This window comes from Aegilops tauschii, chromosome 6, assembly GCF_002575655.3.
Source record: "Aegilops tauschii subsp. strangulata cultivar AL8/78 chromosome 6, Aet v6.0, whole genome shotgun sequence".
Lineage (NCBI taxonomy): Eukaryota > Viridiplantae > Streptophyta > Magnoliopsida > Poales > Poaceae > Aegilops > Aegilops tauschii.
The window spans coordinates 133,120,583-133,192,671 of record NC_053040.3 but is presented as its reverse complement, the minus strand read 5'-3'; the positions used below and the strand labels follow the sequence as shown (position 1 = coordinate 133,192,671).

General features: G+C 46.8%; 1 protein-coding gene and 1 long non-coding RNA gene across 4 annotated transcripts; one reads left to right on the top strand and one right to left on the bottom strand.

The window, feature by feature from the left end:
• Positions 1 to 52,697: 52,697 nt before the first annotated feature.
• On the bottom strand, positions 52,698 to 59,817 carry LOC109781864 (uncharacterized). Of its 3 annotated transcripts, none has more exons than XR_012187394.1 (8): positions 59,312 to 59,814; positions 58,442 to 58,682; positions 56,272 to 56,710; positions 56,069 to 56,177; positions 55,376 to 55,413; positions 55,178 to 55,302; positions 53,534 to 54,509; positions 52,698 to 52,960 (listed from the first exon to the last, which is right to left on the bottom strand). It is a non-coding gene; the product is annotated as an uncharacterized lncRNA (long non-coding RNA). The 3 variants fall into 3 exon arrangements; XR_012187395.1 differs by having other exon boundaries at positions 56,272 to 56,376; positions 59,312 to 59,813; XR_002237404.4 differs by having other exon boundaries at positions 52,700 to 52,960; positions 54,084 to 54,509; positions 59,312 to 59,817.
• Positions 59,818 to 60,693: 876 nt separating this feature from the next.
• Positions 60,694 to 63,768, top strand: LOC109781867 (uncharacterized). The gene is made up of 8 exons (XM_020340463.4): positions 60,694 to 61,115; positions 61,212 to 61,339; positions 61,443 to 61,480; positions 61,665 to 61,775; positions 62,360 to 62,439; positions 62,696 to 62,732; positions 63,037 to 63,078; positions 63,381 to 63,768. Exons 1-8 carry the CDS (start codon positions 60,867 to 60,869, stop codon positions 63,440 to 63,442), a joined length of 747 nt encoding a protein of 248 aa, XP_020196052.1. The 5' UTR covers positions 60,694 to 60,866; the 3' UTR covers positions 63,443 to 63,768.
• The last annotated feature ends 8,321 nt before the right edge of the window (positions 63,769 to 72,089 follow it).

Here is a 72,089-nt window from a genome sequence, read left to right as displayed (position 1 = left end):
GGCGTGTTAAAGAGGTTTCTCGCCTCGTAAACCGAAGGTAGGCAGGTCTGATGCCTTCTCCTCATGACATCATTCGACGCATTCTGATCTAGCATAAGCCGGAAGGACTCCGATTGAATCCGCTGCGCCTGAGCATCCAACTCGGCCCGCATCGTGGCCATCCTCACGTCCTCCGCTGCCAGGTCTTCCTTGGCTTGAGCTATCTGGTCTCTCACCTTTGCAACTTCCGCATTATCCTCGTCCTGGTTTGCCGTGCTAACCTAGGACGTCATCAGCGTTGCCAAAGCATCAAGTAAACCGGACAAGACTTGAGCCGGGCGGTTGAGGAATTCAGCCCTGGCTGTGTACCGGCTATGAAGATCGTGACTCGGTTCGGCGGCTCGTAGGGATCCGGAATACTGTCACCATCGGAATAGCCCCAAGCGGGCCATCTTGCAGTTGGTACAACGACTCGGTTTCTCCAGTAGATGATTCGCCATCGGAGTAAACGACGGTCTCACCACCAGATAACGATCTATCCTCAGATTCCGCCACGTGGATGAATCCCACGAAGGCACGCTTCATGGCAGGCTGAACCCGGGTGGGTCTCGCACGCTGAGCCGTCTCGATGATGTCGGTGCAGATGTCCAACTCAGGGCCCGGTTCGCCGATCTTACCGATGAAGACGTGAATTCCACCAAAGGGGACCCGGTACCCGTACTCAATTGAGCCGACCTCGGGGCCCCAGCCTGCATCATCGATGCAGAGCTTGCCGCGCCGACTCTTAGTCATCCGGCCCACAGCGCACCCCTTGATCCCTTCAAAGCTACCCTTTAAGAACTCGAAACCACCATGCGCTGGCCCCATGGTGGGCGCCAACTGTCGTGGTTTTGTCATGGCAGATGTCCTAGTGAAAGGACTTAAACGTGGAGCCATTGCGACGTGGTTAGCTTAAAGGGGTTAAAGCGGGACAAAGGACACACGGAGTTTATACTGGTTCGGCCCCTTGCGGTGAAGGTAAAGGCCTAATCCAGTTGAGGTGGTATTGGTATGGTTTCGATGACCAGGGAGCGAATATGCTTGACCTGGACCTCGAGTTGTTGTTTCCTGTCCCTAAACCGCCGCCGGGTCGTCCCTTTATATACATAGGTTGACACCTGGCGGTTCACAGAATCCCGGCCGGCTCATAAACATGTTCGGCTCGGTTTCTACCCTTCCCTATCTTACAATACAAGTCATACATCTTATGGCGGTTTACATCTTTGGGCTCTAATCCGCCTTTGGGCTTTGGGCCTTACTATTAAGCCTCCTTCGTAAAGCGCCATCTTCCATGTCTTCATGGACTTCAAATATGGGTAAATCACTATGAGCATAACCCGCCCCCTCCTGGGCGGTTTATACTCAATAGTTATATCCCCAACAATTACCCTTTACCTTTTATTTATCAAATGCTAGAAAGGTTATCCAAACATACACATTTTTGCTTTCTAGATGGTTATTCTGGTTTCTCTCAAATACCTGTGTCAAAAGAGGACCAGGAGAAGTCCACTTTTACTTGCCCTTTCGGTACTTTTGCTTATAGACGTATGCCTTTTGGATTATGTAATGCACCTGCTACTTTTTGAAGATGCATGATCGATATATTCTCTGATTTTTGTGAAAAGATTGTTGAGGTTTTCATGGATGATTTTTCAGTATATGGAACTTCTTTTGATGATTGCTTGAGCAATCTTGATCGAGTTTTGCAGAGATGCGAATAAACTAATCTTGTCTTGAATTGGGAGAAGTGCCACTTTATGGTTAATGAAGGTATTGTCTTGGGGCATAAAATTTCTGAAAGAGGTATTGAAGTTGATAAAGCTAAAGTTGATGCTATTGAAAAGATGTCGTGTCCCAAGGACATCAAAGGTATAAGAAGTTTCCTTGGTCATGCCGGTTTTTATAGGAGGTTCATTAAAGACTTCTCAAAAATTTCTAGGCCTCTGACTAATCTCTTACAAAAAGATATTCCTTTTGTCTTCGATGATGATTGTGTAGAAGCATTTGAAATACTTAGGAAAGCTTTGATTTCTGCACCTATTGTTCAGCCATCTGATTGGAATTTACCCTTTGAAATTATGTGTGATGCTAGTGACTATGCTGTAGGTGCTGTTCTAGGACAAAGAGTTAATAAGAAATTAAATGTTATGCAATATGCTAGTAAAACTCTAGACACTGCCCAGATAAATTATGCTACTACTGAGAAAGAATTTTTAGCAGTTGTATTCGCTTGTGATAAGTTCAGACCTTACATTGTTGACTCTAAAGTAACTGTTCACACTGATCATGCTGCTATTAAATATCTTATGGGAAAGAAAGATGCTAAACCTAGACTTATTAGATGGGTTCTCCTACTACAAGAATTTGATTTGCATATTATTGATAGAAAGGGAGCTGAGAACCCCGTTGCAGACAACTTGTCTAGGGTAGAAAATGTTCTTAATGACCCACTACCTATTGATGATAGCTTTCCTGATGAACAATTAGCTGTCATAAATGCTCCTCGCACTGCTCCATGGTACGCTGATTATGCTAATTACATTGTTGCTAAATTTATACCACCTAGTTTCACATACCAGCAAAAGAAAAAGTTTTTCTATGATTTAAGACATTACTTTTGGGATGACCCACACCTTTATAAAGAAGGAGTAGATGGTGTTATTAGACGTTGTGTACCTTAGCATGAACAGGAACAGATCCTACGCAAGTGTCACTCCGAGGCTTATGGAGGACACCATGCTGGAGATAGAACTGCACATAAGGTATTGCAATCCGGTTTTTATTGGCCTACTCTCTTCAAAGATGCCCGTAAGTTTGTCTTGTCTTGTGATGAATGTCAAAGGATTGGTAATATTAGCAGACGTCAAGAAAAGCCTATGTGTAGAAACACATTTGATGTTTGGGGCTTTGATTATATGGGGATGTTTCCTTCCTCTAATGGGTATACACATATTTTAGTTGATGTTGATTACGTTACTAAGTGGGTAGAAGCTATTCCAACTAGTAGTGATATCATAACACCTCTATTAAGATGCTTAAAGAAGTTATTTTTCTGAGGTTTGGAGTCCCTAGATATTTAATGACTGATGGTGGTTCACACTTTATTCATGGTGCTTTTCGTAAAATGCTTGCTAAGTATGAAGTTAATCATAGAATTGCATCTCCCTACCACCCACAGTCTAGTGGTCAAGTAGAACTGAGTAATGGAGAGCTTAAATTGATTTTGCAAAAGGTTGTTAATAGATCTAGAAAGAATTGGACCAAGAAACTTGATGATGCATTATGGGCTTATAGAACTGCATATAAAAATCCTATGGGTATGTCTCCATATAAAATGGTTTATGGAAAAGCATGTCACTTACCTCTCGAACTAGAACATAAGGCATATTGGGCCATTAAAGAGCTCAATTATGATTTCAAACTTGCTGGTGAGAAGAGGCTATTTGACATTAGCTCACTTGATGAGTGGAGAACCCAGGCCTATGAGAATGACAAACTGTTTAAAGAAAAAGTTAAAAGTGTTGGGGATCGTTGCAGAATTTTTAAAAAAAATCTACGCATCACCAAGATCCATCTATGGAGTTTACTAGCAACGAGAGGGAAGGAGTGCATCTACATACCCTTGTAGATCGCGAGCGGAAGCGTTCAAGTGAACGGGGTTGATGGAGTCGTACTCGTCGTGATCCAAATCACCAATGACCAAGCGCCGAACGGACGGCACCTCCGCGTTCAACACACGTACGGAGTAGCGACGTCTCCTCCTTCTTGATCCAGCAAGGGGGAAGGAGAGGTTGATGGATCCAGCAGCACGACGGCGTGGTGGTGGAAGTAGCGGGGATCCCGGCAGGGCTTCGCCAAGCGCAAGCGGGAGGGAGAGGTGTCACGGGAGGGAGAGGGAGGCGCCAGGGGCTAGGGTACTGCTGCCCTCCCTCCCCCCACTATTTATAGGGGTCCTGGGGGGCGCCGGCCCCCTGGAGATCCCATCTGAGGGGGGGGCGGCGGCCAAGGGGGTGGCTTGCCCCCCAAGCCAAGTGGGGCGCCCCCCCACCCCTGGGTTTCCAACCCCAGGCGCAGGGGAGGCCCAAGGGGGGCGCACCAGCCCACCAGTGGCTGGTTCCCCTCCCCACTTCAGCCCATGGGGCCCTCCGGGATAGGTGGCCCCACCCGGTGGACCCCCGGGACCCTTCCGGTAGTCCCGGTACAATACCGATAATCCCCGAAACTTTCCGGTGGCCGAAACTGGACTTCCTATATATAATTCTTCACCTCCGGACCATTCCGGAACTCCTCGTGGCGTACGGGATCTCATACGGGACTCCGAACAACTTTCGGGTTTCCGCATACTAATATCTCTACAACCCTAGCGTCGCCGAACCTTAAGTGTGTAGACCCTACGGGTTCGGGAGACATGCAGACATGACCGAGACGACTCTCCGGTCAATAACCAACAGCGGGATCTGGATACCCATGTTGGCTCCCACATGTTCCACGATGTTCTCATCAGATGAACCACGATGTCGAGGATTCAATCAATCCCGTATACAATTCCCTTTATCAATCGGTATGTTACTTGCCCGAGATTCGATCATCGGTATCCCAATACCTTGTTCAATCTCGTTACCGGCAAGTCTCTTTACTCGTACCGTAATGCATGATCCCGTGGCTAACTCCTTAGTCACATTGAGCTCATTATGATGATGCATTACCGAGTGGGCCCAGAGATACCTCTCCGTCACACGGAGTGACAAATCCCAGTCTCGATCCGTGTCAACCCAACAGACACTTTTAGAGATACCTGTAGTGTACCTTTATAGTCACCCAGTTACGTTGTGATGTTTGGTACACCCAAAGCACTCCTACGGCATCCGGGAGTTACACGATCTCATGGTCTAAGGAAATGATACTTGACATTGGAAAAGCTCTAGCAAACGAACTACACGATCTTTGTGCTGTGCTTAGGATTGGGTCTTGTCCATCACATCATTCTCCTAATGATGTGATCCCGTTATCAATGACATCCAATGTCCATAGTCAGGAAACCATGACTATCTGTTGATCAATGAGCTAGTCAACTAGAGGCTTACTAGGGACACGTTGTGGTCTATGTATTCACACATGTATTACGATTTCCAGATAACACAATTATAGCATGAACAATAGACAATTATCATGAACAAGGAAATATAATAATAACCATTTTTATTATTGCCTCTAGGGCATATTTCCAACAATCTCCCACTTGCACTAGAGTCAATAATCTAGTTACATTGTGATGAATCGAACACCCATAGAGTTCTGGTGTTGATCATGTTTTGCTCTGGGGAGAGGTTTAGTCAACGGATCTGCTACATTCAGGTCCGTATGTACTTTACAAATATCTATGTCTCCATTTTGAACACTTTCACGAATGGAGTTGAAGCGACGCTTGATATGCCTGCTCTTCCTGTGGAACCTGGGCTCCTTGGCAAGGGCAATAGCTCCAGTGTTGTCACAGAAGAGAGTCATCGGGCCCGACGCATTGGGAATCACCCCTAGGTCGGTAATGAACTCCTTTATCCAGATTGCTTCCTGTGCTGCCTCTGAGGCCGCCATGTACTCCGCTTCACATGTAGATCCCGCCACCACGCTTTGCTTGCAACTGCACCAGCTTACTGCCCCTCCATTCAAAATATACACGTATCCGGTTTGTGACTTAGAGTCATCCAGATCTGTGTCGAAGCTAGCGTCGACGTAACCCTTTACGATGAGCTCTTCGTCACCTCCATAAACGAGAAACATATCCTTAGTCCTTTTCAGGTACTTCAGGATGTTCTTGACCGCTGTCTAGTGTTCCATGCCGGGATTACTTTGGTACCTTCCTACCAAACTTACGGCAAGGTTTACATCAGGTCTGGTACACAGCATGGCATACATAATAGACCCTATGGCCGAGGCATAGGGGATGACACTCATCTTTGCTCTATCTTCTGTCGTGGTCGGGCATTGAGCCGTGCTCAATTGCACACCTTGCAATACAGGCAAGAACCCCTTCTTGGACTGATCCATATTGAACTTCTTCAATATCTTGTCAAGGTACGTACTCTGTGAAAGACCAATGAGGCGTCTTGATCTATCTCTATAGATCTTGATGCCTAATATATAAGCAGCTTCTCCAAGGTCCTTCATTGAAAAACACTTATTCAAATAGGCCTTTATACTTTCCAAGAATTCTGTATCATTTCCCATCAATAGTATGTCATCCACATATAATATGAGAAATGCTACAGAGCTCCCACTCACTTTCTTGTAAACACAGGCTTCTCCATAAGTCTGTGTAAACCCAAACGCTTTGATCATCTCATCAAAGCGAATGTTCCAACTCCGAGATGCTTGCACCAGCCCATAGATTGAGCGCTGGAGCTTGCATACTTTGTCAGCATTCTTAGGATCGACAAAACCTTCCAGCTGCATCATATACAATTCTTCCTTAGGAAGCCGTTAAGGAATGCCGTTTTGACGTCCATTTGCCATATCTCATAATAATAGAATGCGGCAATTGCTAACATGATTCGGACGGACTTCAGCTTCGCTACGGGTGAGAAAGTCTCATCGTAGTCAACCCCTTGAACTTGTCGATAACCCTTAGCGACAAGTCGAGCTTTATAGATGGTAACATTACCATCCGCGTCCGTCTTCTTCTTAAAAATCCATTTGTTTTCTATGGCTCGCCGATCATCGGGCAAGTCAGTCAAAGTCCATACTTTGTTTTCATACATGGATCCTATCTCGGATTGCATGGCTTCAAGCCATTTGTTGGAATCTGGGCCCGCCATTGCTTCTTCATAGTTCGAAGGTTCACCGTTGTCTAACAACATGATTTCCGGGACAGGGTTGCCGTACCACTCTGGTGCGGAACGTGTCCTTGTGGACCTACGAAGGTCAGCAGTAACTTGATCCGAAGCTTCATGATCATCATCATTAACTTCCTCCCCAGTCGGTGTAGGCACAACAGGAACATCTTCCCGCGCTGCGCTACTTTCCGGTTCGGAAGGGGTGACTATCACCTCATCAAGTTCCACTTTCCTCCCACTTATTTCTTTCGAGAGAAACTCTTTCTCCAGAAAGGACCCGTTCTTGGCAACAAAGATCTTGCCTTCGGATCTGAGGTAGAAGGTATACCCAATGGTTTCCTTAGGGTATCCTATGAAGACGCATTTCTCCAGTATCAAAAAAAAAGACGCATTTCTCCGACTTGGGTTCGAGCTTTTCAGGTTGAAGTTTCTTGACATAAGCATCGCATCCCCAAACTTTTAGAAACGACAGCTTAGGTTTCTTCCCAAACCATAATTCATCCGGTGTCGTCTCAACGGATTTCGACGGAGCCCTATTTAAAGTGAATGCAGCAGTCTCTAAAGCATAGCCCCAAAATGAGAGCGGTAGATCGGTAAGAGACATCATAGATCGCACCATATCCAATAGAGTGCGATTATGACGTTCGGACAAACCATTTCGCTGAGGTGTTCCAGGCGGCGTGAGTTGTGAAACGATTCCACATTTCCTTAAGTGCGTACCAAATTCATGACTTAAATATTCCCCCCCCCCCACGATCTGATCGTAAGAACTTTATCTTTCGGTCACGTTGATTCTCCACCTCATTCTGAAATTCCTTGAACTTTTCAAAGGTTTCAGACTTGTGTTTCATTAGGTACACATACCCATATCTACTCAAGTCATCAGTGAGAGTGAGAACATAACGATAGCCTCCGCGAGCCTCAACACTCATTGGACCGCACACATCGGTATGTATGATTTCCAACAAGTTGGTTGCTCGCTCCATTGTTCCGGAGAACGGAGTCTTGGTCATCTTACCCATGAGGCATGGTTCGCACGTGTCAAATGATTCGTAATCAAGAGACTCTAAAAGTCCATCTGCATGGAGCTTCTTCATGCGCTTGACACCAATGTGACCAAGGCGGCAGTGCCACAAGTATGTGGGACTATCGTTATCAACTTTACATCTTTTGGTATTCACACTATGAATATGTGTAACATCACATTCGAGATTCATTAAGAATAAACCATTGACCAGCGGGGCATGACCATAAAACATATCTCTCATATAAATAGAACAACCATTATTCTCGGATTTAAATGAGTAGCCATCTCGCATTAAACGAGATCCGGATACAATGTTCATGCTCAAAGCTGGCACTAAATAACAATTATTGAGGCTTAAAACTAATCCCGTAGGTAAATGTAGAGGTAGCGTGCCGACGGCGATCACATCGACCTTGGAACCATTCCCGACGCGCATCATCACCTCGTCCTTCGCCAGTCTCCGCTTATTCCGCAGCTCCTGTTTTGAGTTACAAATATGAGCAACCGCACCGGTATCAAATACCCAGGAGCTACTACGAGTACTGGTAAGGTACACATCAATTACATGTATATCACATATACCTTTGGTGTTGCCGGCCTTCTTGTCCGCTAAGTATTTGGGGCAGTTCCGCTTCCAGTGACCACTTCCCTTGCAATAAAAGCACTCAGTCTCAGGCTTGGGTCCATTCCTTGGCTTCTTCCCGGCAACTGGCTTACCGGGCGCGGCAACTCCCTTGCCGTCTTTCTTGAAGGTTTTCTTGCCCTTGCCTTTCTTGAACTTAGTGGTTTTATTCACCATCAACACTTGATGTTCCTTTTTGATCTCCACCTCCGCTGATTTCAGCATTGAATATACCTCGGGAATGGTCTTCTCCATCCCCTGCATATTGAAGTTCATCACAAAGCTCTTGTAGCTCGGTGGAAGCGACTGAAGGATTCTGTCAATGACCGCGTCATCCGGGAGATTAACTCCCAGCTGAGACAAGCAGTTGTGTAACCCAGACATTTTGAGTATGTGCTCACTGACAGAACTATTTTCCTCCATCTTACAACTGAAGAACTTGTCGGAGACTTCATATCTCTCGACTCGGGCATGAGCTTGGAAAACCATTTTCAGCTCTTCGAACATCTCATATGCTCCATGTTTCTCAAAACACTTTTGGAGCCCCAGTTCTAAGCTGTAAAGCATGCCGCACTGAATGAGGGAGTAATCATCAGCACGTGATTGCCAAGCGTTCATAACGTCTTGGTTCTCTGGGATGGGTGCTTCACCTAGTGGTGCTTCCAGGACATAATCTTTCTTGGCAGCTATGAGGATGATCCTCAGGTTCCAGACCCAGTCCGTATAGTTGCTGCCATCATCTTTCAGCTTGGTTTTCTCTAGGAACGCGTTGAAGTTGAGGGCAACGTGGGCCATTTGATCTACAAGACATATTGTAAAGATTTTAGACTAAGTTCATGATAATTAAGTTCATCTAATCAAATTATTCAATGAACTCCCACTCAGATAGACATCCCTCTAGTCATCTAAGTGAAACATGATCCGAGTCAACTAGGCCGTGTCCGATCATCACGTGAGACGGACTAGTGAAACATCGGTGAACATCTTCATGTTGATCGTATCTTCTATACGACTCATGCTCGACCTTTTGGTCTTCCGTGTTCCGAGGCCATGTCTGTACATGCTAGGCTCGTCAAGTCAACCTAAGTGTATTGCGTGTGTTCCGAGGCCATGTCTGTACATGCTAGGCTCGTCAACACCCGTTGTATGCGAACGTTAGAATCTATCACACCCGATCATCACGTGGTGCTTCGAAACAAAGAACCTTCGCAACGGTGCACAGTTAGGGGGAACACTTTCTTGAAATTATTATATGGGATCATCTTACTTACTACCGTCGTTCTAAGCAAATAAGATGTAAAACATGATAAACATCACATGCAATCAAATAGTGACATGATATGGCCAATATCATTTTGCTCCTTTTGATCTCCATCTTCGGGGCGCCATGATCATCTTCATCACCGGCATGACACCATGATCTCCATCATCGTGTCTCCATGAAGTTGTCACGCCAACGATTACTTCTACTTCTATGGCTAACGCGTTTAGCAATAAAGTAAAGTAATTTACATGGCGTTATTCAATGACACGCAGGTCATACAAAAAATAAAGACAACTCCTATGGCGCCTGCCGGTTGTCATACTCATCGACATGCAAGTCGTGATTCCTATTACAAGAACATGATCAATCTCATACATCACATATATTTCATTCATCACATCCTTTTTGGCCATATCACATCACAAGGCATATGCTGCAAAAACAAGTTAGACGTCCTCTAATTGTTGTTGCAAGTTTTTACGTGGCTTCTATAGGTTTCTAGCAAGAACGTTTCTTACCGACGTAAAACCACAACGTGATATGCCAATTTCTATTTACCCTTCATAAGGACCCTTTTCATCGAATCCGTTCCGACTAAAGTGGGAGAGACAGACACCCGCTAGCCACCTTATGCAACTAGTGCATGTCAGTCGGTGGAACCTGTCTCACGTAAGCGTACGTGTAAGGTCGGTCCAGGCCACTTCATCCCACGATGCCGCCGAAACAAGATAAGACTAGTAGTGGCAAGAGAAATTGACAACATCTACGCCCACAACAATCTTGTGTTCTACTCGTGCATAGTAACTACGCATAGGCTTGGCTCATGATGCCACTATTGGGGATCGTTGCAGAATTTTAAAAAAAATTCTACGCATCACCAAGATCCATCTATGGAGTTTACTAGAAACGAGAGGGAAGGAGTGCATCTACATACCCTTGTAGATCGCGAGCGGAAGCGTTCAAGTGAACGGGGTTGATGGAGTCGTACTCGTCGTGATCCAAATCACCGATGACCAAGCGCCGAACGGACGGCACCTCCGCGTTCAACACACGTACGGAGCAGCGACGTCTCCTCCTTCTTGATCCAGCAAGGGGGAAGGAGAGGTTGATGGAGATCTAGCAGCACGACGGCGTGGTGGTGGAAGTAGCGGGGATCCCGGCAGGGCTTCGCCAAGCGCAAGCGGGAGGGAGAGGTGTCACGGGAGGGAGAGGGAGGCGCCAGGGGCTATGGTACTGCTGCCCTCCCTCCCCCCACTATTTATAGGGGTCCTGGGGGGCGCCGGCCCCCTGGAGATCCCATCTGAGGGGGGCGGCGGCCAAGGGGGTGGCTTGCCCCCCAAGCCAAGTGGGGCGCCCCCCCACCCCAGGGTTTCCAACCCTAGGCGCAGGGGAGGCGCAGGGGGGCGCACCAGCCCACCAGTGGCTGGTTCCCCTCCCCACTTCAGCCCATGGGGCCCTCCGGGATAGGTGGCCCCACCCGGTGGACCCCCGGGACCCTTCCGGTGGTCCCGGTACAATACCGATAACCCCCGAAACTTTCCCGGTGGCCGAAAGTGGACTTCCTATATATAATTCTTCACCTCAGGACCATTCCGGAACTCCTCGTGACGTCCGAGATCTCATCAGGGACTCCGAACAACTTTCGGGTTTCCGCATACTAATATCTCTACAACTCTAGCGTCACCGAACCTTAAGTGTGTAGACCCTACGGGTTCGGGAGACATGCAGACATGACCGAGACGACTCTCCGGTCAATAACCAACAGCGGGATCTGGATACCCATGTTGGCTCCCACATGTTCCACGATGATCTCATCAGATGAACCACGATGTCGAGGTCCCGTATACAATTCCCTTTATCAATCGGTATGTTACTTGCCCGAGATTCGATCGTCGGTATCCCAAGACCTTGTTCAATCTCGTTACCGGCAAGTCTCTTTACTCGTACCGTAATGCATGATCCCGTGGCTAACTCCTTAGTCACATTGAGCTCATTATGATGATGCATTACCGAGTGGGCCCAGAGATACCTCTCCGTCACACGGAGTGACAAATCCCAGTCTCGATCCGTGTCAACCCAACAGACACTTTCAGAGATACCTGTAGTGTACCTTTATAGTCACCCAGTTACGTTGTGACGTTTGGTACACCCAAAGCACTCCTACGGCATCCGGGAGTTACACGATCTCATGGTCTAAGGAAATGATACTTGACATTGGAAAAGCTCTAGCAAACGAACTACACGATCTTTGTGCTATGCTTAGGATTGGGTCTTGTCCATCACATCATTCTCCTAATGATGTGATCCCGTTATCAATGACATCCAATGTCCATAGTCAGGAAACCATGACTATCTGTTGATCAACGAGCTAGTCAACTAGAGGCTTACTAGGGACACGTTGTGGTCTATGTATTCACACATGTATTACGATTTCCGGATAACACAATTATAGCATGAACAATAGACAATTATCATGAACAAGGAAATATAATAATAACCATTTTTATTATTGCCTCTAGGGCATATTTCCAACAAAAGATGGCATGACAAAAGGATATAAAAGTGTGAGTTTAATGTAGGTGATTATGTTTTGCTATTCAACTCTCGTTTAAGATTTTTTGCAGGAAAACTTCTCTCTAAATGGGAAGGCCCTTACGTTATCGAGGAGGTCTATCGTTCTGGTGCCATAAAAATCAACAACTTCGAAGGCACGAATCCGAAGGTGGTGAACGGTCAAAGAATCAAACATTATATCTCAGGTAACCCCATAAATGTTGAAAATAATGTTATTGAAACCGTAACCCCGGAGGAGTACATGAAGGACACTTTCCAGAACGCTTCAGACACCGAAAAGGAATAGGTATGTGGTACGGTAAGTAAACCGACTCCAAAACAGTTCTAATAGCAATTTTTCTCTGTTTCGGAATATTTAAGAAAATAGGAAAATAAGAAGTAGTCCGGGAAGGACACGAGGCGTCCACGAGGGTGGAGGGCACGCCCTACCCCCTGGGCGCGCCCCCTGCCTCGTGGGCACCTCGTGTGCCCTCCGGACTCTGTTTTCTTGCACGATACTTCTTTTGGTCGGTAAAATTCATTATATAATCTCCTGAAGGTTTTGACCACCGTACCATGACGAAATCCTCTGTTTTTGTTTTGAGTTGTTTCTACCGCAGATTAGAGCAATATGTTGTCCCAGGATTCGGAGGGAGAAAGCTATGTGGCTGATTTCCTTGCAGACTGTCGTGGTTTTGTCACGGTAGATGTCCTAGAGAAAGGACTTAGTCATGGAGCCATCACTACGGGTTAGCTTGAAGGGGTTAAAGTGGACAAGGGACGCAAGAGAGTTTTATACTAGTTCGGCCCCTTCGATGAAGGTAAAAGCCTATGTCTAGTTGTGATGGAATTGATGGGGTTTCGATGACCAGGGAGTGAATACGCTTTGCCTGAGTCTCGAGTTGTTGTCTGTTGTCCCTGAACCGCCGCCGGGTCATCCCCTTATATACATGGGTGACGCCCGTCGGTTTACAGACTCCGAGGCCGGCTCATAATCGTGTCCGGCTCGGTCTCTACTACGTATATCTTACAACACAAGTTTACATCTCAATGCCGGTTTGTGTCTACACGCCTTAAACCGGCTATGGGCCCTGGGCCTTCATGGAGCGTCACCTTCTGTCTTCATGGGCTTCAGATACAGATGAACTACTTATGAAATTAACCCGGCCTCTCCTGGCCGGTTTACGCCCAGTGGTAATATCCCCAACATTAGGCCCCAGATTGATTTGAATTGGTTCATGTCAATCCTCAATACTTGAGAAAATTTCTTCTTCAACATCTTCACACAATCTTGTAAACCGCCTTGACATCATCTTCTAGGATCTTGGTAAACCGCCGTGACGTCACCTGTCATTAACGAGCCTCCGACAATCGAGGCGACAGCATTACCTTATCCAGAAATCCGGCTCCTCGATTTTTGCATCTGTCGTTTATCTCCTTATAAATAGGGCCAGGGGGTCTTTCCAGTTTCCCCCTCGTGTCTCTTCGCTTCATCTTCATCCTCGCGATGCCCGAACCCTCGATCTCAGCCGCCGCCGTCAACCTTCGACCGCTGCACCAACTTTGGCCGCTGCATCGACCTGATCGTACCAGAGCTCCTCCGCGCGCCGCCGCTGCTCAACAGCATCCGTAAGTCTCCCCTTTCTCTTACCATATATTTGCGCTTAGGGTTTCCGTCGTTCATCAGTGTTCGTCGCCGCCCTTCTTTTCCCTTGTTTATATCCGTGGGTTAGATCCAAAAACCACATAGGTCTCGTGCGGTAGTAGTTTAAACTACATAGATCTCATGCTTTAGCAGTTTCAGCACCTGTTTGATATCCAACTCATCTCATCTTGGTGAACCTTCAGTACACTGGAATTTAGGTCAGAATATATTTTGTTTTTCCCATGCGCGGTAGATCTGAAATTACCATAGCAAGATGTGAAACTTGTTTCTTCCTTCTCTTACACCCTTTGAATACCAGATTGGCCGGTTTAACCTCACAGAAAAAATGATGACCCGGTAGATACCATTAGTCCCCTGTTGAACCGCCAATGCATTACACTGTTCCATTGCCAGACTCCGGTTTACCAATATGCCTAGTATCCTCATACCGCTGTATAGTTGTCCACTGTAAATCTTAAACCGGTAATACTCATGTTTCAGATTTTCCTTGTCATGGCTAAACAAGTTTATGAGTGCAATTGGGCTCCCTCTCGAGTAACCGAGGAGCAATTAAACAACCTTGTTAAAACGGGCGCCTTAGCCAAGAAAGATGTCATCCACTGGAGGGTCCCTGGCCCGGAGAATCCTCCTACACCCAAGGATGGAGAAGTAATCGTGTTTGCTGATCATCTGGGACGAGGCTTTAGCCCTCCCGGTTCAAAAAATTTCCGAGATGTGCTAGCCAATTTTCAGCTGCGCCCTCAAGACATTGGTCCCAACTCTGTTACCAATATCTGCCACTTCCAAGTATTCTGTGAAGCTTATCTGCAAGAGGAACCTACAGTCAAACTGTTTAGGGATTTCTTTCATTTAAACCGTTGCACCGAGTTCTCAGATGGACCCAATACCGAACTGGGCGGAATGGCGGTTCAGAAGAGAAAAGAAGTCACCTTCCCCCATCCCAAACTCCACAGTCACCCCAAAGAGTGGAACCAAACTTGGTTTGACTGCATGGATACCTCTCCATCTGACGAAAAACCCCTGTCGGGTTACCGCCCTGAACGCCTGAGCAACACACACTCGTTTCCTCAGAGGCTGACAGCAAGAGAACGGGCCAACTATGCTCCCCAACTTTCGAAGCTTAGAGCCTTCATGGCGAACGGTTTGACAGGAGTCGATCTTGCTCGTTGCTGGATAAGCTGGAGCATTCTGCCCTTAAGCCGGCGCCCCGGTTTGATGTGTGAGTACACAGGGAGTTTGAAGGATGCTCAGCGGCACATTGACATTCAGCTTATAGATGACGAAGTCACTGAGGCTGTAAAGAAAATACTGAACGAACCGGAGGCCGTCTATGCCCAAACCGGGCTACTCCCTTTCTGCACCTTCAATAAACCACCAGCTGTAAGAATCATATAATCCTTTGTATCTGAATTTGCTTCTGTCTAAATACTATCTGAAAGTGTGATTATTTTTCTGACAGGGTGATGATCCGTTCTGGAACAAGAAACCATCACAAGATAAACCGGCAAAACCGCAAGACAAACCGGCCAAGCCAGTTCGTCCAAAGACCAAGGTTGTCAAGAAACCTGCCAAGAGAAGGACCACTGCATCCTCCAATCTACCGGTTGATGACAATGTGCGTAATCCGGAATCAAAGGTAGAACTTGACTCTCTTGGTTCATTTTTTGTACATCTCATTGACAATGATTATTATCAGGACGCCGCTGAAGGCAGCCATGCTGAGGACGTAGAGGTAACTATTCTTTCCTCCGATTCAGATCCTCTGCCAACATCAAAAATCCGTGAGGCAAACCGGAAAGTAAAATTTTCTCACCCTCTTGCTTATTTGGATCCAAACTTTCTTTTGAAGACGCAGCAGCACGAAGCTCGCCGTACAACCCAGCACAGTGGCCAGGTAGTTACCTCCACCGGTTTACCGAACAGTCCGGTTCGGAAACGCCGATCAGAGGTCTCTTATCCCATTGATACTTCATGCCCAAAAGCAGGTTGTTTTCGCCAGCCTCTTAACCCGTCTGATTCAAATTATCAGGGTACTTCTCACTCATCCTCTGGCGAGTCTTCGGCCACACAGCTTCCACCTCTCAAAACAGTTCCTGGGTGAGTTATGCACATGTCTTTATTCTTGATATGTTATCTTTTCATATTGTACTGATCCTTATGTCTTATCTTTTCGCAGCGCCAAGCCAAGACCCAGCAAGAAAGCTCGGTTGAACAAACCGGTTGATGAAAATGTAGCTGCTGAACCGGAAACAACTCCAGATCTAGAAGAAACCGATGCTGACGCCATGCTTCACGATCCGCCGCTTCAAGACCATGATTTCCTTGCTAAACAAGTGCAAGTTGATACTACAAGTCAAGCAGACCGGCCAACCAGCCCTGTCCGAACTGGTGACAAACCGGTCAGTCCAACGAAGGATACTGATAAACCGCCAACTCCGGCAAGAGCTGCAGATGAACAAGATGATGATGTTATGATTACTGGCACTGGCCACTCCACTCCAGGCAACCCTGTAGCTTTGTCAAAGCATACTGCCAAGGATGATCTCTCTGCTATCGGCAAAGGCAAATGGAATGCGGATTTATCAAGCTTCGCCAACCTCAATGCTCAAGATATTCACTCTGGCTTCTTGAACCGTCTGTATACCAGTCGTGACTATGAAGCTAGTTTGGTAAACTTGATGAAGGAGCGATATGAGGTAACTACTGTTTTTTCTCCTTTGTCCAATTGCAGTTCATCGGCACGTAGTAGCTCCCAAGTGACGGTTTATGATACCAATCTAAACCGGGACTTTTGTCATAACTTAACCTTGCCTATTTAGCCTCCAGGGACCGGATTACCTTGTTAAGATGAACCGGTTCCTTAAAATTTTCCATACTGTTCTTTCGCCGGTATAGTCCCCAAGGGCCGGTTTAACTTTATAAAGATGAACCGGGACTGTAGAAGAACTCCCATATCAATAGCTTTTCAAACACACATTAGCCCCCAAGTGCCAAGCTTAATACTGGTATTGTGTTTGGGACTTGCAAAAATTTCTGAGTAAACGCAAATATGCATTAGCCCCCAAGTACTAAGGGCATAACTTGTTATGTGCTTGGTACTTCAAATATGTACTGTCAACTCATTATGTATCTGTCTCTTTACAGGCGGAGCTGAGCAAGAAGGAAAGCCAAACCGCTGATCTGCAGGAGAACATCAAAACCCAGCAATCTAAAGCCTCCAAAGTGAAGGAAGAGTTGACCCGCGCTCTAGGCGCTATGGAAAAACTAAAAGAGGGCTTCAACAAAGAGCGGGCTGTAACGCCCACGATGCGGCTATATCTCCCACGTGTCAAGGCACGACTTAGAGGCATAACTGCATAGTGGTTTTGTCGCAAGAAGGGTCATCTTCACACAATCCCATGTAATGAACAAGAATGGGATAAAGAGTTGGCTTACAATCGCCACTTCACACAAAACATAAATATAAGTCATACATCATCCAAAATACACACATATAGACCGACTACGGTCAAAATCCAAATGAAAATAAGATAACCCCAAATGCTAGATCCCCGATCGTCCCAACTGGGCTCCACTACTGATCATCAGGAAAAGACACATAGTAACGACCACGTTCCTCGTCGAACTCCCACTTGAGATCGAACCCATCATCTGCACTGGCATCGTCGGCACCTGCAACTGTTTTGGTAGAATCTGTGAGTCACGGGGACTCAGCAATCTCACACCAGCGAGATCAAGACTATTTAAGCTTATAGGAAAGGATGGTGCAATGAGGTGGAGCTACAGCGGCAAAAGCATATATGGTGGCTAACATACGCCAAAGAGAGCGAGAAGAGAAGCAACGGAACGGTCGTCATCTAGCAATGACAAAGAAGTGATCCTGAACTCCTACTTACGTCATGCATAACTCAGACCGTGTTCACTTCCCGGACTCCGCCGAGAAGAGACCATCACGGCTACACACGCAGTTGATGTATTTTAATTGGGTCAGTGACAAGTTCTCTACAACCGGACATTAACAAATTCCCATCTGCCTCATAACCGCGGGCACGGCTTTCGAAAGATAATACCCTGCAGGGGTGTCCCAACTTAGCCCATCATAAGCTCTCACGGTCAACGAAGGATAAACCTTCTCCCGGAAAGACCCGATCAGTCTCGGAATCCCGGTTTACAAGACATTTCGACAATGGTAAAACAAGACCAGCAAAGCCGCCCGAATGTGCCGACAAATCCCGATAGGAGCTGCACATATCTCGTTCTCAGGGCACACTGGATGAACACTACGTACAACTAAAACCAATCCTCGAGTTTCCCCAAGGTGGCGCTGCAAGTGGCTCTAGTTTGGACCAGCACTCAGAGGAACACTGGCCCGGGGGTTTAAATAAAGATGACCCTCGGGCTCGCGAAAACCCGGGGGAAAAGGCTTAGGTGGCAAATGGTAAAACCAAGGTTGGGCCTTGCTGGAGGAGTTTTATTCAAGGCGAACTGTCAAGGGGGTCTCATAAATCACCCAACCGCGTAAGGAACGCAAGCTCAAGGAACATAATACCGGTATAACATAAACTAGGGCGGCAAGAGTGGAACAAAACACCAGGCATAAGGCCGAGCCTTCCACCCTTTACCAAATATATATAGATGCATTAATTAAATAAGAGATATTGTGATATCCCGACATATCCATGTTCCAACATGGAACAACTTTAACTTCACCTGCAACTAGCAACGCTATAAGAAGGGCTGAGCAAAAGCGGTAACTTAGCCAAACAACAGTTTGCTAGGAAAGGATGGTTAGAGGCTGACATGGCAAAATGGGAGACATGATATAGCAAGTGATAGGTAACGCGGCATGGCAATAGAGCGAACAACTAGCAAAGCAAAGATAGAAGTGATTTCGAGGGGTGGTCATCTTGCCTGCAAGGTTCTCAGAGTTGTCGAAAGCTTGATCCTCGTAAGCGTACTCAACAGGTTCCTCATTCACGAACTCGTCTCCCGGATCTACCCAAAACAATAACACAAGCAACGGATGCAAAACATGTAAGATATGCAAGATATGATATGCGATGCATATGCGTGCTCCGGAAGGAAAATGATGAACAAGGCAGTAACTTGGCAAACCAAGCATGCCACTGGAAAGATGAGATGATTTTGGTCGAAATCGATATAAAGATCACCGGAAACGGATGCACGGTTTGCAAACGGCAAGCAAAACAAGAATGACACGAATCTGCGATTAACAGCATGATAGCACTTAAAATGCAACAAGGAACAATGCTACAGCACTACAACATAGCAACAAAGCATATGGCAGTAATCTACAGGACATGCTTGACAAAAGATGAACACTGAGCTACGGCTAGATCACAACATATCAAGCTCAAACAAGCCTGGCAAAAGTGCAAAAGATAACAGATTCACACACAGTGAAATTACTGGACATGTCTGAAACAGCATCAGGTAGCAATGTTCAGAGCACGAAAACTACATGCTACAGGAATCTAACATGGCAAAACAAGGCATGGCAGTATTCTACTAAATGCATATGACAAAAGTCCCTTAATGACCATAAGCCAAAAAGGACCAGAAGATATGATGGCAAGCATGTAAACATAGCAACTTTCGTTAACAGGTTTCAGACTTAGCAGAAAACAGAGTATGGCAGAAACAATAATATGAAGGCATGTTTGTGAGCTTGATGCACTCACCACAAAGCAATACATGACAAAAATAGCATACCTACAGCAGATGGCATGTTTATTAAGGTATCCATGGCAAGAACAAAAGCATAGCATGTATGGATCAACTACAACAAGCTTGGCAAAATTGCATATCATGTTGACAATCTGCCAGAAATATTTTATAGCAAAAGTAGAGCACGATTGAGTCATACTATGGTACTCCATAATTACAAACAAGGGCAGGAATGGATCAACTGCAACTATAACTACAAAACATCCTTACTGAATATCTCCAAAATATGCATGGATCTCTCTGTAGCATCAAGTTTATATGGCAACAAAATAACAGCAGACAAAGACTTGGAGAAATCACTAAGTGCCTGAAATCAGAAACATTACGGAGCCTAGTTTGCATGCTCGTGCTAGTCACCACATAGATCACAAAAATACATGGCATACACCACTGGAAATATGGCATGGTATACAACAAAACACATGTAGAGCTCATGCCCATAAGATGCACAGATTAAATGATACAAAAATGACAAATCTCTAAGTTCTGTTAAGAACCAGCAGATAACAGCAACTAGCACTCTTGCACTAGAGATTTGGGCATCAAGATGGCTTCTAATGAACATGGTGAAATTGAACAAAATGTAGAGCATCACGAGACGAACAATTTGACATATTACACGCGCAAAACGGAGCTATGTACTAAGAGTTATGCAGTGATGAACATGGGCATGCAATGTGAAGTAAAATGACTTAGAGAAAACTCGGGATCGGGAAAAGTCAACGCACTGTAGATCTCAGATCGGATCGAGGCCGAAGCTCTCGAGCTCGCCGGAGCAAGCAGTCGGCGGCGGAGGGAGGGCGGAGGAGAGGTCGGGGCGCAGGGGAGAGGCGGCGCCGGCCGGGGACGGCGACCGGAGGGGGCGCGGTCGCCGGCGGGCGGCGGCGCGGCGGCCGGCGACGCGGCGGCGCGGGCGGGCGCGGCGGCGGTGCGGAGGGCGGGCGGCGAGGCGGCGGGGCCGGCCGGCGCGGCGGCGGCGGGGAGGCCGCGGCGGCGCGGTGGACGGCGGGGCAGGCGCGGGCGGCGCGGGCTCGCGGGGGCCCGACGTGGGCTCCGCGGGCCGGCGCGGTACGGGCGGCGGCGGACGCTGACGTGGCGGTGGCGCGATTTGTCCGGCGCCGGGCGCACGTGTCCGGCGCGCGGAGGGACGAGGGTTAGGGTTTCGTCTGCGTTTGTTTTCCGGGGGGGACTCACATATAAATAGGTAGAGGGAGCTAGGAGGCTCCAAATGAGGTGCGGTTTTCGCCCACACGATCGTGATCGAACAACCTAGAGCATGGAGATGACTTGGAGGGGTTTTGGGCTGGTTTTTAGGGGGGGTTTTGCTGCACACACAAATGGACTTTGCGGATGCCCGGTTAACCGTTGGAGTACCAAACGACCTCCAAATGGAACGAAACTTGACCGGTGGTCTCCGGGTGGTACACTAAGGCCACTTGACAAGCCTTGGTCTATTCCGAGAATGTTTGACACCCGCTCACGAAAGAAAACAAGAGGGATGCACTAGAGGAGATAGGAGCGCCGGATTGCAAAACGGACAACGGGGAAAATGCTCGGATGCATGAGACGAACACGTATGCAAATGCAATGCACATGATGACATGATATGAAATGCATGACATGGACAAAATCCAAAACGAAAGACAAAACCCGACCACGGAGGGAATATCATATCACATAGCCGAAAATGGCAAGAGTTGGAGTTACAAATATGGAAAGTTACATGCGGGGTGTTACACGGGCGGATTGGGAAACTGAAAAAGCCGCTTTGATAAAAAGGGCTGAAAACGCAGAATCCGCTCTTAAACCGGTGGTTCACGAGCTGACTGGTGTAAAGCGGCAAGTGCATGCTATGACCTCTGCTGTGTTTGGTAAGCATCCTTCCTTTATGCTTTCAACATATCCTCTCATGCGTTGCCGGTTTACTGATGTTTGTAATGATACAGGAACCCGCATTAGCCATCTGGGCTCAGATGTGCAGAAGAAGTTGAAAGCTGCCTACACGCTGATAGAGCAACTTTATACCGGCGCACAACGGAATATCTGCACCGCTTCGCACAATAAGCCACCCCCGACGTTGATCAAGGATACCCTAGACAGGCTATCTATGATGCCTGCCCGGATAGAAGAGCTGAAGAGGTCTGCTGCAAGGGCTGGCGCTCTGACCGCGCTAACCCGGGCAAAAGCATGGGTGCATGATCTTCATCCGACGGACGTGGCTAAGGGCTACCCAAGCTTGAAAAAGGATGGATCAGAATTTTGCACTGAAGATCTCCGCGCCATAAACCGGGAAGTACGTCCACTGGCTTGTCAACTTGCTGAAGAAGCTGATCTTTCACATTATCACGCGAGTTATGATATCAATAACAAGCGGGTTGCTGCACCAGCTCTTGAAACTCAAAGCCTGATCCCTCCAATCCGTAAGCACACTTACGCCCCTGATATTGAACCGTCCACCCTTATAAGCAACGAAGCTGTGTTCCAAGCTTTAACTGGGATCGACTGGACAACTGTTGACTTCCAGCCGTTGGGTAGGGACGAAGAAGAACCGGTGCAAGATGACCCGCAGCCGTTAGGTCAAGCTGCTCAGTGATCATAACCCGGTGGCCGGTTTAACCTTCCATACTGCAATGTTTATTGAAAAACAATTATTCCTTTGAGTACTGAAACACCTTGTAATAGGCTAGTTAAAACACTTGGTCTGTTATGCCTTCGTGCATATTTATCTACAACTGATGCGTGTTAATCCGCCATGCTTTGAGATATGATGTTCATAATCCATAGCTATTTATTCCAATTGTTCCTGCAGATAAAAAGCTTAAAATGCCCTGGCGGTTTACCACCGAGCGGGTCATGATACCCAACTATATATATATGACCAAGTTTTATAACCAAGGTTGTAAAAGATAACCAAGTATGGAAATATATGATACCTGCGACCTTTAGGCATAGTGTTGGCTGACCAACCTTGTAATGAAGGTAATAACCTTAATCCAGAGTAAAAGTATCTCCTGTTATATAATGCCGGTTTACAACAAAACCGTTCCGGGTTGTGATAAACACCGGCTTATTCCATACTGGTGACTATGAGTCAAAACCAGACCGGACTGATAGTCTCCGGATTATAACTTGGTCATGTACTGACAACTTGTAGTTGACAGCCCAACCGGGTTGATAAACACTGGTTTGAAAACATCACAAATCTTAGCAAAAGAAAAAGAAACTTAGCAAAAGGCAAATAAAACCGTTGTAGTCGAGGCTTTTCACGGGCTGCCAGGCCCCAAATTTGATCAAGAGGTGTTGCTATGGTTCGGGTTCGACCAAGCCCCCAAGTGATGCTGTGGCATTACGCCGATCAAAAGGCATTGCTATGGTTCGGGTTCGACCAAGCCCCCAAGTGATTCTATGGCTTTATGTCGATCAAGAGGCGTAGTCATGGTTCGGGTTCGACCATGCTCCCAAGTGATGTTGTGGCATTACGCCGATCAAGAGGCGTGGCTATTGTTCGGATACGACCAAGCCCCCAAGTGATTCTGTGGCTTTACGCCGATCAAGAGGCGTAGTCATGGTTCGGGTTCGACCATGCTCCCAAGTGATCCTGTGGCATTGCGCCGATCAAGAGGTGTAGCTATGGTTCGGATACGACCAAGCCCCCAAGTGATCTGATATCAAGCTTTAAGAAGCTAAATCAAGGGGTAAACCGGACGCCGCTTTGTAAGCTCCATGTAACCACACGTGATGTAAGAAAACAACAGATACCCCGCTTTAGTTGAGGTTCCGGTTTATTATATTGATCATAATATATACAATGTCATAATATATACATAAGTAGAGCCTGTAGCTCAAGTATAGTAGGGCCGAAGATGAGCAATATGCCACGGCCGGTTAGTCTCCTCCTCCGATTTATGTGAGTCTTTGCGCTCTCGAACATCGATTAGGTAGTATGACCCATTGTGCAAATCCTTGCTGACCACAAAAGGCCCTTCCCAAGGGGGGGATAGCTTGTGCATATCCGTCTGATCCTGGATGAGTCGAAGCACCAAATCTCCTTCTTGAAAGGTTCTGGTTCTAACCCGGCGGCTATGATAACAACGCAGATCTTGCTGATAAATTGCCGAACGGGCTGCCGCCATGTCACGCTCCTCATCTAACAGGTCAAGAGCTTCCTGTCATGCCTTCTCGTTATCCGCTTCAACATATGCCGCTACACGAGGCGAGTCATGACGGATGTCACTAGGAAGAATCGCTTCCGCTCCATAAACCATGAAGAACGGCGTGTAGCCTGTCGATCTGTTGGGTGTGGTATTGATGCTCCATAACACTGAAGATAACTCCTCAACCCAACAACCCTGCGTCCGTTGCAAAGGAACCATAAGCCGGGGTTTGATGCCTCTCAAGATCTCTTGATTGGCCCTCTCCGCTTGACCATTGGACTGGGGGTGAGCCACTGATGACACGTCAAGTCGGATGTGCTCACGTTAACAGAACTCCTTCATGGCACCCTTTGACAGATTGGTACCATTGTTTGTTATAATGTTGTGTGGAAAGCCAAACCGAAAAATCACCTTTTTGATGAATTGAACCGCCGTGGCCGCGTCACACTTACTAACTGGCTCTGCCTCTACCCATTTTGTGAACTTATCAACCGCCACCAAAAGGTGGGTCTTCTTGTCCTTGGACCTCTTGAAAGGCCCAACCATATTCAGCCTCCAAGTTGCAAACGGCCAGGTGATTGGAATCATCCTCAATTCTTGAGCTGGTACATGAGCACGTCGTGAGAATTTCTGACAGCCATCACATCTTTTAACCAAGTCCTCGGCATCAGCATGAGCTGTCAACCAATAGAAACCGTGACGAAACACCTTGGCCACCAAAGATTTTGAACCGGCGTGGTGTCCACAATCTCCTTCGTGGATCTCACGCAAAATTTCACGACCTTCATCAGGAGATACACAGCGTCGAAACGCCCCTGTCACACTGCAATGGTGCAACTCTTCATTGATAATAATCATGGACTTGGACCGCCGGGTTATCTGCCTGGCCAAAACTTCATCCTCTGGTAACTCGCCCTGGTTCATATATGCCAGATACGGAACCGTCCAATCCGGGATAACATGTAGAGCCGCCACCAACTGAGCTTCCGGATCAGGAATAGCCAAAGCCTCTTCACCAGGGAGCTTGACGGACAGATTATGCAAAACATCCAGGAAGACATTAGGTGGAACCGGTTTACGTTGGGAGCCCAGGCGGCTTAAAGCGTCTGCTGCTTCATTCTTCCACCGGTCCACATGATCCACCTGATAACCTTTGAAGTGACCTGCAACAATATCCACCTCACGACGATATGCTGCCATTAGTGGGTCCTTGGAATCCCAAGTGCCAGACACTTGTTGAGCCACCAAATCCGAGTCACCGAAACATTTAACCCGGCTGAGATTCATATCCTTAGCCATCCGAAGACCATGGAGTAATGCCTCATATTCAGCTGCATTATTAGTGCAAGGGAACATTAAACGGAGAACATAACAAAATTTATCACCTTGTGGGGAAGTTAACATGACTCCAGCCCCCGAGCCCTCCAATTGCCTGGACCCATCGAAATGAATAGTCCAATACGTGTGATCCAGCTTTTCTTATGGCGCTTGTAACTTTGTCCAATCATTGATGAAATCCATAAGTGCCTGAGATTTGATCGCCGTTCGGGGTATGTATTTCAACCCGTGAGGCCCGAGCTCGATAGCCCACTTAGCAATTCGACCAGTTGACTCCCTATTCTGGATTATATCCCCCAAAGGAGCAGAGTTGACCACCATGATGGGATGACCTTGGAAATACTGCTTAAGCTTCCGGCTTGCCATGAAAACCCCATACACCAATTTTTGCCAATGCGGGTACCTCTGCTTGGATTCAATGAGTACCTCACTAATATAGTAAACTGGCCGCTGAACTGGAAATTCCTTTCCTGCCTCCTTGCGCTCCACTACAATAGCCACACTAACAGCCCGAGCATTAGCTGCCACATATAGCAGCAACGGTTCTTTATCAACCGGAGCAGCGAGAATCGGCGGATTACCTAGCTGCCGCTTTAAGTCCTCAAATGCTTCATTAGCGGCGTCACTCCAGACGAAGTTATCCGTTTTCTTCAGCATCTGATACAAAGGAATGGCCTTCTCACCAAGACGACTGACAAACCGGCTCAACGCGGCAATCCGGCCTACCATGCGTTGAACATCATTGATACACTTTGGTTTAGCCAAGGAGGTGATGGCCTTGATCTTTTTCGGATTAGCTTCAATGCCCCTGTTAGACACCAAAAAACCCAAGAGCTTGCCTGCAGGTACACCAAAGACGCACTTGGCCAGATTAAGCATCATTTTATAAACCTGCAGGTTATCAAAGTTTTCCTTCAAGTCATCAATCAATGTCTCCTTTTTCCTTGATTTCACCACAATATCATCCACATAGGCATGAACATTGCGGCCGATCTGTTTATGAAGACAATTCTGCACACACCGTTGATAAGTTGCCTGTGCACTCTTGAGCCCAAAGGGCATGGACACATAGCAGAAGGCTCCAAAGGGAGTTATGAAGGTCGTCTTCTCCTGGTCCTTAACTGCCATCTTGATCTGATGATAACCAGAATATGCATCCAAAAAACTTAACCGCTCACAACTCGCCATAGCATCAATAATCTGATCAATACGGGGGAGGGCAAAAGGATCTGCTGGACAAGCTTTGTTGAGATCTGTGTAGTCCACACACATACGCCAAGTGCCATTCTTCTTGAGGACCAGCACCGGATTAGCCAACCACTTAGGATGGAATACTTCAATGATAAATCCAGCTGCCAAGAGCCTGGCTACTTCTTCTCCAATAGCTTTGCGTCTTTCTTCATTGAATCGGCGGAGAAACTGCTTGACCGGTTTATACTTAGGATCAACATTGAGGGTGTGCTCAGCGAGTTCTCTCGGTACACCAGGCATGTCAGAAGGCTTCCATGCAAAGATGTCCCGATTCTCACGGATGAACTCGATGAGCGCGCTTTCCTATTTCGGATCCAAGTTAGCACTGTTGCTAAACTGCTTGGACGAATCGCCAGGCATGAAGTCAACAAGTTTAGTCTCATCAGCCGATTTAAACTTCAAGGCCGGATCATGCTCCGTAGTTGGTTTCTTCAATGAAGTCATATCTGCCGGATCAACATTGTCTTTGTAAAACTTCAACTCCTCTGTTGCACAAACCGACTCAGCATAAGCCGCATCACCTTCCTCACATTCTAGGGCAATCTTGCGGCTCCCATGCATGGTTATAGTTCCCTTGTGACCCGGCATCTTGAGCTGTAGATAGATATAACAAGGCCGTGCCATAAACTTAGCATAAGCTGGCCGTCCAAATAGGGCATGATACGGGCTTCTGATTTTCACCACTTCAAAGGTCAAGGTTTCCGATGTCGAGTCATGCTCATCTCCAAAAGCCACCTCCAGAGCTATCTTACCAACATGATATGCCGACTTACCAGGCACCACACCATGGAACACCGTATTGGACGGTTTAAGATTTTTATCTGTTAGCCCCATGCGACAGAAAGTTTCATAATAAAGGATATTGATACTACTCCCTCCATCCATGAGCACCTTAGTGAACTTATAACCTCCCACCTGAGGTGCCACCACCAGAGCCAGATGACCCGGATTGTCAACCCGGGGTGGATGATTGTCCCTACTCCACACAATGGGCTGCTCGGACCAGCGCAAATAACGGGGCACCGCCGGTTCAACGGCATTCACCATCCTCTTATGAAGCTTCTGATCGCGCTTGTCCAAGCTAGTGGCGAAGACATGATACTGTCCGCTATTCAACTGCTTCGGGTTGCTCTGGTAACCCGACTGCTGCTGCTGATTGCCCTGATGATTATAGCCACCTTGGTTACCTTGATTACTTTGATTGTTGTGTCCACCCTGATTGCCATGGAATCCCGAACCGGAATTTCCTCTGCCATAACCCGGCCCATGAGAGCCAGAGCCCGAACCGCCTCCTGATCCATGATCATACCGGAAAGAGTCAGAATTTTTGAACTCTTGCATGATATAACAATCTTTCCAGAGGTGTGTAGATGGTTCCTCCTTCGTCCCATGTTTGGACAGGGCTGGTTCAACAGATACGACAAACGGTCCGGATTAGGATTCGACATTCCATTCCGCCAGGGTGGTTTACCCTTACGCCGCTGGCCCTTGTCGTGCGTATTAGTGTTAGCCACAAAGTCTAAACCGTGCTCCGCTTTACGCTTGCCGCCGTTTCCATGACCTGCCGGGTTGTGGTGCTGCCCCTTGGCGTTGCCGCTCTTCTTTCCCTTCCCTGTCTTGTCATCGTCAGACTCGGGATCCTTGGTACTATCAGAGTCGGCATACTTCACCAGTGCAGCCATGAGGGTTCCCATGTCATTACAATGACGTTTGAGCCGTCCCAACTTCAACTTCAAGGGCTGAAACCGGCAATTGCCTTCCAATGTTAAAACTGCGGTGTCAGCGTTGATGCGGTCTAATGAATGCAAAATCTCCGAAACCCGGCGCACCCAATGGGTTGTTGACTCTCCTTCCTCCTGGACACAGGCAGCTAAGTCCACAATTGACATGGGCTGCTTGCACGTATCCTTCAAATTCTGAACAAACCGGGCTCTCAACTCAGCCCATAACCTGATAGAATTAGCCGGTAAACTCTTTAGCCAAGTGCGGGCCGTTCCTTCTAGCATCATGGTGAAGTACTTCGCACATGCCGCATCATCCACGTCCAGCATCTCCATGGCCATCTCATAGCTTTCAACCCATGTTTCAGGGGATAAATCAGTGGTGTAATTCGGCACCTTGCGCGGGCCCTTGAAATCTTTGGGCAGGCGCACATTGCGCAACGCCGGGACAAGACATGGCACTCCCAAGGAACTAGAGGTAACTCCTGGTTCCACCGATGTGGTTGGACGAACCGGAGTAAGCTGACGGGCCTCGTGTTGCGCTGCTAACTCGGCCTCTCTGCGTGCCCGAGCCCGGTCCACCACATCCTGAGCATCACCGGCACCACCTGCCGGGTTATGGCCACGGGGCGGATCACGGTTCCGCGCATTGCTTGACACTGCTGGTTCATCCATACTCCTGCTGTAACTCCGGCTTGGACGGGGAGTGGAATGAATCCGATCGCGACTCTATGAATAAGCCTCCTATTGAATCAAGGCTGTCTGAAGAAGCTCCTTAACCCGACGCGTCTCGACCGCTGCTGGAGAATCGCCTTCGATCGGGATGGCCGCCAGCCATGAAGCGGCAGCGACAATGTTGTCCATTGGGTTAGAATAATGACCCGGTGGTGTAAGGACATGAGGTACCACAACGTTGTTCTGACGAGGCGGATCCACCAAATGTGGCTGAACCGGCGCCCCTGCTCCGGGTGCCTCTGCCCGGTACCACCGGCGGATTACTGGTTCCTGCCCCTGGGGTGTTAAAGAGATTTCTAGCGTCGTAAACCGGCGGCAGGCGAGATCGGTGCCTCCTCTTCAGGACTTCGTTCGACGCACTCTGATCCAGCATAATCCGGTAAGCTTGTGCATCCAAAGCGGCCCGCTCCGCGGCTATCCTGGTATCCTCAGCTGCTAAGTCAGCTTTTGCCTGGGTGATCTGATATTTCACTTTCGCGACTTCCACATTGTGTGCATCCTGATCCGCCGGGTTAACCTCCGCCATCAGCGTTGCCAACGCATCAAACAAATCAGATAGAACCTGAGCTGGCGGTCGCACAGGGCCTCCTGCCCCAGCCGCTGCCGCCGCTGCTGACCCGGAAATCATCGCCGCTGCGGTTGAAGAGTGGAGCGCTGGTTGCGTGCCGGCCATGAAGATCGCCACCCGGTTTGGCAGATCGAAGGGGTCCGGAATACTGTCGCCATCGGAGCAGCCCCCAATCCGGCCATCTTGTAACTGATATAACGACTCGGTCTCTCCAGTTGATGACTCGTCGCCGGAATAAACGACGGTCTCACCACCAGATTCCGATCTATCCTCAGATTCACCTCCATGGATAACCCCCACGAAGGCACGCTTCATGACAGGCTTGACCCGGGCAGATCTCGCACGCTGAGCCGTTTTGACGAGGTCGGTGCAGATGTCCGGCTCAGGGCCCGGTTCACCGATCTTGCCAATGAAAACGTGTATGCCACCAAAGGGGACCCGGTACCCGTACTCGATTGAGCCGGCCTCGGGGCCCCAGCCTGCATCGTCGATGTAGAGCTTGCCGCGACGACTCTTGGTCATCCGCCCCACAGCGTAACCCTTGAGTCCTTCGAAGCTGCCCTCCAAGAACTTGAAACCATCGTGCGATAGCCCCACGGTGGGCGCCAACTGTCGTGGTTTTGTCACGACAGATATCCTAGAGAAAGGACTTAGTCGTGGAGCCATCACTACGGGTTAGCTTGAAGGGGTTAAAGCGGACAAGGAACGCAAGAGAGTTTTATACTAGTTCGTCCCCTTCGATGAAGGTAAAAGCCTACGTCTAGTTGTGATGGAATTGATGGGGTTTCGATGACCAGGGAGCGAATACGCTTTGCCTGAGTCTCGAGTTGTTGTCTGTTGTCCCTGAACCGCCGCCGGGTCGTCCCCTTATATACATGGGTTGACGCCCGTCGGTTTACAGACTCCGAGGCCGGCTCATAATCGTGTCCGGCTCGGTCTTTGCTACGTATATCTTACAACACAAGTTTACATCTCAATGCCGGTTTGTGTCTACACGCCTTAAACCGGCTTTGGGCCCTGGGCCTTCATGGAGCGTCACCGTCTGTCTTCATGGGCTTTAGATACAGATGAACTACTTATGAAATTAACCCGGCCTCTCATGGCTGGTTTACGCCCAGTGGTAATATCCCCAACACAGACCCTAAGGTCTATGGGGACTTGGAGCATTGTGGTTGGACCACAGAGGAAGAACAAGACTACGAGCCTAAGGGAAAGGAGGAGACGAGCTCGGATGAAGATGAAGTCCCATTACCTCAACCTGGGGACATGCATGTGGAGTTTAAAAAGTCAAGCCTCCCTGATAGAGCAAAGAAACCTAAGATCGAGTTTATCCCTTTTCACCTCTTGCAGGAGAACAAACAGGAACTATGCAAAAGGATATTAAGCCTTGAGCAGGAGATCGATGACCTAAGGGAGCAAAATTCTATCCTCAAGCGCAAATTAAGGAAGAAGCCTACGTCATCAACAACTACATCATCACCACCTCCGAAGAAGGAGACATAATCACATGTGTTGAGGATATAAACCTTAGAGTCACCCGCCAGGAGGGGCCGGGTTACTCATAATGGTCATCGCCTGAAGCCCGGCGCCAACCTTGAAGACGGCGGGCCAAAGATGGGCTTAAGACCCGGATATGGCTTAAGGCCCGTAGTTACAACCGCCATTATGATAGAACTTGTAGTGTAAGGCAAGAATAGTTGAGAGTCCGAGCCGGGCACTCTTATGAGCCGGCCGGGACTCTGAGAGCTGCTGGGCGTCAACCTCTCTATATAAAGGGACGACCCGGCGGCGGTTTAGGGACAAGAAAGATCTCGTCGAGAGCCAGGCATAGCAGTTAAGCTCCCTGGTCATCGAAATCCTAATCAATACCACCTCAACTGGACGTAGGCTTTTACCTTCACTGTAAGGGGCCGAACCAGTATAATCCTCGTGTTCCTTGTCCTGTTTAACCCCTTCAAGCTTCCTAGCTGCGATGGCTCCACGACTAAGTCCTAGCTCGAGGACATCTGCCGTGACAATTCCACGACAGTTGGCGCCCACCATGGGGCCAGCGCATGGTGGATTTGAGTTCTTGAAGGGCAGCTTCGAAGGGCTCAAGGGATACGCTGTGGGCCGAATGACCAAGAGTCGTCGCGGCAAGCTCTACATCGACGATGCAAACTGGGGCCCCGACGCCGGCTCAGTGGAGTACGGGTACCGGGTCCCCTTCGGCGGAATTCATGTCTTCATTGGCAAGATTGGTGAGCCGGGCCCCGAGCCGGATCTTTGCACCGATCTCATCGAGACGGCTCAGCGTGCACGACCCGTCCGGGCCCTGCCTGCCTTGAGGCATGCTTTTGTGGGATGTGTCCATGGAGGGATCTGATGGATCTGGTGATGAGACGGCCGTCGGCTCTGACGGCGAATCGTCCACAGATGAGTCAAACTCGTTGTATCAACTTCAAGATGGCAGGCTCAGGGGCTGTTCCGATGGTGACAGTATTCCGGACCCTTTTGAGCCACCGAGCCGGGTTGGAATCTTCATGGCCGGTGCACAGCCTGTTCAAAACCCTGCGGCTAGGTCAGGAAATCCGGTGCCCTCGCCGGCTCAGGTGCTGATGGATCTCACGGACAAGATGACGGCCCTGTTGACCACCACGGTCGACCCGGCGGATCAAGCTCAGCATGACGCGGAGGTGGCGCAGTTAAAATTAGATCTAGTGAAAGCCAAGGAGGATCTGGCAGCGGAAGGGATCAGGATGGCTGCGGAAAGGGCGGCTCTCGACGCCCAGACTCAGCTGATTCAGGCGCAGTCCTTCCGGCTCACGATGGATCAGAACGCGTCCAATGAGGTCATGAGAAGGAGGCATCAAAAGGCCCAATCTCGACTCCCTCCGGTCTACGATCCTCGAAACCTCTTCAACACGCCAGGTGCAGGGTCTAGTAACCCGCCGGGGGTCATAGTGCCCGGGTCTGGGACCCCTGTTCAGCCACAAGTGATGGGGCCTCCCCGAGTGAACCCTGCCCCGCCTCAGTACGTGCCAATACCACCGGGTCATTATGCTAACCCGCTGGAGAACATGGTCGCCGCAGCAGCACGGCTGGCAGCTCTCCCAATTGACGGCGACTCTCCAACGGCTGTTGAAACCCGCCGGGTCAGAGTACTCCGTCAGACAGCGCTGGCACAGCAGGAGGCGTATTCTTACAGCCGGGACAGGATCCACTCAACCCCTCGTCCAAGTCGGAGTCCGAGTTACAGCAGACACATGGTCTCTGCGACCGGCTCAAGTAATGTCCGACGCCATGACCCGCCCCCTGGCCATGGCCCGGCTCATAATGGAGTCTTTCACGCAGCGGACCAAGACAGAGCGCGACAAGAGGCGGAGCCGGCGCCTCAGTTGACGGCTTACCAGACACCCCCGGCTTACCCGACGACTTCCGTCGACGTGGGTATCCCTACGAGGACCGGAGGTGTCCCTTGTTTAGTGCCGGCTCTCCGTAATGAATGTCTACCCAAGGACTTCAAAGGTCCGAGGAAGGTGCCTAATTACACGGCTGATTTACAACCCGGGGCCTGGATCAAGAGTTACGAGATGGCCATGGAATTGTTGGAGGTCAGTGAAGCTGAGATGGCCAAGTACTTCACCATGATGTTAGATGGGACTGCCCGCACTCGGTTGAAAGGGCTACCACTAAATTCCATCGGGTCTTGGGCTGAGCTGAAAGCCCGTTTCATCCAAAACTTCAAGGATACCTATAGGCAGTCCATGTCAATTATGGATTTGACTAACTATAAACAGCAGGAGGGTGAGTCTATGACACACTGGGTTCGCCGGGTCAAAGAGATCATACATTCATCTGATAAGATGGATGCCGGTTCTGCAGTCTTAATGTTGGAACAGAATTGTCGTTTCCTGCCCCTGAAGATGAAACTCGGGCGGCTTAAGCGCGACTGCAATGATATGGGTACGCTGATGGCGGCTCTCGTCAAATATGCCGACTCTGATAGTACCAAGGACCCCGCTTCAGATGATGAAAGGACAGGGAAGGGAAAGAAGAACGGCAATGGCAAGGGTCCTCAGCATAACCCGGGGAACCAAGGAGGTGGCAAGCGTAAGGTCGACGGCAGCATGGAGTTCGTGGCCAACGCCAGCTCACAGGGTAATAACCAGCGATGCAAGGGGAGGCCACCTCCCCGAGCCAGCGGGTCAGGCCCGACGCTGGAGCAGCTGTTCAATGAGCCTTGTCCAAGGCACGGTTCTAGGGAGAAGCCAGCTACTCATTTATGGAAGGATTGCATGATCATGAAGGCCTTTAAGAATTCCAATACCTTTAACGGTAACAATGGCCTGGGCGGCGGCCCAGGCGCTGGCGGTTTTCATGGCCCGGGCGGCGGCTCAAATTCTAATCCTCAGAACGGTCAAGGGGGCTTTAATCAGCAGTCTGGCCAGGGTCATCAACAGCAGCAGGGGGTTATCAGACCAATCCGAAGCAGCTGAACGGTGGACAGTATCACGTATTTACCACCAGTCTGTGTAAGCGAGATCAGAAGCTTCATAAGAGGGCTGTCAATGCTGTTGAGCCGGCGGTTCCACGCTATTTAAGATGGTCTGAGCAGCCTATCGTGTGGAGTAGGGAGGATCACCCTCCCCGGGTTGATAATCCGGGTCACTTGGCCTTGGTGGTGGCTCCTCAGGTGGGAGGATATAAGTTCACTAAGGTGCTCATGGATGGAGGCAGCAGTATCAACATTCTTTATTATGAGACTTTTCGTCGTATGGGGTTGATTGATAAGAACCTCTGCCAGTCAAACACTGTTTTCCACGGTGTGGTGCCTGGTAAGTCGGCTTATCCAGTTGGCAAAATCGAGTTGGAAGTGGCCTTTGGAGACGAGTACAACTACAGGGTGGAAAAATTGACCTTTGAGGTAGTCAAGATAAGAAGTCCGTATCATGCCATATTTGGGCGGCCGGCTTACGCCAAGTTCATGGCACGGCCGTGTTACGTGTATTTACAGCTCAAGATGCCTGGTCACAATGGGACCATTACGGTTCACGGCAGCCGGAAGGTGGCCTTGGAGTGTGAGGAAGGTGATGCAGCCTATGCAGAATCTGTTTGCGCAACAGAGGAGTTGAAATTTTACAAGGACAATGTCGACCCAACAGATATGACCTCTCTGAAAAAGCCAACCACGGAGCATGAGCCGGCAATGAAATTTAAGTCGGCCGATGAGACTAAGCTTGTTGATTTCGTTCCAGGTGATTCATCTCAGCAGTTTAGCATCAGTGCCAATCTGGATCCAAAATAGGAAAGCGCGCTCATCGAGTTCATCCGTGAGAATAGAGACATTTTTGCATGGAAGCCTTCTGACATGCCAGGTGTACCTAGAGAACTCGCTGAGCACACTCTCAATGTTGATCCGAAATTTAAGCCGGTCAGGCAATTCCTTCGGCGGTTTAATGAAGAGAGGCGAAAAGCCATTGGTGAAGAGGTGGCCCGGCTCTTGGCGGCCGGTTTTATTGTTGAAGTCTTTCACCCGGAGTGGCTAGCTAACCCGGTGCTCGTACTCAAGAAGAACGGCACCTGGCGGATGTGTGTGGACTACACGGACTTAAACAAGGCATGTCCGGCTGATCCTTTTGCTCTTCCCCGTATTGATCAAATCATTGATGCTACGGCGGGTTGCGAGCGCTTAAGTTTCTTGGATGCTTATTCTGGATACCATCAGATTAAAATGGCAGTTAAGGACCAGGAGAAGACGGCGTTCATCACTCCCTTTGGAGCCTTCTGCTATGTGTCTATGCCTTTTGGGCTCAAGAGTGCACAGGCGACTTATCAGCGTTGCGTGCAGAACTGTCTTCATAACCAGATTGGGCGCAATGTTCATGCTTATGTGGATGATATTGTGGTTAAGTCCAGGGAAGAGAAAACCTTGATAGATGATCTGAGGGAAACCTTTGATAATCTCCGGGCCTACAAGATGATGCTTAACCCGGCCAAGTGTGTTTTTGGTGTTCCTGCAGGCAAGCTCTTGGGTTTCTTGGTTTCTAACAGAGGTATTGAAGCTAACTCGGAGAAGATCAAGGCAATCACCTCTCTGGCTAAGCCAGCATGTATAAACGACGTCCAGCGCCTGGCGGGTCGTATCGCTGCTTTAAGCCGGTTTATAAGCCGCTTGGGTGAGAAGGCCATGCCATTGTACCAGTTGATGAAGAAAACTGATAACTTTGTCTGGAATGATGCTGCTAATACTGCTTTTGAGGATTTGAAGAGACAGCTGCCTGAGCCCCCGGTCCTTGCTGCTCCGGTTGACAAGGAGCCTTTATTGCTGTATGTAGCTGCTAACACACGGGCCGTCAGTGTGGTTGGGGTGGTGGAACGCAAGGAAGAGGGCAAGGAGCATCCGGTTCAGCGGCCGGTTTATTACATCAGTGAAGTGCTCATCGAGTCCAAACAGTGGTATCCACATTGGTAGAAGCTTGTTTATGGTGTGTTCATGGCAAGCCGGAAGCTTAAGCATTACTTCCAGGGTCACCCTATCACTGTGGTTAGTTCTGCTCCCCTTGGAGATATCATCCAAAACAGAGAAGCTACAGGAAGAGTGGCTAAGTGGGCTATAGAGCTCGGGCCTCATGGTCTGAAGTACGTACCACGCACTGCTGTTAAATCTCAAGCCTTGGTGGATTTCATCAACGATTGGACAGAGTTACAAGTGCCCGAAGAAAGGCCGGATAACACATATTGGACTATTCACTTTGATGGGTCCAGGCAATTGGAGGGCTCGGGGGCTGGGGTTGTATTGGCTTCCCCTAAAGGTGACAAGTTCCATTATGTGCTACGGTTGATGTTTCCTTGCACTAACAATGCGGCTGAGTACGAGGCCTTGCTCCATGGTCTTCGAATGGCTAAGGAGATGAGCTTGAGCCGGGTAAGATGCTTCGGCGACTCGGACTTAGTGGCTCAACAAGTATAGGGCAAGTGGGATTCCAAGGACCCTCTTATGGCGGCTTATCGCCGTGAAGTTGATGCCATTGCTGGACACTTTCAGGGTTACCAAGTAGAGCACATCGATCGCAGGAAGAACGAGGCGGCTGATGCTTTAAGCTGGCTGGGCTCTCAGTGAAAACCGGTGCCGCCTAATACTTTCCTGGATGTCTTGCATAACCCTTCTGTTAAGTTGCCTACAGAGGAAGACTTGGCTGTCCCTGACCCGGAGGCACAATTGGTGGTGGCTCTCCACATCATCCCGGACTGGACAGTGCCCTATCTGGCTTACATGACCCAGGGAGATTTGCCTGAGGATGAAACTTTGGCCAGACAAATAACCCGGCGGTCTAAGTCAATGGTTGTTATCAATGGTGAGTTGCATCGCCACAGTGTTACGGGAGCGTTCGAGCGTTGTGTCTCCCCTGAGGAAGGCCAAGAGATCTTGCGTGAGATTCATGAAGGGGGTTGTGGCCATCATGCCGGCTCAAAATCCCTTGTGGCCAAAGCTTTTCGTCATGGCTTTTATTGGCTGACGGCTCATGCTGATGCGGAGGACTTGGTCAGTAAATGTGATGGTTGCCAAAGGTTCTCACAACGGGCTCATGTGCCGGCTCAGGAGCTGAGGATGATACCAATCACTTGGCCATTTGCAGTCTGGGGGCTTGATATGGTTGGGCCTTTTAAAAGGTCCAAGGATAAGAAGACCCACCTCTTGGTGGCAGTTGACAAGTTCACAAAGTGGGTTGAAGCAGAGCCAGTTAGCAAGTGTGACGCGGCCACGGCGGTTCAATTCATGAAAAAGGTGATATTTCGCTTTGGCTTTCCACACAGCATTATAACTGACAATGGTACCAATCTGTCCAAGGGCGCCATGGAGGAGTTTTGTCAACGAGAGCATATTCGACTTGATGTTTCATCAGTGGCTCATCCTCAATCCAATGGTCAAGCTGAGAGAGCTAATCAGGAGATCTTGAAGGGCATTAAGCCCCGACTTTTGGTCCCTTTGCAACGGACGCCGGGTTGTTGGGTGGAGGAGTTACCCTCCGTGTTATGGAGCATCAACACTACTCCTAACAGGTCTACGGGTTACACGCCTTTCTTCATGGTTTATGGAGCAGAAGCAGTCCTCCCCAGTGACATCCGTCATGACTCGCCTCGAGTGGCGGCTTATGTTGAGGCGGATAATGAACAGGCGCGCCAAGATGCTCTTGACTTGTTGGACGAACAGCGTGACGTGGCCGCAGCTCGTTCAGCGATTTACCAACAAGACCTGCGCCATTATCACAGTCACCGGGTTAAGTCCCGGGTCTTCCAGGAAGGTGACCTGGTGCTCCGGCTCATCCAAGATCAAACAGATGCGCACAAGCTATCCCCGCCTTGGGAAGGACCCTTTGTGGTCAGCAAGAACTTGCACAACGGGTCATATTACCTCATTGACATTCGGGAGCGCAAAGATTCACGCAAGTCGGAGGAGGAGACCCGTCGGCCGTGGAACATAGCTCAGCTTCGGCCTTATTACACTTGAGCCACCGGCTCTCGTAATGTACATATTTCTATAAGCCATGTATATATTATGATAAGCAATAAAGCAGGACCTCTGTCCTTTTTCTCCTCCAAAGGTAAATGTGTTGTTTCCGTTACAAGATCACATGGTAACTTGGAGGTGGATCCGGCTTATGATCGTATTCGAATCTAGCCGTACGTAATATAGTCACTTGGGGGCTTCCTGTTCAAACATAGGTCGTATTCGAACCAAAGAGAACATAGCTGTCGATACCCATTTGATTGGCAAAGTGCCGAGCTCATTGGGGAGTTTTCCTTGATCATATTTGAATCATGGCTCAACCCCCTTTGGGAACCGACGTGGATCGTATTCGAATCAGCGTCGTTAAACAATTCTCAAGGTCATTTGGGGGCTTCCTGTTCAAACATGGGTCGTATTCGAACCCAAGAGAACATAGCTATCGGTACCCTCTTGATTGGCATCGCCAAAACCACTGGGGGCTATGTGATCGCATTCGAATCTTAGCTTAACCCCTTTGGGACGGGTCTCTGGTCGTATTCGAACCGGAAGCCCCTAAGTTTTGATTTTTCGGCTTACAACAAGTTCTTCTGGTTGTATCAACAGTGTACATGGCGGTTCTTATTCCGCCGACTTAACTTTGATTCACAAGGTTAGTTACACGGAATCAATATTATCAAGACAGGTAAACCGGAGTTGAGGTACCAACCTTATTATCCGGGTTATACAAACCGGAAGTGAATTTGAAGGCCTGTAAGTATGTTATTACGGTTATATCAAGGATTTAATTGAGGACCGGTCTTGGGTGACTTAGATTCATATTCCGGGTTATATATATGAGACGATGATTTCTCAGTACGGTAAACCGCCAGGAGACTTGTGATTTGTTTTTCTATGCAGGGTAGTTAAAGACAACTATTTGAGCTTAAGGAAAATGAATGATCAATTATGACCCGGAAGAATATAAGGAAGCCACTTCAAATGGAGTTAAGCATTCAACAGGTGCACGATGGCACGACAAAGTTAAAATATTGATCCTACTCTATTACAAGACTCCCCGAGTCCAAAAGATGAGGCATTGTTTTCAAGAAGTCGTCATGAGCCGCCTACAAGTTAAGATGCTTGTCGAGTTGAAGCTTCCGGCTCATCCCTCTCCGCTCCTCCGGCTGTTCCCAAGACCTGGAAGGTTGACGATTTCCAGTCAATGCCACTCAAAGCTTCAAACTGAGCTTCCTCGTCAATTAACCCGGCCGGGTTAATGTCCGGGGCAAAGGTGTGCTTACGAGTCGGCGGGACTAAGCTGATGGCTTCATAACGCGAAGTGGGGATCCTCTGATTCTCTGCATCGTAGCCCAGCTGGTACTTGGTCAGATCAGTGTCATTCCCAATCAGGGTGGCCACCGGGCGCACGATCTTCACACAAGCAGCAAAGTCCTTTTGGTCGAAAGGGGTGCCGTCTTCCTTCAAGCTGGGGTAGCTAAGGGCAATGTCCGCCGGGTCTAGCTCTGGAAGGAAAGCCTTGGCCTGGCTCAGAGCAGCTATGGCTCCGGCTCTTGCAGAGGCCCGTCGCAGCTCTTGAACACGCTGAGGAAGAACGGCCAACCGGCAAAGTACTTCCGCCAGGTGAGTCGGAACCTCATTGGATAGGGCCACCACGGCCAAGGCGCGTTGTGACCCGGTGTAGAGTTGCTCCACCAGGGTGTACACGGCCTTCAGCTTGGTCAGCACGCTCTGATTGAGGTTGGCGCTTCTGGGGCCTGTTTAACAGAGTAAGATAAGCCGTTGGCAATGATGGGAGTTATGAGACATCAAGATTATAAACTTGACGAGAGCCGGTGGAATGACTTACCGAAGATTGCGGCGACCATCTGTGACACGTGGCATTTTAAGCCGGAGAGTTCGGCGGTTCTCTCCGATAGAGCCTTCTCTGCCTGTTCAGCCCGACTCACCAGAGTAGCTTTCTCTTCGGCCCAAGTTTTCCTTTCAGCTTCAAAGTTCTTCTTCAGCTTCTCTTGAGCAGCAATACTGGACTCAAATTTGGCATTGGCCTTCCGGGTCTCAGTTTCCTGAGTCTTCAGGCTGCTCTTCAGCTCAGAGATATCAGTTTCAAATTTTTTGCAAGCGGCCTGCACAATTTCTAGGTTATAGCCTGAACAATTGTTATGCGATTTTAAAGTCCCAAGCACTTTCCAAGCAAAGACACTTGGCACTTGGGGGCTAATGCATGTTGAAAGTTTCCATCTACAAATTACCGGTTCATGGAAGTAAGCCGGAACTTAAGTCTACAACATATTCTATCATAAGTAGTAGACTTGGGGGCTAGAGTATGGTAAAGATAACTATGCGGTAAGCAATAGAGTGGTACCTCAGACTTCTGCTGTATCTGATTCACCATGTCGATCTCCAAATCCCGGCTCTTGTGCACCTGACTAACATAGCCGGAGACGATCTCTCCGATGCTCAAGTGAGCATAGTTGGTGAGGTCCAGATTGGCCCGGCGGCGCTCTAGCAACTCTTCCTTGGCGGAGCACTTGGCCAGCAGTAGGTCTTCCCGGCTCAACAAACTCCGTCCGGGTGATTACCACGTCCGGGTCATTGGCCGGCTGAGCCAGGCTGGAGGTCTCCGGGTTAGCAGAAGTCTCTGTGATTGGCTTATCGGTTGGAGCGGTGGCTTCAGGAGCAGAGGAAACTGGCGGTTCTTGAGCTGCAACCTCCGGCTCAGGCAAGTCCGGCTCTTCGACCGGCTTGTTCTTCTTCGCCCTCTTGCTGAGCTTTGCCTGGGCACTGAAAGGACAAAAAGGTTAGTACAAAAGTATGAGTAAATATAAGCACAACAAGAGATGATCATCATTACCCGGGTACGGTCTTGAAGGCCGGCAGGTTTGATTGCATCGAGTCACCAGAGGAAGGTGAGGTTTCCTGATAGTTTGAATTAGAAGAATTGAGCGGTTGACGTATAACACCCGCCAAAGGATGAAAAGGGTACAAGTGGGAGATAACCTCGGTCCGGCGTTTCCTCGACGCTTCAGGTAAACTGGAGGAGAGGTCAGCGTCCTTGTTGGTCCGGGTATGCCGCCGGCTCTCATGAATCTGTCGCTTCAAAAGAAATTGAGGATCTTGATAAGCTAAAAGATGTGAAAATCTTACTTTCCGGGTTACTCTTCGGATTTTTAGCCTTGGCAAGGGCTCCGAGTCGGAGGAAAGTGTCATTACCTCTTCAATCACCGGGTTACTTGCTCCGGTGTCATCCTGCTGATGAACAGTATTGATAAGGTGGACAGAAATAAACAAGAAATACAGCAAGAGCTTACAGGTTCAGGGGTTACCTCTGACTCGGAGCTGTCGCTTAGTTGGAGCAGATCTGAAGCAGTAGGCCTGCTTCCCTTCTTGCGGGGAGTGGCTCTCCTAGCGGCTTTCTTAGCCTTCCTGGCCTTCTTGGCCGCCTCATGGTCATACTTGACCTTCCAGAATTTATCATCAGCCTGAAAAAAATACAATGAAGATTTCTTAAAGGTTCAGATGAAAACTATCTAAAGGAGAAAATAAGATGTTTAGATCAGCGGCTTACCGCTGGAGCCGGGTTGGTCTTGCAGAAGGGGCTTAAGCCGGTCCTCCCGCAGTCTGCCAAGCTCTCATTCAAGAGGGCCTTGGTCATGTCTTCAGCAACGTCTTTAGGAAGATCGTTGCGGCTGTGTCGCAGGGGGTCATCTTTCCGGCCTGTGTATTCACACATTAAGCTGGGGCGGCGGCTCAAGGGGATCACCTGCCACGAGATCCAGACCCGGACCAGATCAATTCCATTGAGGCCGTTTCCCAGGAGAGCCTTGATTTTGTTGATGGTGGGGATCAGAGGTTGGCGCTCCGCCTGCGATAGCTTGTCTGACAAAGGGTGAGTTGGTTCCAGGCGCGAGGGACGAAAGCCGGGCAGCGGGCTCTCGTCAGCCGGCGAAGTGTCCTGGCAGTAGAACCACGTCTGGTTCCAATCCTTTGGGTGGCTTGGCGGCTCGGCGTAAGGAAAAAGGCAGTCTCTCCGGCGTTGAATAGAGATTCCACCAAGTTCCAGGCTTGGTCCATTGGCGCACTCATTCTGGCGGTTCAAATAGAATAGCTCTCTAAAGAGCAGAAGGCTGGGCTCTTCTCCAAGGTAGACTTCGCAGAATACTTGGAAGTTGCATATGTTTGACACGGAATTGGGTCCTATGTCTTGTGGCCGCAGATCAAAGAAATTCAGCACATCTCTAAAGAACTTTGAGCCGGGCGGTGCGAAGCCCCGGCTCATGTGATCCGCAAATATTACCACCTCCCCGTCCTTTGGCTGTGGTCTCTCCTCTGACGGGTCAGGGGCGCGGTAAGACATGACGTCCTTCTTGGGCAGGTAACCCGTTTTCACAAAGTCTGCTAAGGTTTCGTCAGTGACGTTGGACCTCATCCAGTTGCATGTGATGGGTGCTTTGGGAGCTTTGGGAGGCATGGTGAAAGTTGGAAGCCTATGATAAAAGGAAATGTCCGGTTTAATTATAAGCCGGAGGAAATTTACAGTTCAATGTTTAAAGTGGCGGCTTATGAAAGGGGCCTAATGACATATAGCTAAATGCATCGGGTTATCTAAGCCACTGGTGGTATTGAGAGTAATTCAATTGTCTACAGCTTTATCATAAATGAGCCGGAAAATTTGACGGCGCGTGGCTTCTTTGAGTCGGACATGTAAGCCGCCATGACTCAACAGATGCAGTTTTTACTAAGTGTGGTGAAAACAGGTTTCACACATCGCAGTAACTAATTTGGATCAAAATGGTCGACTTAAGAGGAAAATTTCTAGACCTAAAACAGACGCAGAAGAAGTTCGCGGGTTCGAACGGAGCCTCTATGCAGTAAAAGGGGATCTATGTACATTGCGAATGGAAGTGAAACAACTACCGCAACAGTCTATACAGTCTAAAGATCAAGAAGGGTGGTAAAAATGAAATCTACCAAGGGCTCGCGATGAACGGCGAAGAACACGGGAAGAACGGCCAAGAACCTAATGTGGATCTACTCTACGGAGTAACAGGGACTTACGGGTGTTGGAGAGATGCGGAGGTCGCCGCCGTTATCTGGTCACGACAGGTTGATGCAGCGGCCGGAGTTGGTGAAGACAGGAAGACCCGCGGCGGCGGCGGCGGCGGCGGTGGAACTCGAGCGCAGCACAGTGGCGAGAGGAAGAAGATGGAGGTGGCGAAGTGACTGGAGGCTCATTGGGCCGGGCTACTTATAAGGGCAAGCTCATAAGTGGGCGCGAGAAACGAGGAGGCCACGGCGCGGTTATCTCACCGTAACAACGCCTCGATTTTCGGGACGGCAGTTAAAGATAAGATCCGTTGCGGATATGGTGGAGTAAAAAATGGAATTAATGGAAGATGACGTCACGACGGGTTACCCAGAATCCAGAAGGTGACATCACGGCGGGTTATGGCCTTCACACAATTGTAAGCCGGAGATTTTCTGTCGAAAGGATTGAAGATTGACATGAGCCGGCTCAAATCAATCTGGGGCCTAATGTTGAGGATATAAACCTTAGAGTCACCCGCCAGGAGGGGCCGGGTTACTCATAATGGTCATCGCCTGAAGCCCGGCGCCAACCTTGAAGACGGCGGGCCAAAGATGGGCTTAAGACCCGGATATGGCTTAAGGCCCGTAGTTACAACCGCCATTATGATAGAACTTGTAGTGTAAGGCAAGAATAGTTGAGAGTCCGAGCCGGGCACTCTTATGAGCCGGCCGGGACTCTGAGAGCTGCTGGGCATCAACCTCTCTATATAAAGGGACGACCTGGCGGCGGTTTAGGGACAAGAAAGATCTCGTCGAGAGCCAGGCATAGCAGTTAAGCTCCCTGGTCATCGAAATCCTAATCAATACCACCTCAACTGGACGTAGGCTTTTACCTTCACTGTAAGGGGCCGAACCAGTATAATCCTCGTGTTCCTTGTCCCGTTTACCCCTTCAAGCTTCCTAGCTGCGATGGCTCCACGACTAAGTCCTAGCTCGAGGACATCTGCCGTGACAATTCCACGACAACATGGGTATGGGCACTCCCCTTGGCAACTGCCAAGCTTGGGGGAGGTGCCCCGGTATCGTATAACCATCACACTTCTATCTTTACCGTTTTTCTTAGTTCGTTCCTTTTGGTAATATCTTGATCTAGTTGAATAAAGTTTTTAGTATGATCTAGTTTTGAGTTTTGCTTTATGATCCTTCTATGTAATCGAGTCCGTGAGCTATATAATAATGATTAGTTTTGAGTCAAGGGCTTGATTATCTTACTATGATCTTGAGGGAATAATAGGAAAAATAAAGAGTAAAAAGAAATAAAGAGACCATATGGATCTTATGGAGAGTAATGACTTCACATATAAAGAGTATGATGAATAAAATTTGTTGAGAGTTGACAAACATAGTTTTGGTCATCGTTGCAATTAATAGGAAGTAATAAAGAAAGAGAGGTTCTCACATATAAATATACTATCTTGGACATCTTTTATGATTGTGAGCACTCATTAAAATATGACATGCTAAAGAGTTGATGTTGGACAAGGAAGACAACGTAATGGGTTATGTTCTCTTATATCCGAAATAAAGTATATTGTCATGGATCATCCAACATGTTGAGCTTGCCTTTCCCTCTCGTGCTAGCCAAATTCTTTGCACTAAGTAGAGATACTACTTGTGCTTCCAAATATCCTTAAACCCAGTTTTGCCATGAGAGTCCACCATATCTACCTATGGATTGAGTAAGATCCTTCAAGTAAGTTGTCATTGTGTAAGCAATAAAAATTGCTCCTTAAATATGTATGATTTATTAGTGTGGAGAAAATAAGCTTTATACGATCTTGTGATATGGAAGCAATAAAATGACTGCATAATAAAGGTCCATATCACAAGTGGCAATATAAAGTGACGTTCTTTCGCATTAAGATTTTGTGCATCCACTCATAAAAGCACATGACAACCTCTGCTTCCCTCTGCGAAGGGCCTTTCTTTTATTTTTGTCTTATACCTTATACAAGAGTCATGGTGATCTTCACCTTTCCTTTTTCATTTTATCCTTTAGCAAGCACATTGTGTTGGAAAGATCCTGATATATATATCCAATTGGATGTAAGTTAGCATAAACTATTATCGTTGACATTACCCTTGAGGTAAAAGGTTGGGAGGCAACACTATAAGCCCCTATCTTTCTCTGTGTCCGATTAAAACTCCATACCCATAAGTATTGCGTGAGTGTTAGCAATTGTGAAAGACTAAATGATAGTTGAGTATGTGGACTTGCTGAAAAGCTCTTATATTGACTCTTTCCGATGTTGTAATAATTGCAATTGCTTCAATGACCGAGATTATAGTTTGTTAGTTTTCAATGAAGTACTTGACATTGTGAATAGATTGTTACTTTAGCATAAGAAATCATATGACAATATATATATATATATATATATATATATATATATGTTGTTGTTATAAGAATGATCATGATGCCCTCATGTCCGTATTTTATTTTATCGACACCTCTATCTCTAAACATGTGGACATATTTCTCGATTTCGGCTTCCGCTTGAGGACAAGCGAGGTCTAAGCTTGGGGGAGTTGATACGTCCATTTTGCATCATGCTTTGATATTGATATTTATTGTATTATGGGCTGTTATTACACATTATGTCACAATACTTATGTCTTTTCTCTCTTATTTTACAATATTTACACGAAGAGGGAGAATGCCGGCAGCTGGAATTTTGGGCTGGAAAAGGAGCAAATATTAGAGACCTATTCTGCACAATTCCAAAAGTCCTGAAACTCCACGGAAGTTATTTTTGGACTTAATAAAAAATACTGAGCGAAGAAAGTACCAGAGGGGGCCCACACCCTCGCCACAAGGGTGGGGGCGCGCCCTACCCCCCTAGGCGCGCCCCCCTGTCTTGTGGGCCCCTGTCAAGCCTCCGGTGCCCATCTTTGACTATATGGTGTCTTTCACCCTGGAAAAAATGAGAAGGGAGCTTTCGGGACGAAACACAACCGCCATGAGGCGGAACCAATCTAGGGCTCCGACGGAGCTGTTCTGCTGGGGAAACATCCCTCCGAGAGGGGGAAATCGTCACCATCGTCATCACCATCGATCCTCTCATCGGGAGGGGGTCAATCTCCCTCAACATCTTCACCAGCACCATCTCCTCCCAAACCCTAGTTCATCTCTTGTATCCAATCTTTGTCTCAAAGCCTCAGATTGGTACATGTGGGTTGCTAGTAGTGTTGATTACTCCTTGTAGTTGATGCTAGTTGGTTTATTCGGTGGAAGATCATATGTTCAGATCCTTTATGCATATTAATACCCCTCTGATTATGAACATGAATATGATTTGTGAGTAGTTACGTTTGTTCCTGAGGACATTGGAGAAGTCTTGCTATAAGTAGTCATGTGAATTTGGTATTCGTTCGATATTTTGATGAGATGTATGTTGTCTTTCCTCTAGTGGTGTTATGTGAACGTCGACTACATGACACTTCACCATTGTTTGGGCCTAGAGGAAGGCATTGGGAAGTAATAAGTAGATGATGGGTTGCTAGAGTGACAGAAGCTTAAACCCTAGTTTATGCGTTGCTTCGTAAGGGGCTGATTTGGATCCATATGTTTCATGCTATGGTTAGGTTTATCTTAATTCTTCTTTCGTAGTTGCGGATGCTTGCGAGAGTAGTTAATCATAAGTGGGATGCTTGTCCAAGAAAGGCATCACCCAAGCACCGGTCCACCCACATATCAGATTATCAAAGTAACGAACGCGAATCATATGAGCATGATGAAAACTAGCTTGACGATAATTCCCATGTGTCCTCGGGAGCGTTTTCCTTTATATAAGAGTTTGTCCAGGCTTGTCCTTTGCTACAAAAAGGATTGGGCCACCTTGCTGCACCTTGTTTACTCTTGTTACTTGTTACCCGTTATGAATTACCTTATCACAAAACTATCTGTTACCGATAATTACAGTGCTTGCAGAGAATACCTTACTGAAAACAACTTGTCATTTCCTTCTGCTCCTCGTTGGGTTCGACACTCTTACTTATCGAAAGGACTACGATAGATCACCTACACTTGTGGCTCATCAATTATCATTAGCTTCCTCTCTAGTTGGTGTAGGCATCACGGGAACGGTTTTCTATGATGAGCGACTTTCCAATTCGAGAGAAGGTACAGTTACCTCTTCAAGTTCTACTTTCCTCCCGCTCACTTCTTTTAAGAGAAACTCCTTTTCTAGAAAGTATCCATTCTTAGCAACAAAGATCTTGCCTCCGGATCTATGATAGAAGGTGTACCCAACAGTCTCTTTTGGGTATCCTATGAAGACGCATTTCTCTGATTTGGGTTCGGGCTTATCAGGCTGAAGCTTTTTCACATAAGCATCGCAACCCCAAACTTTAAGAAACGACAGCTTAGGTTTCTTGCCAAACCATAGTTCATACGGTGTCATCTCAACGGATTTAGATGGTGCCCTATTTAACGTGAATGCAGCTGTCTCTAATGCATAACAACAAAACGATAGTGGTAAAACGGTAAGAGACATCATAGATCACACCATATCAAATAAAGTACGGTTACGACGTTCGGACACACTATTACGCTATGGTGTTCCAGGTGGCATGAGTTATGAAACTATTCCACATTGCTTTAAATGAAGGCCAAACTCGTAACTCAAATATTCGCCTCCGCAATCAGATCGTAGAAACTTTATTTTCTTGTTACGATGATTCTCCACTTCACTCTGAAATTCTTTGAACTTTTCAAATGTTTTAGACTTGTGTTTCATTAAGTAGATATACCCATATCTGCTCAAATCATCTATGAAGGTCAGAAAATAACGATACCCGCCGCGTGCCTCAACACTCATCGGACCGCATACATCGGTATGTATTATTTCCAATAAGTCAGTGGCTCGCTCCATTGTTCTGGAGAACGGAGTCTTAGTCATCTTGCCCATGAGGCATGGTTCGCAAGCATCAAATGATTCATAATCAAGTGATTCCAAAAGTCCATCCGCATGGAGTTTCTTCACGCGCTTTACACCAATATGACCTAAACGGCAGTGCCACAAATATGTTGCACTATCATTATCAACTTTGCATCTTTTGGCATCAATATTATGAATATGTGTATCACCACTATTGAGATTCAACAAAAATAGACCACTCTTCAAGGGTGCATGACCATAAAAGATATTACTCATATAAATAGAACAACCATTATTCTCTGATTTAAATGAATAACCGTCTCGCATCAAACAAGATCCAGATATAATGTTCATGCTCAACGCTGGCACCACATAACAATTATTCAGGTCTAAAACTAATCTCGAAGGTAGATGTAGAGGTAGCGTGCCGACAGCGATCACATCGACCTTGGAACCATTCCCGACATGCATCGTCACCTCATTCTTGGCCAATCTTCGTTTAATCTGTAGCCCCTGTTTCGAGTTGCAAATATGAGCAACAGAACCAGTATCAAATACCCAGGCGCCACTACGAGCATTAGTAAGGTACACATCAATAACATGTATATCAAATATACCTTTGTTCACTTTGCCATCCTTCTTATCCGCCAAATACTTGGGGTAGTTCCGCTTCTAGTGACCAGTCCCTTTGCAGTAGAAGCACTCAGTTTCAAGCTTGGGTCCAGACTTGGGCTTCTTCCCGGGAGTGAAAACTTGCTTGCCATTCTTCTTAAAGTTCCCCTTCTTTCCCTTGCCCTTTTTGTTTAAACTAGTGGTCTTGTTAACCATCAACACTTGATGCTCTTTCTTGATTTCTACCTCCGCAGCTTTGAGCATAGCAAACAGCTCGAGAATTGCCTTATCCATCCCTTGCATATTATAGTTCATCACGAAGCCTTTGTAGCTTGGTGGCAGTGATTGAAGAACCCTGTCAATAAGACTATCAGCTGGAAGACTAACTCCGAGCCGAGTCAAGTGGTTATGATACCCAGACATTCTGAGTATATGTTCACTGACAGAACTGTTCTCCTCCATCTTGCAGCTATAGAACTTGTTGGAGACTTCATATCTCTCAACTCAGGCATTTGCTTGAAATATTAACTTCAACTCTTGGAACATCTCATATGGTCCATGACGTTCAAAATGTCTTTGAAGTCCCAATTCTAAGCCGTAAAGCTTGGCACATTGAACTATAGAGTAGTCATCAGACCGCGTCTGCCAGACGTTCAAAGCGTCTACATTAGCGGGAGGGAGCTTGTCACCTAGCGGTGCATCAAGGACATAATTCTTCTGTGCAGCAATGAGGATAATCCTCAAGTTACGGACCCAGTCTGTGTAGTTGCTACCATCATCTTTCAACTTAGCTTTCTCTAGGTACGCATTAAAATTCAAGGGAACGGTAGCACGGGGCATTGATCTACAACATAGATGTGCAAAAATATCAGGACTAAGTTCATGATAAATTAAGTTCAATTAATCATATTACTTAAGAACTCCCACTTAGATAGACATCCCTCGAGTCATCTAAATGATCACGTGATCCATATCAACTAAACCATGTCCAATCATCACGTGAAGATGGAGTAGTTTTCAATGTTGATCATATCTACTATATGATTCACGTTCGACCTTTCGGTCTCCAGTTTTCCGAGGCCATGTCTGTACATGCTAGGCTCGTCAAGTTTAACCCGAGTATTCCGCATGTGCAAAACTGTCTTGGACCCGTTGTATGTGAATGTAGAGCTTATCACACCCGATCATCACGTGGTGTCTCAGCACGACGAACTGTCGCAATGGTGCATACTCAGGGAGAACACTTATACCTTGAAATTTTAGTGAGGGATCATCTTATAATGCTACCACCGTACTAAGCAAAATAAGATGCATAAAAGACAAACATCACATGCAATCAAAATATGTGACATGATATGGCATCATCACCTTGTGCCTTTCATCTCCATCTCCAAAGCACCGTCATGATTTCCATCGTCACCGGCTTGACACCTTGATCTCCATCGTAGCGCCGTTGACGTCTCGCCAACTATTGCTTCTACAACTATCGCTAACGCATAGTGATAAAGTAAAGCAATTACATGGCGTTTGCATTTCATACAATAAAGCGACAACCATAGGGCTCCTGCCAGTTGCCGATAACTTTTACAAAACATGATCATCTCATACAATAACGTATATCACATCATGTCTTGACAATATCACATCACAACATGCCCTGTAAAAACAAGTTAGACGTCCTCTACTTTGTTGTTGCAAGTTTTACGTGGCTACTACGGGCTTCTAGTAAGAACCGTTCTTACCTACGCATCAAAACCACAATGGTGATTTATCAAGTTTGCTGTTTTAACCTTCAACAAGGACCGGCCATAGTCAAATTCGATTCAACTAAAGTGGGAGAAACAGACACCCGCCGGCCACCTTTATGCAAAACTAGTTGCATGTCTGTCGGTGGAACTGGTCTCATGAACGTGGTCATGTAAGGTTGGTCCGGGCCGCTTCATCCAGCAATATCGCCGAATCAAAATAAGACATTGGTGGTAAGCAGTATGACGATCACTGCCCACAACTCTTTGTGTTCTACTCGTGCATATCATCTACGCATAGACCTGGTTTGGATGCCACTATTGGGGAACGTAGCATGCAATTTCAAAAAAATTCCTACGCTCACGCAAAATCTATCTAGGAGATGCATAGCAACGAGAAGAGGAGAGTGTGTCCACGTACCCTCGTAGACCCAAAGCGGAAGCTTTTGTTAATGCGGTTGATGTAGTCGAACTTCTTCTCGTTCCGACCGATCAAGCACCGAACGTACGGCACCTCCGAGTTCTGCACACGTTCAGCTCGATGACATCCCTCGAACTCTTGATCCAGCAAAGTTTCGAGGGAGAGTTCCGTCAGCACGACGGCGTGGTGACGGTGATGGTGAAGTGATCCACGCAGGGCTTCGCCTAAGCACTACGTGAATATGACCGGAGGCGTAAACTGTGGAGGGGGGCCGCACACGGCTTGGAACAATTGATGTGTGTTGTAGGCGCCCCCACGTATATAAAGGAGGGAGGGGGAGGAGGCCGGCCCTAGGCGCGCCCAAGTAGGAGCAACCCCACTTGGGCTCCTAGCTGGATTCGCCCCCCCCCCTTTCCTTTTACCGGAGGGGGAAAGGGGGAAAGAGAGAGAAGGGGGGAGAAGGAAAGGGGGGCTCCGCCCCCTTCCCTAGTCCAATTCAGCCTCCTTCCCTGTGGGGGCGCACCACCCCTTTGTCGGCTGGTGTGCCTCCCTCCTATGGCCCATATGGCCCATATCTTCCCGCGGGGGGTTCCGGTAACCCCCCCCCCACTACTCCGATATGTACCCGATACATTCCGGAACACTTCCGGTGTCCGAATACTATCATCCAATATATCAATCTTTACCTCTCGACCATTTCGAGACTCCTCGTCATGTCCGTTATCTCATCTGGGACTCCGAGCAACATTCGGTCACCAAATCACATAACTCATATAATACAAATCGTCATCGAACGTTAAGCATGCGGACCCTACAGGTTCGAGAACTATGTAGACATGACCGAGACACCACTCTGGTCAATAACCAACAACGGAACCTGGATGCTCATATTGGTTCCTACATATTCTGCGAAGATCTTTTATCGGTCATACCGCAATGACAACATACGTAATTCCCTTTGTCATCGGTATGTTACTTGCCCGAGATTCGATCGTCGGTATATTCATACCTAGTTCAATCTCGTTACCGGTAAGTCTCTTTACTCGTTCCGTAATGCATCATCCCGCAACTAACTCATTAGTCACATTGCTTGCAAGGCTTATCATGATGTGCATTACCGAGAGGGCCCAGAGATACCTCTCCGATACTCGGAGTGACAAATCCTAATCTCGATCTATGCCAACCCAACAAACACCTTCGGAGATACCTGTAGAGCATCTTTATAATCACCCAGTTACGTGGTGAAGTTTGATAGCACACAAGGTATTCCTCCGGTATCCGGGAATTGCATAATCTCATAGTCAAAGGAATATGTATAAGTCATGAAGAAAGCAATAGCAATAAAACTTAACGATCATTATGCTAAGCTAACGGATGGGTCTTTTCCATCACATCATTCTCCTAATGATGCGATCCTGTTCATCAAATGACAACACATGTCTATGGCTAGGAAACTTAACCATCTTTGATTAACGAGCTAGTCTAGTAGAGGCTTACTAGGGACACTGTGTTTTGTTTATGTATCCACACATGTATCAAAGTTTCCGGTTAATACAATTCTTGTATAAATAATAAACATTTATCATGATATAAGGAAATATAAATAACAACTTATTATTGCCTCTAGGGCATATTTCCTTCAAAGCTTTGGTGGCCTCCCTTAAGCTAGGCTTCATTGGTTCACAAGGAGCTAAACACACTGATCTGCTGCACCCTTCGCATGATTTGGTTGGAAAGGAACAACAGAGTCTTTGACAAAGACCGCTTCGATGCCACCATTGGTTATTCAGAGAATTAGAGAGGAATTCTCCATGTGGAAGCTTGCTAGAGTAAATGCGGATGTGGACAATAAGAGTTAGCTGCCTTGTTGTGGGTGGTGAGGTGTTTGCAATGTGTTTGCACCTCACGTAATTAAGCTGACATGTAAGTTTTGTTGAACCCTTCCGCTATCTTAATACAAAAGACACGCAACTTGTGTGTTATTGAAAACTAGTATAATGCCCGTGCGTTGCCACGGGCTTTTGAAATATTTTGGTCATCGCCCCCTACCCGAGTCGCCGCCTTCGCCGCCGGCCAACCCTCTAAACCGTGCCACAATCTCAGGCACATGCGTTGCTACGGGCTTTTGAACTCTTTTTTCTGGTTGCATCCCCTTCCAACGATATCGTCAAGACCCTTGCCAATGGATCTTTTTGAGCGTCCACATAATCCACCTCCATCTCTCTCATAATCTGCAAAATAAACATATACAGAAATACATCTAGTTTTCTCTCTGATCTAAAGTGAACATATAATAAAAATAAATGGCTTATATACATTGATCAGCTGCTAGATGCAAGCAGGTGATCACTTTTAGTCAGAGTGGGTGTCATCATGCTTTTTATTATAGTGAGTCGTATCCCAAGTTTTAGTACAAATGACTTGTTAGGGTTTGTTATATTTTGGTGACAAGTCGTTGCCCGCCCCCTCCTCTTCCCTCCACGGCATCCCAGGCCGATTCCCGGTGCCAAGGTGTGCACTCTATCATAGCTGAGGGTGACCACCATGACGATGCAACCTGCTGCTCATCACAGCATCGCACCTTCCCCGAGTACGGCGGCCATAACCAGGTCTCAAACTTATATGTCCACCCTTTAATCTAGTTATTTATGTGTCTTTGTGGGTCATCTTTTCAGTGTTAATATGGAAAAGTAAAAGCAAAATCTGCGGTGTGTTTTTGTTGCCATAATATACGCACAAGCAAGCAAGGAAATGGAATCCTATGTAATTTGTATAAGATAAGAAAATTAAGTATCCATACTTACCAGTTATGATAAACTCCAATCAGGCCCTATCATATATTTCTCCAAGTGACAACGTCTTTTTAGCAGCAAAAAGATTTATAACCATGATCAGGCGCTGCTGCAACCACCAATCCTCAAAAGAATGCATTCATGCCCATTACATTACGTATTAGTCCAACATCTAGTTTCACACCAACTGATCTGTTGTAATATGACACTCTTTTAGCCCACTTCTGTTTATCTACTTGAAACAAGGTTACACCATCATCCCTGAGGGAGACCTAGCAAAATGTTTAGACAACCTATTTGGCCAATAACATCACTGATAGCGATCGCTGCTGACTTCACCCGACTAACATGTGTCTTCCTCTTCCTTGCCCTTCTTCAATAACCACATTGCACTCCCTTTATTCTCATCATCCTTGTCACTCATTTTCTTCACCACTCATGCAAGAAAATAAGCTTCAACCGGAAAGTGGATTATGTGTATATGTTCACGTCCATCTGGTTACTTGAAATATTCAAAATGTAATATGCACATAATAAAAGAGGTAGTGATGTTGCTATTTACCTACACACGCCACCTACCACTGCTTCGACACATGCCACCATGACCTCGCGTCGCGCCGTCCTCACCAAGATCTCCAACCTCCACGCCACCTGCCGCTGCTCCGCCTCCCTTGGGGCTCCCGTGCTCCCCTCCCTCCGCGCTTGCCGCTGCTCCCCTCCCTTCAGTGGCACCCGTTGCTCCTCCCTTCTCCAATCGACGCATGTTGCTGCTCCCCTTCCTCACACATGAGCCTTCTCTCGTGCCACACGATCTGGCCTCCCTGGCCGCCGACCCAATGAGGAGGGGGCAGAAGAGCTCGCTGCTCAGGCCTGACCACCCGTGCCGCTGGCGCATCAGGATCTAGTTGGGTCAACCTTGAGGAGAGTATCGGGAGGATCTCTCGTGCTATCGACACATGAAAATGCTTCGAGTCCCTTTTAACACCCCCTGTAATTTTTGGTAGCTGATTGGTTAGTTGATTCACATACTAACCAAATATATGAATGTAAATATTTAATTTCGTATTGATTTAAATATTTATATTTCAAACAACAGATAATTTCCAGAATTAGATCGGTTCGGACAAAATCTACTTTGATCACATGGCTAAACGTTTCATATTTTATATTTATATCCCTTGACAAAGTACAAAAATTGATTTGAATGTAACATATGTATGACTAATGTCTTGGATATAAATGATCGCCCAGTTCACATTTTTTTACAAAAATTACAGAAATTGTAATATGGACATATATCTTGTCCCCTTTGTTTGGAGAATAGAACTACATTTTGTAGTTTAAATATATGACTAATGTCTTAGATCTAAAATGACCACCCAGTTCACATATGGTAAAAATAATACAAAAATTTTAGTTCGGCAATATATCTTCTCACAACCGGTTGTAAAAGAGGAGAAAGCATTTGGTACTTAAAAATTAATAGCTTGCTCTTGCTTGGCCATGTTTCTTTGGTATTTGTAAGAGATTTATTCCCTCCAAATGGAGGGTGTTTTTCTTGATAGAACAGTACAATATAGTATAGTGGCGTCATACGCGTGATTTCATTTTAAGTTCACACATTTGGTAGAACCAGGAGTTTATTATTTCTTTTACCTTATATTGAACATGGGACGCAACAGGACCTCCTCAACATTTTCCTAGTTAGCACTATGACACGACAATTCTCTCGAAACATGCAGGCCCCACCCAAAAATTTCTCCTATCAGCCTGTGAAAGCGCTGCAAGATCATGGGTTGGTTTGTTACATCCTCTATTCACTTTCTCAAAAATTCCAAAGGCAAGGTAGCTGACCTGATTTCTCTGTACACTGCATGTTTCCCGCATGGATCCTGGTCACAGTTAATTTTGGTGATTACGCAGAACAGTCAGATCCAAACAATATAACAAGTACCAGCGATGTGTAAAAACCTAGATCTATGGACAAAGAGAGGATGTAGCATCAATCATAATGTCTCTGATCACATCAGCATGAACCACATTATCTGGAAAACTAAAAATAAATAAAATTCAAACCTTGTGTGTTTATTTACTTATTTCAAATGTCATCGGTAGCACTAACCCAATACTTTTCTAGATACCCTTTCATTTTTCACACCAAACTACTGAAGTATGTGAGCAAAGTTACAAACAACTAAACTACTGAGGTCTATAAGCAAGTTACAAACAATTACTCAACATCTAGGAAGTATACGCTAGCTCTGAAATCTACACTGTTTGTATGACGGCACCATGGTTCAGCATAACTATTTTACCCATAGGAAGACATAATTGAGTCAAAATCTCCTAAAACAATTGAACAAAAAAATTGTATTCATAAGACATCTTTGCCATCAGTAAACAGATTGCTCAATCGAGACATGGTATGCACATATTTAACATTCCACTCCATCTCGGTTCATATTCTGTACAGAAGAATCAAGTAGAGTTATATACACATGCACGTCCAATTTCAAATTTATTGAAACAAGAGCCATAATTCCTTACAGAGTGGTGCGCTGTTGTCGCTTGTTGGTGTTGTACTTGGCTCGACCACACTGGCGCTCAGTTCCTGTAGGAGCGCCGAAGACCAGGACAAGGCGATGCCAAGCATGGCCTACCGCCAAGCAGATGTCATTTATTTTTGGAAAAGGGGGTATTACATACAATTGTATGCGAGGCAGTTTAGTTTAGTGGAAGAAAAATCATACCCTGGACAAGATGTTGTAATGGCAAATGCCTCACATAATAAATTATCTTCTATAAGGAGAACACAAGTCTTTTCCTTGATGAGAAGACATTGTTTCATTCATTCCCTGTACCATCAAAAAATCACCATCAAGAACAGAAAAAGTATATGATTGTGAGAGTGCATATTGAAAGAAATAACCGATTTAAACAGACTAAGAAAGAAGCAACCATGACTCTGGAGATCGGAGTCAGCACACTGAAGAGGAAATTAAGGTAATGGGATACCCTGCTGGCCCCACCAAAAAATAAGTCCCTCGATTTGCTGATTCACCACCTTGAGGTAAATTTTGCAGCACGTCTGCTCCTCTTCTCTGAACAATTCATTTCGGTTTGTAAACATAGCCGGCCAGTATTGGCTGAAGCCTGCAGCAGTGGGATCATTCATGTAGTGCTGGCATGCTGACACCAAGACAACACATACTATTTGTCAAATGTTATAGTACGTGATTGACGACACAAAGGGAGACGGTGTGCAGGAGGAAAATAAGAAGCAGGATGCAATCCAACAACTCGCTAAGCGGAAATGGGCGCTGGAGACAGAGGACACTATTCAGTAGAAGCCTGGACCTGATGGCTGAAATCAAGTAGTTCAGGGAGGATGTCTTCAGGAGGAGATACAAAGCTAAAAGTGGAGCGAACGAATCATAGCTTTCCTCTCATTTATGGGAATTCAAATTGGACTCTCATGTCAAGTGTAGCTAGTAGGGAATTTCTTGGAGACGAGGGAGCGAAATCTGTAGTAGGAGTAACATATATCAAAGATGGCCAAAGCTATTCCGTCAAATTAGCCATGTGTAAATAGATGATAGTAAGCCATGTTGTACCACCAGTGTCCATCTTGAAGTATTCCCTATGCGAGCCGTCTGGTGTGTTCTGATGGTGGTGCTGCCGTGCTGGTGCTTGTGTGCCCCTGTCTCCTGATGGTCCGCACTATGGCCGCTTGTGCAAACTGAACTAACAGAAACTCAGTTTTAACATGACCAAAAAGAAACTCAACTGTCAAGTTTAGAGAGCTATACACAAAAAGGCCGCATCCTGCACACCATCCGTCGCCGCCGCCTTGCCAACACGCAGGACGCAGCCGTCGTTGACGTGTTACTTAAATATTTCAGTTTTTCAGTGAGATCCTTTTTGGTCAGCTATCCAAACATGTTGCTGCATTTCACAGCCGCGAAAATGTGCTACTTTGAATTCATGCTCCCATAAACATTAATTGCTTGTGAATGGAAGATCAAGGCCAATGAGACCAGCAGTGGATCCTTTCTTTGATGATTCTGCAGCCAGAGATAACCCGGCTGGACAACCACAGCCACAAGCTATATGCAACAGCTGCAAAGATTCAAGTGACGTAATCAACTACCTAAAGAATGCTACCACACACCAATTTATTAAAAATGACAATTAACTTTGAAACTTAATTAATGTATCCTTGAATAAAAAGAACTAAATAAAATATCAGTATAAGGACTCTTAACATCTTAATACACTGTATTTATTTATCTCGTGTACAGAAGTTCAGTTAAGTTTGTTAGAACCAGGCTGAGAGCTTCATTTCCTAGTAATAAGCGCAGGCAACAAACTCAAACCACCATGATGGAAAATTAAGATCTTAGTAAGCCATTAGGATCCACGTCTAGGTGCAAAGAAATTATGGAATGATGAACAAAGTACTACACTAACTCCTAGGTCAGTGTTTCTTGTATAACTTTGCCTATAATTTGAAAGATTATGCAGTATGCTGCTTGGAAACATGTTACTCGAGCAATTCTTTTGAGGTTGTCCAACTATTACTGGAAATGGCGTTTCCCATCTGAAAACACAATCATTCACTGTATTTAAGTTTTTTAACATTTGCAAGGCAACGGAACTTCTCTGCAAAAACTGAATGAAAGGATGATAGATAGTCTATACTAATTTATAATACACTTAGAATCAAAAACATGTATAACATACTAATATATTGTATAGACAAAACACTGCCATTAGTTCTATACTTCAAGTGCATGCTGTAGACATAGAGAAGACATTCATTTACATTGCAGTATTTTAATGGCTGCTAAAAGAACAAACACCTTAAACTACAGAGGGCATAGACAGCAAAGAACACCTAGTCACAGAGGCGACACTCACCAGCAAGCAAGCAGCGCACGCACAACGCAACCGTCTTAACCCCTTCACTCACTTCTTCATCGTGTAGTTGAACTGCTTCCACCCCAGGCGCTGCACCTCGTCGTCCCTGAGGCGCTCAACGCCCAGCTAGAAGAAGGTATTCTTTGAGGTCGCACCGGATGCAACAAAACACTGGATACAGTAGGCATCGGCTAGCTCGGAGCCGTACCCTGTATATAACAGCTTTGCCATCTCTGACAAGCTGGCACAGTATTGTGATCAACATGTTATGCATTATTTTTGTAACTCAGAAAAAAATATTATGTGAGAATACACGAGTAAAACAACTGACGAACTGTTTTGTTGTATGGAAGAATCAGGAGTTTATGTATGTAACAATCATCAATCAGATTATAGACTAAGGCTGTAAAATTGCGTTGATGCATCCCAGTATCCATAAATCATACTATTTCACATACAGCACCGAAAATGAATCAAATGCTGGAGATTCCGAAAAAATATTGTCTCATAGTTTATTAGCTACATGGAATTGGTGCAGCCAAGCAGCCTTTTTTTATGCTGAACATAAATTCAGTGATCTGTGAGATCCAAAAGATGACAGTATAGCCCCAGCACATCAAGCCTGGGTGTGGGGCTTCCTCCGATGGTGCCCGGCGAGATCCATGGCGGCCAGGGAAGGGATAGGAGCAGCTCTCGCAGCACAAGATTCACGGCAAATCAGGGAGGGAGAGGAGGGGATCCAGCAGCGCGAGATCCATGTTGATTTGGGGAGGGAGAGGAGCAGCGTGTGGGAGGGAAGCACACCGCACGGCTCGTGGAGGAGGAGGGATTCAGGGAGAGATGCGAAGATCGGGGGCTGGTTAGGGTTACCTAGGCTGCCACGAAATCCAGCGCGGCGGGAGGGGCTGGCCCAGAGGAGCGACGATCCGGCGCGTCCATCGGCCGGGGGCCTGGCCAGCGCCAGTGGATCCCTCCATCGTCGCCGCCGTCCGGGGAGGGACGCAGGCACGGCGAGGCGGACGAGGCTGGCAGCGCGATTTGATTCGGCGGGCGGCTGCTTCTGAGGGAGACGACAGCGGGGTTCTCGCTCGAGGGCTCTCTGGGCGCCTCGCTGCTCGCTCGCTCGCTCGCTCGTGCGAGTAGCGGAACTTTTTTCGCTGGTTTAATTTCATCCGTTTTTCTGGCGTGCGAGAGAACTACGTGGACGTGGTTTTGGTTGGTTTCTTTGAAAGTGGGAGGTGGGAGGAGGTACCAAAAAAAACCATGAGAAGTGGGACGAAATTAAACCCGGAACGCAGACTACCAACTGAGACATTAGGAGTAGAGAAAAATGGGACTAATGAAACTAGATATAGAAACCTCAGGTAAAAATAGGATATGGAAACCTCGTCCCTAAAAAAAGGATATGGAAATCTCGGGCCCCACTACATTCAAGCCTGTTGATCATGGAGATTATCTCGATCTGTCAGACTTATGCTTTTATATACTCCATCCGTTCCAAATTATATGGTATATTAATTTTTTTTGCAGAAGTTAGACGTATATATGTGTTTGATTAAGCTTATAGGAAAAATATACAAACATCTACAATATCAAATAAATATAACATAAAGATATATTTCATGTTGTATTGATTAAACGTACGAGTTTAATAATGTTTGAAAAAGTAATACACCTTGCACTCTGTAATGGAAAGTGCTGACGGGTCATGATGATCTATGCCACTCGCTTCACCATGGATATAGTCCAGCCATTCGTTTATGGAAGGTGTATATTTTTGGCATGGTGATCAAGGTACATAATTATAGAGAATTTATGATGAAATTATCCTTCGCTAATTTGTTGATTAGTGGCAAGTAAATCTATTAGGCCAGGAAAGGAAGAGATGCACGCAATTGGGAGACAAATACTTTCTTCCTTTTTACAAGGAGGGATAGATGCAATCGGGAGAGAGACACTTTCATTTTTTCTGGAGGATATAAACAGAATTGTGAGGAATTAGAGAAATGCACCTTAGTACAACCGCTTGTATCTTTCTTGTTTTGTGTTGCTTGTATGCATTTCATCTCTGTATAGTTACTTTTATATGAATAAAAGAAATGTATGGCTTTGGGTACATCTTCAAACAAAAGTTCGCCATGGAGTGTTCTTTTTTATGATTCCCTGGAGCTATACCATGCACACGCGATTGGGCCATTCCGGCGGTGTTTTGGGTAAAGAAAACACGGTGACACAGCCCAAACTCGTGGGGAGAACGGGGCGGGGGGATCGCCGTGCAATCTGGGCCACCCGGCGCGCACGCGGCGCGCTGCTTTCGCGGCCCTCGCCACAACCATCACCACCACGACCACCCCGGCATTCCCGGACGGCCACCGCACCGCTCCTCCCGGCCTCACCTCACCTCACCCAATACTTAACCCCAGCCATGGGTGGGAGCCGAGCCCTTTCCCTCTCCTCCCTTTGCGCCGCCTCCCTCGCCGCCGCCGCCGCCGCCGCGACCAGGTCCCCCCTCCTCTCCCCCCACCACCGCGCGCGCCACCTCCGGCCCCGCCTCGCCGCCGCCATGTCGTCCTCCTCCTCGCCCGCCCCGGCCCCTGGGTCCGACCCCGCGGCCCCGGCGGCGTCCTCGGCGTCCTCCGCCATCGACTTCCTCACGCTCTGCTACCGCCTCAAGGTGAGTGCTGCCTGCCTGTTCCACCACCGGTTTAGTTTCTGCTTGCTTGCATCGTCGGTTGATCTCGTGTGATGGGATGGGCGGCGTGGGTCGCAGACGACGAAGAGGGCGGGGTGGGTGAGGCGCGGGGTGCCGGGTCCCGAGTCGGTGGCCGACCACATGTACCGGATGGGAGTCATGGCGCTCGTCGCCGCCGACCTTCCGGCCGGCGTCAACCGCGACAGGTGTGTGGATACCCAGCCATCCCCTCCCATTGTGCGGTGGGACCTCGTTCTTCTAGTATCCTCTTATGCCTAATGAGTTGTATGTTTTTTTCGTGTTCTACAGGTGTGTGAAAATGGCGATTGTGCATGACATAGCCGAAGGTAATCCCGTTAGACTCTTCTTTTGTTCCATTTTGTGTCTTTCAACTTTGAGATTGTTGGAATGTGAGGGTGTTAGTGATCAGTATGGAACCGCACATGCATTGTCCTTTCCATTGTGCAAAATAAACAATTGCTTATCAGGATGCTACTTTGGTTAACTCGTTCCAACCATTTTAATGCCCAGCTATTGTTGGCGATATCACCCCTGCTGATGGTGTGCCCAAGGAAGAGAAGAGCCGTAGGGAGAAGGAAGCTTTGGACCATATGTGCGCATTGCTTGGTGGAGGTTCAAGAGGTTAATACTGAAATATGGAAAAGCTTAACATCTATAGTTCTGTGTCTTGGAAACTTTAGGCTGGCTCGATTCCATAATCCATTGATATAACTTTCTTTCACCTCTTTAGACTGCATTTTGATCCAATTATTAATTGGTGAAACTTCATAATGAGCATAAACACTTGAATGGGAAGAGAATGAAATATGGGCTTAGATTGTTCTCCCAATTTCTGTAAATGCTTAAGATACTGATTTGGTTTCTTATGTTTGTTATTCTATAAATTCCATATTTGTCATGTTGTTCTCTTGTTACTTAAAAGTGGTAGTTTACCATCAAAGAAAACAAAACCAATGTATTGGACATTTGGACAACATTGTATGTTTACATATAGTCCTCCTGTTAGGTGTCAGCAGCAAGTAGCAACATTTTGAAAGTAATAAATAACTAAGACATTTGTACTCAAATATTCTTTCTTAATACGTACAAGGTAACGAGTGATATCCTTCGCGAACAGGCTGAGTACTTTGCATTGTTTTATGCTCTTGTCCTTGTACTTTTGATATGTTGTAAAAATTCACTTATCTCATGCTGTTCTTTTTCAGCCGACGAAATTCGTGAACTTTGGATGGAGTATGAGAACAACGCCACTTTGGAAGCGAAGGTTGTTAAAGATTTTGACAAGGTAAGCTACTTGCAATTTTTACCCCGTAAATCATTAGAGACTTGTACCTGCAAGTGTGGACGCACTGGGATTATCAACAATTAACTTAATAGTGCATTAACAAGAGGAGATAATCAGCTGCTAAAGAGAGTGGCTACTACTATGAACATTGGCAGACCATGGAACAGGAATTATTATAACTTAAGGTCTCCTTAATGCTGTTGATGAATATTCTTTCTTGACTAACAGTTTGTTTTCGTCTACGTTCTATTTTTAGGTTGAGATGATACTTCAAGCACTCGAATACGAAAAGGGTAAGTTCCTACTGATACAGTCCCAAGTGGTACATGGATGTTTGGATAATTTGATTTGCTCAGCAAGTCAGCATCAGTCTTTTTCCCATGTGCATACCCATAACTACAGACTATAAAGTATGAATTTACTGAGTAATCTTCTTGGTTCAGTATAGTTATAGGGGAGGCATGACTGTAGTAGCAAGCGCGGGATTTTTTCGTTCATTAATCTTTTGGTTCTCAGCCTACCTGACATGCACTGGGAGGAGTGTGTGTAAAGATGTAGTAGTGCGTTAATGCCTTTCTATTGTTTTTGATTTCTCAGAGCAAGGGCGGGACCTAGAAGAGTTCTTCCAATCGACGGCAGGTTTGTATTCTTGTTTTCTCCTCCCATCAGATTCTGCTGCTAAAGTGCACATTGTATTTAAACTATGCAGGCTGTCCGTTTATTCATATTTTTCTTACACACACAATACATTTCTAGGAAACTTTCTAGATAGCAACCAGAACATTAATGCCTGAGCACTTGATATTGTTATGAGTTGACATGTGTCATGCTCCTTAAACTGTTACATATTTCTGGTATATCTCCCATCTTGCAGGATCCAAATACTAGCTCATGGAAAAGCTCAGCTTATTTCCCTGGTTAATCTCTTGATTTCTATGTAGGGAAATTCCAAACGGGCGTCGGAAAAGCATGGGCAGCAGAGGTTGCATCAAGAAGAAAGTGAAAACAAGTGATCAAATGACAAATTCACGAGCACTCTCGGTGCTTCTTTTTTCGGATACAATTGTCAGCGCCGGATCTGTATCGTGTTTCACTTCAGGGCCTTTCTTATCCCTGAGACAAACCGGCCTCCCAACTCGGGTAGGGCTTCTCCAGATCAGCCAGTTGTATTGCAGAGCGGGTCTTTTCACTTGTAGCTCGCCTGACCATGCCCAGCACCAAGTTGGTAGGATCAGCCCCTTTCTGATGTAAAATCAGTTAACTCGTTGACACCAATACAGCGTACTCCTGTTAATCGAGGCCCATCGTTTCGATCGTTTGGTAACGCTATCTCTGCTGTCATAGATATGCATGCTGTGCTTTTGGTATCAACTTCATTGCTTCGTCACGTCGCAACTGCGGAGCATTGTTTGGGCATGCTAGCTAGAATTTTCAGTGGATCTAGAGTTAAAAAGGTGACATATCTGGGAATCATGTTTAGGGTTTCTTTGTTTGTGCAAAGCTCTTTGATCCTGTATGACTAAAGCATATGAGAATATGTCATCGAAGTGCGTTTGATTGCAACATAGAAGCAACAATGTAAGAACTGAGTGGCCAATCCTACAAATCAAACCATCTTACAAATTTCTTTTGAACCAAACAAGGAATAAGTAGCAGCGAATTGACACGCACGACTCAGATCAAATCAATAAGGTGATGGCGATTATCACAGCTTGCATGAGTGATGAGTCGACGGATGCAGGTCTCGGCATCTTCTTGGGGAAAGGGAAATCAAAGCTGAAGGGCAATATGTGTTGCAATTCCTGGCCTCTTCATCATCATGATGCACACAACAAATCCATAGATGATTGTTTTCTTCTTATAACTCTTCCAGACAGAGTCTCTCTTGGGTCACTCTCCGTGGAAGATACTCCCTTCTTTCCTTTATATAAAGTGTATTTGTTTTTTGATAATATTTCAAAATGCAAGGTGCATTTTTTTAAATTTCTCATAATTTCCTTGTTAGCCCTTCATAAAAAAGGAAAGTATCTCTCTCCAGATTGTCTGTATCTTTCCTTGTGGCAAAAGAAGAAAAGTATCTCTCTATTGATTACATGTATCTCTTACTTTCCTGAACTAACCAATAAATTTGCCAAGGGTAATTTCATCCTAACATGTCTATAATTCCGTGTCTTGGTCACCGTGCCGAAAATAATACACCTTACATAAAGGAACGGAGGGAGTATTAGAATATTTTGTGTTGAAAATTTCAGAAAAAACCCCTTTCCTTTGATTTTCACAAGTGCAATGCTCCTTTCCCTACCAATGGCCTATCCTCACAAAAGAGAGAGTGACTTGTGCTTAATGTCTAATATACTCCCTCCGTTCCTTTATGTAAGGTGTATTATTTTATTATTTTTGGCACGGTGACCGAGACACAGAATTATAGACATGTTAGGACAAATGCAAATTTGTTGGTTAGTGGAAAGTAAATCAGTTAGTTCAGGAAAGTAAGAGATACATGCAATCAATAGAGAGATATTTTTCTTCTTTTGCCACAAGGAAAGATACAGACAATCAGGAGAGAGATACTTCTGGAGGGCTAACAAGGGAATTGTAAGAAATTAGAAGAATTACACCTTGCATTTTGGAATTTTATCAAAAAACAAATACACCTTATATAAAGGAATGAAGGGAGTATTAGATATTCATACAATCATTCTATACCCAAACCGTTACATAGGATGGGATGACGCCAACCAACAAAACGCTAGACTTGTCACTATTACGTAACTCATCAATCTCGTGGGTAAGAGCATCTCCAGCCGTTGGCACCCCCAAGAACACCACCGAACCAAAAAAGTTGGTGTCTTGGGGGTCATCCGGCGAAATATGGGGGTATAAGGAGGGCATCTTCTCAGTCACACCCCACCCAAAGCAAAAGTTTGTGAGAAGAATGATTAAGTGGGCCAAGAAAAAGGACATGTGGTGAGACACGATTCGCCGAAACTTCCGCCGGCGCCCCCAAGAGCCCCCAACGCGCCGGGTTTCGCATGGGTTTGCCGGCGCTATTTTGACGTCCTGGGGGCGCTGGGGGCGTGGATGGGCCATTTTTGGCAAAAAAGCGCCGTCCGAGCCTAAAACCGAGCCTAAAAAGCTGTCCTGGGGGCGTCGGGGGGGGGGGGGGGGGGCGAGTGGAGATGCTCTATCCGCTAAATCTTTACGACAAAATATATTGGGGGTATTGCGGGACTCCAATAGCAGCAGTGCAGTGACACGCACAACTCAAATTAAACCACACGGTTGCAGGAAAGTTTATGGCGACTATGACAAATAAAAGCTACAGGTTTCCCATCTTCTTCGGGAAAAGAAAAATTGAAGCTGCAGGTTCCTATCAAGGAAATGATCCCAAAAAATGGTATTACAATGATGGCATTCGGCGACATAATTGACAAAGTTAATTATGCGCAAGCTTGTAGCACAACATTTGTGGCAATCGCATGTGGGATGCACTAGTTTGTGTGTAAGATACAACTCATGCTTGCAAATGAGGTGCTATCGACGATTGCTTTGAGGATTGGTTTTCTTCTTCTAACTCTTTCAAGTCACTCTCTCTTTTGTGAGGATAGGTTGCTGGTAGGGAAAAGGAGCGTTGCACTTGTGAAAACCCAAAGCGGGGGGGGGGGGGGGGGGGGGGGGGGGGGGGGGGGGCGCTTTTGTGAAGAAAAAAAACACATGTGATCATATAACCCACAAATATATTAATCTTCATTTTTTTGTACAATCATTCCAGACGCAACCCGTCGCATAGGATAGGATGGTGCCAACCACCGTTAAACTAGTCTCTATCAGAAAACTTAGCAATCAGGTGGTCAATCATATTCCCGTCCCGCTTAATCGGACCGTAAAAAGCATATTGGAGGTATTGCTTGACTACCATCTTTTTCTCTCTCTTTAAATCGACTAAAATAAACTTGTCAATCTCAAGATAATGTGCCAGCTCAGTGTTTTGCTGGTTTTCATAAGGATAGGGTATGCGTGCATGCATTCATAAGATTGAGTGCATGTACGTGTATCTGAGCATCTGCTTTTGTATAGTGTTCAAAAATAATAATAGAAATAATCTGGTCCAACTCAAAAAAATCTTTTCAAGGATACAAATACAAAAAAGAAAGAATAATCTGACAAAATTATACACAAAGACAAAATCAGTTTTGAGGGCCATGCAACGTCGAAGTAATATATAGAGGCCAGCAAGGCCTTTTTGCAATCACACAGCACGATTAGACATACGTGCACACTTAGTTTTGTATTAACTCAATGATTTACTACTTTTTTTCTTTCGGCAGCACGTACACGCACGGTCCATGTCAGCTCCAGGGATCTGTATATCCTTCATGTGGGCGCCACGTGTGACTGGGTTGCCCATGCTATCAACAAAACCACGTGTACGGGCACCTCAGCGCCTTCGCCCTCAAGCAGGATCGCTATCAACTAGCAAGCGATTGGTACGTGACAACTGTGAGGATATGCAGAACACCGCAGCACAATCTCTGTAGGCCATTCCGGCCACAATTATTAACCCAATGGTCCGGACCACATTCCATATATGTGAATGTTTCTTTCATTCTTTGGGAACGAGGGCGCACACTTTCTTTCCTTTTCGGCATCCGGGTTGGAGGTCACGTTGCTGATATTTTCTTGGAAGAACGAACACTAAGAAATGGACACATCACACATGACTCTCGTTTTAAAAATCTCGGCCGTCGATTACGGCTCACACACAGCATAACGGAAGATGAGTTTTTTTTTTGAAAGTCGGCATTTTATTGATTAAGCAATAAAGTCATATAAGGTCTCCCGGATACAATTCGAAACAGAATGAAAAACACACAACAAACTAGAGTTTTTACAAGAATTGGCCAAAACATGAGCCACTACATTACAATGCCGACGAACATACTTGAAGGACGAACAAGTAAAAGTCATGACTGCTTGTTTGATATCCATCACCACAGAGCCCACATTAGAACGATCCCGGATGTTGGAGTTAATCCAGCAGCACTATTGAGCCCACGTCCTGGGCAACACAACCGCCACATCCTCTTTTCCAACAAAAGAAGTTTAGGGGTTTTCTGCCTCCCGTCCGCACCGCTGTCGGTCCCCCTCATCTCTGGCGGTTCTAGGCCATGGAGGCGCGGTAGACCCTGGCTCTTATCGGTGGGAGGGATCTTACTTTTGTGATGTAGGGTAGAACCCTAGTGGCCCGGTCTTTTACGAATGGAGGGAGTCCTACAAAGAACACGAGGGGAAAACACGAGGATAAACATGAGAGAATCACTCAAACCAACAAGATTCGATTACACATGTGCTAGATCCTCGAAACACAAAGAGATACACGATCCAAATCCAACAAGGGACGATACATAGGTAACACGTTCTTCTCCGTGAGGAGGTCTTGAGGTCATCCCGTTAGGGGTCTTGAATCCACTTGGGGGGATCTTCTCCGTAGAGGTCGTGAACTCCGATGGAGAAGTAACCAAGTGGATGAGCAAAGCTCTATCTCTAATATGAGGTATCACATTGCTAACCCTAACTAGGAGGAGGAGGAGGTCTATTTATAGTCTTAGTGCAAATGGGGGCGAAGTGAAGGGGTACATGGGCATCAGGCCCGAAACTGTGCGCAGACAGGTACCAGACGTCCGGTGGGTTCCGGTCGTCCGGTGGCTCGTGGGCGTCCGGACGTCCGGAAGTCGCGGACTTCCGTCATTTCGACTCGGTTGAAGTGGCACCGGATTTTCGAAGACGGCCGGTCATCGGTCGTCCGGTCGCTTCGGACTTCCGCTAATTTCGTTCTGTTGGGGACCTGCCGGATTTCTGGTGGAGCCCGGTCGTCCGGTCACTGGGAGTTGTCGGTCGTCCGGTCCTGGACGGATGTCCGGCCGCTGTAGCGTTCACTGGCCTGGCTTCCTCTGGCTGGCGTGGCCTTCTGGGACTTGACGTTCGGTCTGGAGCGGTCGTCCGGTGGCTGTAGCTCTTCTTGCAGCTCTTCTTCTTGTCCCTCATACTTGGTGTCCTCGCTGTCTTGTCCGTTGGATGTAGCTGCTTCGTGGCCTTCCTCCAAGTATCTGATCACACATAGTGTTTCCGCTTGATGTAGTAGCCATGTCGCATGTGTAGAAAGTGGTAGTTCGGAGAGGAGCGAGTTCACCTTATCTTCGATAGCCTTTGCTCGAGCTCTTGTCATTGGTTCAAGTGGTGTCGTGGGAGATGTCGATACGTCCATGGGGATGACCGTGGGATGCTCTGCATCATCTCCCCCTCCCTTGGGAAAGATCCGACCTCGGATCGAAATCTTCATCACCACGGTAGGGCGAGAGATCCTTGACGTTGAAGACGTCGCTCAGGTTGTACTTGTCGTGCAGGAGGTCGATCTTGTAAGCGTTGTTGTTGTAGCGTGCTAGCACCTTGAAGGGTCCATCGGCTCATGGTAGAAGTTTGGACTTGCGCTCGTTGGGGAAATGGTCCTTGCGAAGGTGTAGCCACACAAGATCTCCAACGTTGAATATCATGGGTTGCTTGTTGACGTTGAGCTTGGTCGCGAGTCGTTGTACTTGGCGCTCGATGGTGTGCCTTTTATCTTCATGCATCTTCTTAAGGTATCTCACTCGGGCACTCGCGTCCATGTTGATGTGCTCTTGTAGTGGTAGAGGGAGAATGTCCAATGGGGACAACGGATTGAAACCGTAGACGACCTCGAAGGGGGACTTGCCGGTAGTCGAATGTCTTGCACGATTGTAGGCATACTCGGCGATGGGTAGGCACTCCCACTCCTTGATGTTCCTCTTGATCAACACGCGTACGTTCGTCACTTCCGTTTGGCCGTCGGTTTGTGGACGGTATGCCGTGGAGAATAATAGCTTGATTCCGAGCTTGGCGCATAAGGTCTTCCAAAAGTAACTCAAGAACTTGATGTCGCGGTCTGAGACAATCGTCTTTGGCACTCCATGTAGGCACAAGATTTCTATACAAAAAAGATTTGCAACATGTGAAGCATCGTCTATCTTGTTGCAAGGAATGAAATGAGCCATCTTGGAGAATCAGTCCACAACAACAAACACGGAATCCTTTCCATTTCTAGTCCTAGGCAAACCAAGTACAAAATCCATGCTAATATCTTCCCATGGGTGATAGGGAATTGGAAGGGGTGTATATACACCATGCGATTGAGCTTTGGACTTAGCTTTGCGAGATGTCGAACATCGGTTGGTGAAGCGCGAGACGTTGCCGAACATCTTGGGCCAAAAGTAGTTCCTGGAGAGCGTAGCAAATGTCTTGCCGCGTCCAAAATGTCCCATTAGTCCTCCTCCATGAGATTCTTGCAAAAGTAACAAACGAAGAGAAGACTCGGGGATGCAAAGTTTGTTACCTCTCATAAGATAATCATTTTTGATGTAATAGCGTTCCCAAGATGTATGCGTCAAACATTTGGCATAAGGAATAGCAAAAGTAGGATCATGCGCATACAAGTCTTTTATGTGCTCAAAGCCAATGACATTCAATTCAAGTTTAGTAACAAGCATGCATATGCGGGAGAGCGCATCCGCCACAACATTTTCCTTGCCTTTGATATACTTGATGACATAAGGAAATGACTCAATGAATTCACTCCATTTAGCATGACGCTTGTTCAACTTAGTTTGACCCTTAAGATACTTAAGCATTTCATGATTGGTATGAATGATAAATTAATGATGGCGAAGATAATGTTCCCATTCATGCAAAACTCGCACTAAAGCATATAGCTCTTTGTCATACATGGGGTAATTGAGTTGCTCCAGAGAGTTTCTCACAAAAGTATGCTATGGGGCGCTTCTCTTGCGTTAACACACCTCCTATGGCATTACCGCTAGCATCGCAATGAATTTCAAAAGGTTTGTCAAAGTTGGGTAATGCAAGCACGGGAGCATGAGTAAGAAAATTCTTAAGTTCATTGAATGCGGTATCTTGGGATGATCCCCAAACAAATGGCGCATTTTTCTTACTCAAAGCATGCAAAGGTGAAGCAATGGTGCTAATATCTTTGACGAATCTACAATAGAAACCGGCTAAACCAAGAAAACTACGCACTTGTTGCAAGTTGGTTGGTTGGGGCCAAGTTTTAATAGCATTAATCTTAGATTCATCTACATGAACACCCTTAGAAGACACAACGAAACCCAAGAAAACAAGCTTATCAACACCAAAATGGCATTTTTCCATATTAGCATAAAAGCGCTCTTTCCTAAGGGTTTGCAACATGGTTCTAATATGGGTGTCATGATCTTTGAGCGATTTGCTAAACACAAGAATATCGTCAAAATAGATCACAACAAATACGCCAATATAGGGTCGAAGAACAAAATGCATGACTCTCATGAAAGTACCGGGTGCTTCGGATAAACCCATTGGCATAACAAGCCATTCATATAAGCCACATTTGGTCTTAAATGTGGTTTTCCATTCATCACCTTCTTGGATGCGTATTTGATAGTAGCCACTCTTAAGATCAATCTTAGAGAAAATGGTGGCTCCGCTAAGCTCATCTAGCATATCATCTAGGCGTGGAATGGGGTAACGATAATGCACGGTAATAGCATTGATAGGACGACAATCGGAACACATGCGATATGTACCATCTTTCTTGGGAACAAGGATTACCGGGACGGCACAAGGGCTCAAACTTTCTCGTACATGGCCGTTGCCGATGAGGTGTTGTACTTGTCGTTGGATCTCCTTAGTTTCCTCGGGGTTGACGCGGTAGGGAGCCTTGTTAGGAAGGGGTGCTCCGGGGATGAGGTCGATTCAATGTTCGATGCCTCGTAGTGGAGGTAGACCCAGAGGTAACTCGTCGGGGAAAACATCTTGGAATTCCTGCAATAAAGAAGATAACACTAAAGGTAGATTATGAGAGTTGTTAGTTTTGGGTGCCTCGTCCTTGCACAAAAGGACATAGTGCATGACACTTGATGGGTTCTCACACACTTCTCTCATCTCAGTTTTGGTGGCAAATAGCAAAGTTTTTCTTGTCGCTCATCATGGAGGCACTCAATTTGGGCTTGTGGCGCTCACTCTGTATTGGGTGGTTTGCTCTCTCACTATTCTCTCCACGATGGGTGGCTTGCTTGTCGGCGATCACTTGACTTGGAGACATAGGTCGTAGCACGTACTCCTTTCCTTTCATCTTGAAGCTATGTGATTTGTCCGCCCGTTGTGGATGACACCTTGGTCAAATTGCCATGGTGGTCCAAGAAGGAGGTGGCAAACGGACATCGGGACGACATCACACTCCAAAGTGTCTTCATATGCTCCGATCTTGAAGAAAACTTGTACCATATGCTCGACTTGGATAGTGCCGGAGTCGCTTAGCCATTGGAATTTGTAAGGATGGGGGTGCTTCATCTTGACCAATTGGAGCTTGGAGCATAGTTCTTCACTTGCCAAGTTATGACAACTCCCTCCATCGATGATGACCTTCACGGACCTTCCATTGATGCCGGCTTTGGTATGGAAGATATGGCATCTTTGGTCTTCGTATTGTTGATGTTGAAGTGTCAAGACTTTGGAGACAACGAGAGCGGGGCTCGAATCTTCGTCACAAAAGACTTGATCATCTTCATCTTCGTTCACGC

Excerpts from the sequence above, each read along its gene's own strand:
- LOC109781867 (XM_020340463.4), top strand. The coding sequence starts at position 60,867 with ATGGGTGGGAGCCGAGCCCTTTCCCTCTCCTCCCTTTGCGCCGCCTCC. Across the intron at positions 62,733-63,036 it reads AGCACTCGAATACGAAAAGG|AGCAAGGGCGGGACCTAGAA; the intron begins GTAAGTTCCTAC and ends TTGATTTCTCAG. Across the intron at positions 63,079-63,380 it reads GTTCTTCCAATCGACGGCAG|GGAAATTCCAAACGGGCGTC; the intron begins GTTTGTATTCTT and ends ATTTCTATGTAG.